Raw genomic sequence first — 72,089 nt, 5'->3', positions numbered from 1 at the left:
TTTTGTGGTGTATAGGCTGATAAACAGACATATAACCTCCGAGAAGTTGATTCGGGTGTCATTTTTGTTTACGTGTTAGTACCTTATTGTGTTTGTCAAATGTGATTTGGGCAGGGTCGAACTCAAAATTTTGAGGTTTTTTTTATTAATGTTGGAAGTGCTTGTGAAATGTTAATTTAATTGTTGATTTTTAAAGTATTATACTTTTTTACGTTATAAATAATATATAAACTCAAAAAAAAAAAGAAAAAAAAAAAAAAAAAAACTGAGGATTTTTTATTAATGTTGATAGTGCTGGTGAAATGTTAATTAGATTTTTGATTTTTAAAGTTTTATAGTTTTCTACGTAATAAATAATATATGATTTGTTAATTTTAAAAATATCACAGATTATTATTTAAGCAAAAGCCTAAAATCGAATAAGTATAAAAACTCTTTTATTTGGAATTTTTTTGGTTTTTTTAAATATCTGTTAACCGCTGGAGGGTTCAGAGATCGTTAATTCCGAAAATTTTACAGTTCCCAGAGTGTTAAAGTTTATAATTTACTGATTGTTTGAAATTTAAGGAAAATTGAGTGATAATTGTTGAAACTATAAGTTTATTCTATAAGAACGAAATTGAGATGTCGGATAGCGAAGATTTCACATCTGGAGACAAAAAAAGATTAAGGGAGCAAGATGGCGGATCAGTTTTCAAGAGAAGTAAAAAAGTGTTGCGCTCACCCGCAACAAATCGTAATGAGGATGACATAAGCACACAGGAGATGTTAAAGATAATGCTATCTGAGATAAAGGAGATAAGGAGAGAAAACAAAGAATATAGAGAGAAAATGGAAAAGTTAGAAACGGAAGTGAAAGAGTTGAAAACAGAATTAATAGAAACTCGACATAAAATGGTAAAAGTTGAAAATAAATTAGAGCAATATGAAAAAGAAAAACGCAAAGAAAACATTATTATAAAGGGTCTTAAGCTCAACTCAGATAACGGTTCTCAGATAACGGAAGGCATAAAAAATTTCATCAAACAAAATCTTCAAGTTGATGTCGAAATAGCATCCGCCCACAGATTAAATGATGTGGTCTCTGTTGTGCAAATGGCTAGCTTCGAATCAAAAATAAAAGTGATGGAAAATAAAAATAAGCTACGTAGTTATGCCGGGGGAAAGATTTATATCGAAAATGATTTAACGGTGAAGGAACGAGGAATCCAGAAACAAATACGAGATGTTGCCAGAAATGAAAGACAAAAGGGAAATATTGCTAAAGTAGGATTTAACAAACTAATTATAAATGGCATAAAGTGGGTATGGAACAGAGAGATGGACACCCTTGAAATAGAAAACGCAGCTCCAAAAAAGTAGGAAATGTAAAATGCACAGACCAAACGATAACGAATATGGCAAGAAAAAATACAACGAATGAAAACATAGTAAACAGAAATAAAAAATTAAGGAGTAAGCAACATGGAAACAAAAAAATGTTAGTGGCATCATATAACGTAAGAGGGACTTTTGCTGAAGGTGAATTACAGAATCTAACCAGAATAATGAAGGAGTACAAAATAGACATTATGGCAATGCAGGAAACTAAACAAAAAGGTAATAGCACAAGTCAGATCGGCGATTACATATTTTTTAATAGTGGCGATGAGAATAGAATGTTTGGCACAGGTTTTCTATTAGGATCTAAAATGAAGAACACAGTGGTTGATTTTAAGCCGATATCTGGCAGAATATGCATGCTACGAATCAGAAGCAAGTATAGAAAAATTAGCTTCATTAACATTCATGCTCCATCAGAAGACAAAAGCGAAGAAATTAAAGATGAATTTTATGGAAAAATAGATAGTCTATATAAAACCATTCCCAGTTATGATTTAAAGATAATGCTAGGTGATTTCAACGCCAAAATAGGAAAAGAGGATATATATAAGCCAGTAATAGGCAACCATAGCAAACACAACGAAACAAATGAGAACGGAAGAAAGCTGATCGAGCTGGCTATGGAAAACGAGATGAAAATTGTAACAACATTTTTCCAACATAAAGATATTCACAAGGGCACATGGATAATACCCGGTACTGGAGAGACAAACCAGATAGACCATATCCTAATTGAAAATAAGCATTTCACAACCATTACCGACGCTAGGAGTTATAGAGGAGCTGATGCTAACACTGACCACATAATGATAGCAGCAAAATTGAGAATTCAGAAACCGAAGACAGTCAACAAAACTGTAACAAAAAGAATAAAATTTAACTCGGAGCAACTGAAAAACGAAAATAAGATAACTGAATTCCAAGAGGTAATTAATGAAAATTTACAATGTTATGATGAAGTCCTTAGTATTAATCAAGACTGGGAATATCTAGAAGGAATATTGGAGATGGCAGGGACTACCTTACAAGGCCAGGCAAAGGTAAATAGGAGATCTTGGTTCGATGAAGAATGCGAAGCTGCAATAATAGCCAGAAAAGCTAGTAGAACAAAATGGTTGAGCAACAAAACAATAGAAAACGAAGAAAAGTACAAGTTTTTAAGGAAAACAGCGAAGAATCTATGCAGACAAAGAAAAAGATTGTTTCTACAGAAGAAAATAATAGATATTGAAGACCATTTTTCAAAAAAGCAGTCGAGAGAATTCTTCCTAGGTGTGAAAAGTTTAAATGAAACCACACAAAGGAACCCAGTTTTTATTAGAAACGAGGATGGGGAGCTCATTGGTGAAATTCATCAAAAGTTAAATCGCTGGGAAAGATATTTCTCAAACATCCTCAATAATAAGGAAGATTACATTGAACAACAAGTCCATGTAAGGGATCATCAGGATTCGCAAGAAATTCCCAGCTTTATGGAAATCAAGAACATTATTGCGAAACTAAAAAATAACAAGTCCCCAGGAGAAAATGGAATAACGGCAGAAATGCTTAAAGAGGGAGGTGATCAAATGCATAATAAGATTTTTGAACTTATATGTGAGGTGTGGAAGCAGGAAAAAATGCCTACGAGATGGAATAGTGCGCTGCTATTACCTTTATTTAAAAAAGGTGACCGATCAATATGTGATAATTACAGGGGAATCGCACTGCTAGACATAACATATAAAATATTGGCTATAACAATAAAAAATAGGCTTGAAAATGTCATTGAAAATGTAATAGGGGATTATCAGTGTGGTTTTCGTAGAAATAGGTCAACTATTGATCAAATTTTTACTGTCAAGCAGATCCAAGACAGCAGTTACGCGCAAAATCTACCGCTTCACATGCTGTTCATTGATTTTAAGCAGGCATATGACTCACTGAACAGAAGTAAGCTATACAAGGCAATGGATGAGTTGAGATTACCACCAAAATTGATAAGGCTTGTGAAAATGACCCTTAACGAAACCAAAAATAAAATTACGGTTGATGGCTACACCTCAAATGGATTCGACGTCAAAAAAGGGCTGAGGCAAGGAGACCCACTATCCACTACACTGTTCAACATACTCCTAGAATCTGTGATCAGAGAGAGCGGAATTAATGCATGCGGAACAATATACGACCACCTAAACCAATGCCTAGCTTATGCAGATGACATCACAATCCTTACAAGAACAAAGGAAAACCTTCTTGCCGCTTTTAAAAATCTTGAACGGGCAGCAAAATCGAAAGGGTTAATGATAAATGAGAATAAATCTAAATACATGAAACTTCGATCGTCAAGCACCCCATCGAATACGGAACAAGTACTTACAGTTAAAGTAAGCGACGATACGGTTTATAAGTTCGAAGAAGTTCAAAGGTTTAACTATTTAGGTGTTACTTTATGCAACCAATGTAACGAAACTCCAGAAATACAAGAAAGAATCGCCAAAGGTTCAAGAAGTGTTGGAGCCCTAAGAAAATTTTTCTTTTCCAAAAATTTATCTAAGAATACAAAAATTAGGGTTTATAAATCCATAATTCGGCCAACAGTTATGTATGGTTCCGAGTTATGGAAATTAAACCAAAAAGAAAAGAACACCCTGAATATATGGGAAAGAAAAATATTAAGAACAATTTTTGGAGGCAAGAAAGTGATGAATTTGTGGGAAAGAAGACCAAACCAGGAACTTTACGAACTCTATAAAGAACCTTGTATTACAAACGCCATTAGAGCGCAGAGATTGAGATGGTTGGGCCATGTATTTAGATTACCATTGGATAGAGCAGCAAGGCAGGTGTTAGTCAGAGGAAACTCAGGAAGAAGAAAGAGAGGCAGGCCCAGAAACACGTGGTTAAGATCAGCAGAAGAAGATTTGGAAGAGCTAGGAATCCATAATTGGAAACAAGCAGCTGAGAACAGAATCAGATGGAGACAAATCTGCTCAAAAGCAAAAAATCTAAAATGTTAAAAGAAAAGTTAAATTTTTAAAGTTTATAGTGTGTTACGTGTCTGTTAAAGTTTACATATTGTTATGGTTTAAAAGTTTGTAGTTTATCGTTTGTTATTTTGTTAAAAGTTAAAAATTTATAGTTTATCGTTTGTTATTTTGTTAAAAGTTAAAAATTTATAGTTTATCTTTTGTTGTCTGTTATAAGTTATAATCCTTTTCATGCAAAAGTGTGAAACAGTTGTTTTTTTTGAAAGTCTCTTACGCCACATAGTCATAAGTGTTAAAGTTTTCATTGTTTTTTAACTTCTGTGGACTGGTAGTTAATTAAAACCAAAATATGTGAAAAATTTATAAAATTTGTGATTTGTTAAGTGGCTGCACTGTATCACGTTATGTTAACGAATTGTATGAGTGTAATTTTTATAGTTACGTAAACGTTTTGATACAACATGAATATACGTTTATTTAACATAAATAGTTATCTACGAAAGGAAGCAGAGGGAGACTAAGTCTCCATAAAAGCCATGGGCCTACTAGGCCTGTAGTGCTGCTATATATATATATAAAAATAATTTTCAACAATTTTTTGTTATTTTTTTTAATGTAATGACTTTTCATAATTAGGATGTTAATAATTTTACCCTTATTAAATTATTTTTTAAGAGCTCGTTAAAATCAACCTAAAACACTACGTTTCATGAGTTTATAAGAACTTTACTCTTATAAACAATATTATAATGGGAAGAATAATTCTTCAACTTCCTTGAAAATTCTTATTTTATTCCCTAATGCAAAAAAGGTCATCAATTTTCACCCTCCTTACAGGCAACTTAGACTATTAGGTAAAAAAAAATTGTTTAATTTTGTTATATTACAAGTTTTTATCAAATTTGAATAAACAAAATTTTTGTCGAATTTTTCGACCTTTTTAATTTCTAATCCTTGATATAGTTTGAAACAATAAGAACACTTATTTTAATTATTTTATTCCTTATGTTCAATTTTTCATGAAAGTTAAATCTTCGTAAATGAGGAAAATTTTTTCAAATAAAATTAAAAATCCGCCAGGTAATTATCCTTAATTATTAGAATAATATCTGACGCAGTATTCAAAACCGCAAAACAGTCTCGCAATTATAATTTATATTACCAAAAGGACATGAAAAATGATTTTTAAAAAATTGTCCTTAAATGATTTTAAAATCAGCAATTTTTAGAAGCTTTTTTCGGGAAAGAGCACTAGTAAATGCAATAAACGCCAGGGCTCTCGGTATACCAGATTAAATTTCAATTCGAAAAGAAGCTGACCTGAAAACAATATTTTCGTGACGTTACCAAATTAATCTGGGACAAAATAAATTCACAATGGAAAATTTTATATTCACCTCAGCAAATATAGATATTATATTAATAATAAAATAAATATGTCACACGTGTAAAAGAAAAAAATACTTTCATTTCATATATTTAATACTAGTGCGAACATATTTCACATAAAATAATAATCTATAATAAAAATCAAATAAAATATATAAAAATAAAAACCTTAAAAAGATATAAAAATATATAAAAATAGAATTTCTACCTCGAATAATAAAATTCACCCATTTATATTAGTATATTGTGCAACAAGTGTCGAATATGTCAATTGAAAATAAGAGTATCTAGAAATACAAATGAAATGGGATACATCTACCTCATAAGTCCATCATAGGAAAGCGGGATTAGTTTTCCTTTTCAACACGATTTTCCTTGTAATGATTTGTCACTTAAGTGGCGATAGCTACTTGTCGTTGCACGGCTAGTCGTGCAGAAAAACAGAAGTAATATCGCATCTATTACAATTGAAATTTACAAAATTTAAAAAACCTAGACAAATTTTTCGTATTCGGAACCCTAAACTCGCACTTAAAACACATCTTAGCACACTCTCCATTAAATGGTATTTTTCCTTCGAGCCTTCTCCAAACTGAGCCGATTTTGAAGATCACATAGCTAAGAACACTTTCCATTAAATTTCCTTTCGAACGAAACAAAAGCAATCAAAATCGGTTCATCCGTTTAGTCGCTACGATGCCACAGACAGACAGACAGAGACACATACATAGCGGTCAAATTTATAACACCCCTTTTTTTGGTTCGGGGGTTAAAAACTACTGCCCTATTAAAATTATTCGAAAATGTATAGTTATTAAAATTTTTTCTTTCGCGGTTTTAGCAACGGCAAATCTGTCTTCAATTATAATTTACATTAAGCATTATTCAGCAATGTTTTTTTTAAATTGCTTCTAGTAAACGTAGCAAACGCTCTTAGATGCCAGAAACCATCCGTCTTAAAATCAAGTTTTCCTTGACGGTGCCATATTTCGTACTATATGCAACTCGTGACAGTTGTCTATTACACTCGAAGGACAAAAGGTCTTTAACTCCCTTCACGTGTTTTCAATTGACAATTTAACGGACTCGTAGTACAATATACTATTTTACAACCATGCTGGATTGAAAACCGTACTACCTACACAAACTAACATCGATATGTACCTACCTCTATGTGGTGCGTAGGTCTCACCTGCATATACCCACCCATTGCAACACCTTTAGATTAGGATCAGAAGAAGGTGATCCTATAATTTGTCGACAAATATATCCTTAACAACACACATTAAAAGGACGATTACATGCGAGTAGAATCATAAGCATCAAAGGTTATTTAGTTGTCACATCAAATATAAATTCTATGTGAGTATAAAAATAACAATTTAGCGGCCTACACATTATTTTGTTTTTATTTCATCACGTGGTACAGCCTACGACGGAGGGGTGTAGAAAATTCACACCCACTTTCTAAAAAAACATATTTTTCAAAGAAGAAAATATTTAGTATTTACTACGATCATAATAATACAGACTTAGGGTTTGTTACTAACAAGGAATAATCGAAAATCTGTAATTTTCTGGAAAAATGTAATACTTTCGAAGGACATTAACTCTTTCCTCACAGCCCATGCATTCAAACTAGTGAGTCTAGTTTCTGACCTTTTATATTTCTTGGGGCACGAGAATTCTCGACTAAATTTTCTCGAGTATCTCAAGCGATTTCAAATGACCAATCAAATAATAAATAGCGATTTTCATGAAAATTTTAGACCAACTTCAACGATTTTATTTGTTACACAGCAAAAATTGAAAAATTTTGTAACACAACAAAACGCCAAAATGCGTTTACTTGGCTGTTCTTATAACCAGGAAAATTTTACAGAGTAAAGTTTTGCAAGTAAATATTTTCTTGAACCAAAAAACTATTTACTTACTACCATGACAAATTTCCTCGTTTTTGCTTAAAACCGAAATAAAAGCCATCAATGATTTCTTTGTATCTCTTTCTAGCAAAACGAATTTAGCATAGAGTTATAAGGCAATCATAGTATATGACGTCAAATACTATGTTCAATCTTTCCTTCTAATGTCAAATTAGTAATTTAAAATGCTTATACCGATCGTATTTCTTGATTTTAATTTTAATTGCACGTTTTGTCATCTCTTTTACGGTTTTTTCATAGTTTGTTTAGAAATGCTAAAAAAATCATCGATATTCTCTATTGGAGATCAAAAAACTCATTTAAAATTTATTAATTAAATTATGATTAAAAATACATACCAAAGAACTTTTGATACACTCTGTATAAACTGTTTTTGTAATATTCTAAAAAGAGCGCAATTATTAACAAATTAAATATATTTTTAGTTCAATTGTACGATTTTATTATTAAACTAAAAAGATATTAAAATGATTCATCCAAGCAGCTCAATTTAAAAATATGGAAGTAATTTATGACATTTTATATATTCAACAAAATCAAAAATCAATTTTTTATTGATGAAAAACAGAAATTTGGATATTTTCCAATAAATTTTCTAGATTTTACTTTTACTTAATATATAATAAAAAAAACGCATTAATGTCAATCATATGAATTATTTTATTTTATTTTTTTTTTTAAACTTACGTTTATTAAGTACGTTGACTAAGATTGCAATCAAATCCGGGATATCGATTTTCATCTAGTTCGAATTTTGCTTGCTTTTTTTAGAACACACAGTACTCTCATCTATGTCACATTTCTTGGTATATTTACCTGGTTACAGTAACCATAACTCGTTTAACGATGTACACCTATAACGTATGCTATCTATATACATATATATATATATATATATATATATATATATATATAAATATATATATTTCTTATGTATCTTTGTATCGATTTATACGTTATTTTTAAACATTTATAACTCGTATAGGCGCCATTTCTAAATATAACATATATGCAACTAAAAATACATGTACAGCGTGTAACAGATATCCGGAAAATCAATTTCTCTAAATTACCCGTAAATGAAACTAATTTAACAAAAAATAAGTGCATCCACAAGAAAACCAATAACCTTTAGGCCGCCATTTGAATATTCTTTTCAAAAAATTTTCGACAAATAAATCTTCTTTTTTTTTCATTTTATCAAAATATTTTACAAGACTAACTAGTTGAAACCCCTTTTTCTTTTTTTAGTCACTGTTTACACTTTGAGCATAAAAAATCGATATAACTCGATATCTCTTTTTAGTTTTGACTTATCGTGCTGACTGACTCATATCAAATATATAATATATATTTGGGCATATATACAGGGTATAATAAGTGCAACCCCAAGAAACTCAATTCGAAGAAAATTATTTTCCCAATTCGAAGAAAAAAAATCTTTACCATTTAATAAATCAACCCACATCTCCGAGCAATATTATATTAATAATTTTATTACATATAAATTTATGTAATAATAACAAACATTGCATACATATTCATAAAACAGAGATAGGTGGAGGTGTTTGAAGGGTGGAATGGGTTATAAAAGGGTGGAAGCGTTATAAACACGTAATTCAATCTGTATATTTCATTGTCTGTACTGTATTTCACCACCAAGGTGCGCGTAGGTTGAGGAAAATTATTATATTTTCTTGAAATTAATTTAAATCAACATTTTTTTCTTATGACAAGCAACCCACCCGTGCGTTTTTCATTTGTTTCTGTCATTTATTTTTGCCACCTACAATCAAACATTTGCGTCACTGATTCGATTAATAAAAAAATTAATTGATTATTTTCTTTTTTGATTACAGATCAATCAGTATGAGGCTGTCTGGACGAAGGAAAAAGGAGAAAGATTGCAATGGCAATCAACATGGTGGGAAATCTCGTTGTGGTGCTGGAGGAATTGAACGGTCTACAACAACCCCAGCAATCGCTACATCTGTGCATTCAGATGGAGGTAGTTCGACGACTGTCAATCCGCCTGAGAGTCATCAAACTACGACTAGTAGAACATCAGTGAAACATCATCACTCATCATCTTCAGCTGGGGCTGGAGGAGGTGGGAATATCCATCGTATCCAAGACTTACAAATACCACAATTATCGTTAAATGAAGAATATGAAATTGAACGGATATTAGCTGAAGGATGTTTTGCCCAAATTTTGTTAGCGAAACATCGTGATACAAATACAACGGTTGTATTAAAAGGTGTACATACGGAATTAACAACTGTTAAGGATTTCCAACGGGAATATCATTATAGCTATCATCTAAGTCCCCATCCACATATTTTATCGTCGTATGCCGTTTGCTTCCGGGCAGATAAATGTTTATTTTTTGCTCAAGAATACGCTCCACTTGGCGATTTAAGTGGATGTGTACGAAGTGGTGGTTTAAACGAGAAAGCTTGTAAGGAAATCGCAAGACAATTAGCATCGGCATTAGATTTTATGCATACAAAAGAACTAGTACACCGTGACCTAAAATTAGAAAATGTTTTGGTATTCGATGCGGAATTATCTAAAGTTAAACTATGTGATTTTGGGGTGACGCGAAAAGAAGGATCCCTTGTTTCAAAACCACGTTGTGCATGGCCACCCTTTGTTCCACCAGAGTTATATGAAGTGCTTAGCAACGAACGATACCATTGTAAAGCAGCGAATGATACCTGGCAATTGGGAATATTGATATTTGTATGTTTAACTGGATGTCCGCCTTGGCAAAGTGCTGATTGTATTGGAGATTTAGCATATGCAAGTTTTTGGAGGTACCAAAAAAGGCGAGTTACCAAAATTCCACATCAATTTAAGCGTTTCACACCACGATTACTACGCATGTTCCGTCGTATGTTTGAACATAAACCAGAAAAACGATCGCCTGTGGCTGAAGTGAATAAATATTTAAATGATGCATGGATTGATCCAGCTTATGTCTCACAACAAGGAAGTGGAAATTGTATGGGAACAACAGGACAACAAAATTCTGCTCAAGTAAAACGAGCTGATTCACCACAAAGTCGAGATCGTGGTAGTGAAGATGCTGGTAAAACTCGCTTAAAACGGTTACTGAGCAGTTATGGTTTGGAAACTACCGTCGATCAGAGTGTGGTCACAAAAAGGGTATGGGATTGGGTATTATCATGCGAAGCACATCCTGTGGTCTCCGAAACAAATAGTATTGATAACACATCCCAACAATCGACAAACTGTTCAATGGCTGTTTTACCAGTTTGTTGAGAATCACCTTCAAGTAAATAGAACCACAATTCGAGCTTACCTTAATTATAATTTCTAGTGGCTACTTACCAACACACCAAAAGAAGTAAATCCAAATTTCTTCCCTCAAATTTTTATGAGTTAAACGAATTCTTCCTGTACCAATATAAAGAAATTAAAAAAAAAAAAAAATCAATGCTTTAATTAAGTGCATGTCCGAACATGTACACTTAAAATAGGGTTCCATAGGTATACGATAAATTGATACAGGTTTTTACACTATGGTACCCTAAAGAAATCGATGCTTTTGTACATACTTAATGCATTTTTTATACATTTTTCGTTTTTTTGTAAAATAAGTATTTTTTTAATAAATCGGTTCTTCAATTCAAAGTCTAACCACCCCGCCCCCCCCTCCAACTTTATAAAATTAGTCCAATTGAAACGCTTGATAATTAAATTATATGTTTAAGGCAATTGCAAAATATTCTCTAGTTAAAGAAGTATTTTCTAGCAGGAAGGCGTTTCCATTAGAATAATTATGAAAGCGGTGACCTGTCTGTAGGTTTGTGATAATGTAGAAACCAAAAAACAAAATTGTTTTTTCTCATAAAGTTTTGCAATCGCTTTTAAAACTATTTTGTATTGAAGAATACGAAAAAAAATCGTAGAAAAATTCAGGGTTTTTCACTAATTGAAAATATAATAAATGAAAATCGCATTTATTTTCGCATTGTATAAAATATATATACAAACAAATTTTAAAAATATTATAATTTCATCATCGATATAATTAACATTTTTTTTTTCTCTACCCAAAGGCCGTGAAAATTATTATTTATAATACTTGAATGTTTAAATTTATGTTTCTAAACGTACACATATACATATACTGTCCGTCTGTCTGTCCGTTCATGTTTGTCTGTTTATAATTTCTATGTTCGTTTGAAAATTTTATATAAATATATTCAAAAATATACAAAATAAAATGCTGTGTACATTCAAGAAAATTTTGTTGATAAAAATGTATATGTAATATATCCAGAGGCGGATTTAAACTCCTGAAAAACAAAATGTCATCAGATCTGTCGCATGTTTCGACATGTGAATTTGCCAAAAAAATAATAAAAACAATTTCGTTAATCCATAGATGTTTGTATTAAAATCTAGATTGGAAACTTGTTGTTTAAATAACGTAAAATAATTTTTGATTAGATTATTCGGAAATTAATCAACCGAAATCAATCAAAAATTGAGCTTTCCATTTCACCGGTGGCTCCCGAATACTTGCGATATTTTTACGGATTTATCTGACAATATTTGTCTTTTTTATGTCATTTAAAATATAATTTTAACTAATACGTTCGCAATAATATCATAAATAATCGGGAGTCTTCGGTCTTTTCGATGGCAAACCAGAAATATATCACAGTAAAATATGTAACAAAAATCAGCTAAGGAAAATTAAATAAACTGGCTCCCCTTTTGCTAAAACCTCATGGTGTCGAATGTCATTCGTAAATTATGAGTTAGTTGCGCAAATGTTTCTATTTGTTAATAGATAATAAATTGGTAATTAAATAAAACGATCCATGTAAAGTTGATTAAAAAATTAGATAATAGGCAACTTCCATTACATATATGTACTTGTATAATATATTGGTAATACAAGTTGCCTATTAATATTTGACATCTATGAAACATTCAAGTTTTAGTAAAAAGTAAGAGATTTATTTCATTTTCTTGATTCAAATTTTCAGAAAGGATAACTTCCGATTAATTTTATATCTCTTGTGAATTTTGGAAGAAAAAATTTATAATATATCCGCTTCTGATCACAATAATATTACAATTTATAAAATATTTTTTACATACTCAATAAAAAAAAAGTATATATTTATTACATCATTTACGAATGACTAATGGCAAGAAAACGATAGTAAAGATCGTAAACTAACGAGCAACGGTGTCTGAAGAGAGCGCGGTAAAATATTCATGTAGGTAGCAACAAGGAATCATATAATATACTTGTTATTTTTTTTTACAACTCAGAATGTTTAAATTGATAACACGTGATTCATTTTTATTACCCCAGACAATGTTTACCAGATAAAACTAGTCTGTAAATTTTTATAAACAAAGTCAAAAGGATTTTGTTTTTTTTTGTAATTAATTTTAAAAAACTCAAGCGAATTGATTATTTTTTTTAAATTAATAACAAAATATTCTGTTTTGCAGTAAAATTATTAAGGAACTTATGCAACTTTTATAGCTTTTACGCAAAACAAGTTGCCTATGTTATTATTAATAGTGATATTTACTTATTAAGGTAAAAAAATGAATCAGTTGCAAAAATGTACCATTGAATAGAAGAATATACATATTTGCAATAATCGGGCTATTTCTAACCAAAAAAAGCCATGGGCGGGATATTTCTTTGGAACTTTCTCCTCAAAATAAAATCAATTTAAAAATCTACGTCTTGTTTCTGTAATTCGTAAAATCAAAGAAAATTGGGTAAAATATCTTAGTTCCAATGTAAATCCATACTTAGAAATCGAGTAAAACTAACTTATACTTTTATTTTACCCACACTAGTGCGATAAATTCATATTATTTCAGTCTGAGCTTCCTAAAAATATTTCGTAAATTGTAAGGCGGAGCAGATAACCATTTATGTACACACATACATATTCGAAAGATGCATACAAAATTTTCCGTATTCAAAGAATTTCTGTTATTTATATGAAAATCACCTTGAATTTGTCAAAAATTTTAATTGAAATACGTAGTTTTAACAAAATTGTACACTCTTTCACAATAAAATTGAACAAAGTTAAAAATATTCCGTCAAAAAGTCAATTATAAAAATATTTTCAGCTTAGTTCACTTTTATTGAACAACAGTTATTTCATAAAATTTTATTAATTTATAAAATTTTCATGCATTTTTGTGTAAAAATAATTTTACGTAGCATTTATAGCACTAATTTACTGCCATAATTATAATATGTGTACAAATTTATGTCGAAAAATCCATTAAATTAGAAAAGTTCCTCCCTTTTTTCAATTATTTGTCACATGAACAATAGAAACAAATAGTGCCAAAAATTTAATAAACAAATTTTTAATGTTGTATCTATGATTTTAATGACCAAAAAGAACAAACAACATTGACTCAATAATACTCAAGAAAAAAACCCCTGAATAGAGAACTCTAATTTTTTTTAAAAACCGGTGCAATAAATAAATGTACAGTACCTCCTAATTAGTAATTTAAGTTTAATGTTAAGTGTAATATTTTCGTAAATAATTTTTGATCTCATATATATTATATTTTAAAAACAAAAGGAAAAATGTTTGTAGATAATATAGTGGACCGGTCCTTAGGCCGAAAAATTGGTTGGAACTTCGATTTTAACACAATTTGGATTTCAAAGCAATTGTTTTGATTTCTTCTGAAAAGAATTCTGGTCTAGTTTAATTGGAAAAAAATTTCCAATTCATTCCGATTTAATCCGATTCAATACAATAGAACTAATTGGAAATTTCCAATTGGTTGCAATTCATGAATTGAAAATTTCATATTGGGTTCTATTGGATTGAATTGGAATTCAATCGGAATGAATTAAAAATTTGAATCGGAATTCAATCATAGTTTTTTATCAGGACTAATAATTTTAAGGGAATTCCAACAATTAATGTGTGTTAGAATCAAATCCCAACCCATTTTTTCGGGCTGTAGAAAACGATATTATTTATATTAAAAAAAAAAAACTTAGATTTAGATATTTTTAGATATTATTACTTTGTAGCAAAATTTTTCTAGTTTTTTATATACAAGAAAATTATTAAATTATATTTAAATGTTATTAAATTCTGATATATTTAAATTAGGAATAAATATTTCAGACTGATATTTAAAAATGAAATGAATTATTTATTAAAATACAATATTTTAATTGTAAAACAAAAACTACTAAATGAGAATTATAACCTAAATAGTTTATATATTATTATGTTGAAATAAAGAGATTTAAAATATATATTCAATAGAAATTGAAATCGAATGTTTTGTTAATTTATATTTACTCGGTTACCCCACAATTCCTTTCACGATCCTTACCCTCCAAACTGAAAATTAAGAGCACATGAATAAAATTAAAGTTTGGCAAGTCTAAATAATGAAACGCAAGAGTATTGTATCTATCTCTAAGTATTTTGATAAAAAAGTCTAAGGGCTTTATTATTGAATTCACGTTATGAATACTTCTTTGCTAGAGTTAATAAAATTCCTGCCGAATCATTCAACAATAGTTTGAGGTTCGGCTCGAATAGAAAATTATATCGGAAAAATTCAAACCATAGCTCACAAAAATTACAGCCAATTTTCAACCGAGGAGGTATTGTTTTGGAAGAGACTAATTAAAATTTTGGAACTATGTTCTGATTTGTTTGCGAGTTAGGAGGTAAAAACTAAAAAAGTGTAACACAAAAAACCAAAAATTTACGGAAAGACTATTGAGAAAACTTGAAAATTTGTACACTACTGGCATAATTGCATACTAGACACTATTCGATAGTACTGTCATCTATACCTATATACTAAAACGTCTCAAAGATGATGTTTGGTTCGAATCCTCCGTTGGTTTTGGTCTAAAGTTTACTTCGAACCAAAGATTACAAGATCTCTTATACTCTTGGCTTCGAACTAGTTGATTTTTTTTAATACTACTTTATTCAAAATTTTGCTTAAATAATGTTTGTATTTCATAAATATCGAAATAAATTACTTTTTAGCCTTTAATACCTTAAGATATCTCGAAATTAGAGGCTTAAAAATTAATAAAATACAAAAAAAACTCGTTTTAAAAGGGTAAGAAGAGCTTTTAATATTGATAACTGGGAGTTGCAATTGGCCAACTGGTGATAATAATTCGTACTAATTAAAATCAGAAAAGACCTGAACTCAGTAGTTACAATTTCAACTACCAGATGTACTTATACTTACCATTTTTTAAATCCAATAAAATTATTCAAATTCAAATCATATAAATCTCGCCAACTGGAGATACACATTTGTACTATTAAACAGGAAGTGGACCGCTTTTTCAGTAGTTTCAATTTAGACCACCTGATCACTAACCATTTAATAATTAATCAAAATTATTTACATCAAAATAATTAGTAGCCAACTACATTAAAATTCTAAATCATGTTTTTTATGGATGAATTTTTGTGGATTAGGATATTATTTTTTGAACCGGAAACTAATATTATACAATTAAAAAAGACCGATTTAATTTGAAATTATTTATTTTTAATACTAGAAAAATTTATATTAATACAACCTAATACAACAAGAAAAAAATTTATATAATAAATAATAAAAATAACAAAATTGAATTTTACATTCAAAAAAGAAAATTCATTTACCTAAATCTTATTATACATATTTTTTTTAACAAGGAAAAAAACATTATATTTTTCCCTGAGTAGTAAATATTAAAATCACAGCTTAAAATTTACCTTTATTTTGAAAATTTTCCATTTAGATATAAAAAATATAATTATCAGTTCAATACAAAAAAAAAAAAAATAATAACAAAAATTAATCATATTACGAGTAAAGATAATATAGAAAATCAGTACATGCAAAAAAAAAAATATTCCAAAATAAAGGTGAAATCTTTTTCTCACACTTTTTTCTTCAACTAAAAAAATATAATATTTTATACTTTAAAAAGGGGGAGGAGAGCATATTCATATTTTTGTGTTTTTTTTCTACTTTTTGAAGGTCCTACGAAACTGAAACCAGCAAAAAACCTTTTTCCACGAAAAAAACTGATTAAATATGATGCCATTGTCTTAGCTTTTACTGTGCTGGAGCTCTAACTAACTGATAAATTTTTCCAAAGAGAATCGAATTTGATTTTATCTGATTTTAATGAATTATTTTAAAACCCTTCAGAACGGTTGTGTAGATTGATATTCTCATATTTTAAAACTTTTTTCAAAATTTCAAATTCAAAATAAACATTTCTCAAATTTTTGACATTCAGAAAATTTCATGCTTTACAAGATAGTGAATAAAAATTTTAAAAAGTGTAAAGCATAAAAAAAAATTTAACAACTGTGAGAGTTTTTCTCATCACTTCAGTAAAGTCGATTAAAAAACAAACGCAATTCGAATGGCTTCGTTATACTTCGGCTATCTCCGTAGATATGCTGACAATTGTTAAATTATTAAATTAATAATTAATAATAATATAATAATTAATGCTAATTATTATTAAAATATATTTTAAAGTGGCATTAATCTATCCAGAACATTTAATAAAAAAGTAAATTTAATATATTATTCTTTGATATGAATTAACGATTTTCATACGAAAACATAACCCTAAAAATATATTGTAAACTAGACCAGTCTGAAGGGTTAAATATACTAATAGACCTTTTTCATGGAAAACAGAAATGCTTTTTGATAATTTTTTATGAAAATGTATGTCGAGTAGAGCCTGTAACTCGAAAATTACGCATTTTTAACAAAAAAACACTATGGAAAAAATTGCAAAAAAGTCACAATATTTGAAATAATTTCAAACGAATTTTTTGGCTCCACCGCACACGTGATCTGTGATGTCAATCCGACAAGCAATGACAATAAAACAGTGTCAACAGTTGTATTAATATATCATTATTATCAACTTTAAATGACGTCAAACCAACCTTCGTGTAACATCGTGTGTTTCCGGATCGTTTTCGCCAATTTAAATTGTAATTATTTTCATTGTCTGTTTTTTCGGTTATATGGCTCCAAAAAAATCGGGGAAAAAAATTAGCCCATTTATCAAGACATTTACTTTCATTTAAAAAAAAGAAAAAAAAATGTGAAAAAGGTCTTCCAGAGTTTTTAAATTTGTTGTATTTTCTCAATAATTTCTATTTTCTGCCAGTATTGATAACGGAGGCCTTAATATTTGTGCGAGAAATCTATAAATATTTTTTTTTAGGTAACTACAAAATTTGTAAATATCAAAAAAGGACATTTGGCTTTTCATCATAAAAAAAATTATAATCCTTATAAATTAGGAACTTAATAAATAATATACAGTTCTGATAAATATAGTTCTTTAAAATTACAAAGAAAAATTCTTTCTCTCTGAGTGTGATGAAAATTATGACTAATTTATCAAAATTATTTAATTTTCCCCACATTAGATGACTTTTTCGGAATGATTATCTACTTATGTCAATCTATTTTCCAAATTAATTCCCGTGATCGAAAAACTTGTTAATAACAAGAAATCATCAGACATTTTAGATTTCCATAATTTTATAGGAAATCAAGATATTTATCGTCATGTAAACACCTAAGGCACGAAAATTCAGACTTCTATGAATTCGTATTTTTTTCCCGCATTTCCGTAGAGCTCTACTGACGCCCTTACGAATCAAATAGTTGTACGATAAATTAGTTTAAATAATTTTCTAACATCGTATCGATCAGATGATCGGATGATGGGCTATTTATTTAAGAAATGCATTTTTTTTTCTAGTTAAGTCTTTTCAAAATTTTTATCTACATACATGAAAAATGTTTTTAAATATCAGTAAAACATGATTTATAATGTGAAGTACTTGTGGTCGTTGATAAAACTGATGGTTGATCGGATTCTGGTCGTAAATCTGGTAAATTAATATCTTCTGGAATTGTTACTTTCACTGATGACGATGCATTCCATTCACTTTCTGGATCAGAGAATATATTTGCTGATTCACGTTCAATTATTTCTTCTAACGAAATATCAGACACACCCGCTAAACTATTATCATCTTCATAATAGTATTCTGGAACAAAAAAAATTTCAAATTATAATTAGGAAGACAAAATGCTTGGTTGTGGAATATATCTAAGTATACCATCTTCGAAGCAGTATCGCCCCCACCTTCCCTTTGAATTATCATTTATCTATTTACGTACCTTTGTCATCGATAGCATTTTGTGACATCCACGTTGCGTTATCATTCCAGTCATCATCGTATTCTAATTGTGTATTTAATTCTTTTTCATGCTCTGAATGCAATGCTTCGCATTCCGCATTTGTCATATCATAGATTTCAGTCCAATTAACCTAAACAAAAAATCATAAATATAAATATACATAGGACGTTAATCGTTGCGTCATGTGGACGTGACATATCTTCTAAGCCTATCGAAAAATTCGAAAGAAACTTACTTTATTATTTTCGTCAGTATAATAGTACGCCATAATAGCTTCATGTTGTGCTGTAACTTGTAAGATCGTATCAAACGTATCATCTTCACCAATTTCCACTTTATTCATGACCACACTTGGACTACGTGATAATACTTTATTGATTGGACTTTGACAAAAATCATTATTATCTAGATTCACTGTAAAGTCCAAATTCACTTTATTCTGTAAATCTGGAATATTTTCACCAGTATCTACAATCACAAAGTACAAAAAATTAATATTAAAAAAAAAATTATATGATTAATTCGATTAATCGTCAAATATCTAAAAATAAAAAAACTAGTATACTTACTTCCATTGTATTGGGTAATCGCTAATTTGCAATTAATTTTAGAATTATGTTTTTCATGTCGATAAGAATTACGATTCATTATGGCGGCAAGTTGTTCTAAAATGTAACTACTAATATCCCATACATTTGTTTTCATTTTGGGGGCGGCTGTCACTAATCTAAAAAAAAGAAAATTAATGAGTTAAAATTAATTATATATAACCAAGATATCCTCTCCCAATTGGCGTAACATGTGGCATGATGTGAATGCACCTCTACCACCAGGCTTTAATTGTACCTCTGTGTCACAAAAATCGCACGGATTTACATGAGCCTATATACTAAAATGTGCGTTTTTTTGTGACACAGAGATATATTTCAATTACAAAGTAGTCATCGTCAGAAAATTAACAACGATTGCGCTGATATCTACATTATCTGGATACGGAATTCTTATTTAACAACAAACCCAATTGAATTCGAATGCGTGAGTCATTGACCTCTATGATAATCTATTTAAAATTACACCAAATTTACTTAAAACTAATTATGTTCCATACAAATGTGCATTTTCACCCAAAAAGTGTGCACTACCTAACAAGCATTCGCAATAAATTGATTCATTACTGAATTTTAACAACGGGCAATTTATAATTGCGAATACTCGTTTTTATAAATAAAAAAGCATGACCCAGTTACTAAGCAAATAATTTAAGTCCAAAACCCAACAAATTTATGAACAAAATAAACGTTTACAAAATGTATGAACTGCTACTTTTCTGAGCACAATAAACCTTGATTCGAAAATCTAGCTTACAGAAATTTCTAAATATACTATGATCAATAAAGAACATAAAGCGTGGGAAATTCAGTTTGATAATCGAAAACTAATACTTTTTGGTAGAGTTTTCTGATCAGGAACTAAAACTGTCTACATTTTTCTACCTTCAAACTGGGTCCAAATACAGATCATAGTACACCCCCAATTACATATATCAACAAATTTTTTTCATTATAGAGTTGATTTTTTTTGCAAAGATAGAAGTTTACACTTGTTCACGCCCGCGTTATAATCTAACTCACTATAATCGCGGCTAATTTAATGTGACAACTGTGATAAGTTAAACACTTCAAATCTTGAATTAGCAAAAGAAAATCTCTCATAGCTTAAACAAAGGCATGAAAAAGGACATAATACAATACTAACGTATAATTTTCAAAAAAAAAAAAAAAAAAAAAAAAATTAAGTAATAATCCGATACCTTTGTTTTTCATGGGCTAAATATTGATTGATATGTCTTTTTTTCTCGCATTGAATTGAAACACTACCCACAGTACGAAACTGAAATGAACGAGTTTCAAATGCATTGCCAATAATATTGGTAAAACTAGTTTCAGTTAATTGTGATACATATGCCTTGCGATTAGATGTCAGTCTGCAAAATTTATTCATTATTTTGGTTTTTGTTTTCTATTAGTAAAAATTAGTTAAAGCGTGGAAGGAAATATTAGTTATTTTTATTAGTTGATTCATTTTTCCCCATGAAAAATTTACAAATTCAAAGTTTCAACGAGTTATTTTTAAATTTCAATTTGATAATTAATTTTCGTCCTTAGTAAGGCCTTTAATATATTCTTTTTATATTACTTAAAATACGTGTCTCTGGGATTTACATCCTTGGCATATCATACTTTTCGAGAATCTTTACCGTAAGTTTATTTCTACGAATATCGTCTCCCTAAGATACTTCGAAAGGTATCAGTAGTCTTAAGACATTTGTTCATGTATGCAGTCAAGGGTAATCTTTATTCACAAGGGTAAGAGACGCCAGAAACGAAGCTCTTTGGAGTGTGCATCCCTGGCATATACTACTTTTGGAAGAACCTTCTTGAATATCCTTTCCTTAAGGTTGTTACTTCGAAAGGTATCAGTAGTCTGACGACACCTGTTTGCGCACGCAATTAAAAGCTATCTTTATTCACCAAAATAAGAGTCGGTAAAACCTTAAGGTAGAGATCTAAAATTCCGGCCATTCCTGAGCTAGTGATGAGCAAAAGTAGCATCAATAACATAGTCGACTCTTTGGCTAATTTAAACTGACTTATTCTCAAAATTTGGAATGAGATCTTAGAATCTTTCTGCAAGGTTTATAAGTTTAAGTAACTTATTTTTGAAAACCTCATTTTCAACAAAACGTTGCAATCGAAATATTATTTTAGGGAGTAATCATCTAACTTGACAGGAAAAATTCTCTCTTGAAAACGCTTTTACATAAAACTTTGAATTTGAAAAATGTATATTTCCACAAAGATAGATATTAGAAAATTATAAAAATACAAATTGCACTTACTTGGAATATGTGGCATAAGCGATATCTACAGGTAATGTATAGGGTAATGTCAATACGGATAAAATCTTCATTCCACGATGTCTGAATACCCAATTAACCAATCCTTTATTTGCCGATTCAATCGCATCTTGAAATATACTTAAAACTGTGTCTGGCATATTTCCTAATAAAGCTTGTTGTCGGTGTAATTTACATTCTTTGCATTGTGGATCATATTCATAGCTTTCATCTAATGTTTCGGAGACGACGAATGTCGATTGAATGGATAAACATCTTGTACAACTTATTAAATTATTACGATGTAAAAATCGTAAAGCATCATCAAAACCTTGCTTGCACATATTTGATAAAACTTCGGGACGTGGTGGAAATAATATTCTTGCAAAACGGTAGATATTTTGTTTTGAGAGTTCAATACTAGTATTGGCTACATTTATCTGCAAACAAAAATAATTTTCTTTAAAATTTATTCATAAAAACGAAAACGCGGTATGAAATTGCATGAAAATTACTTACATGAAATAATTGTGAACTATCATCTCTTGGACAAATATCACTTTCGCCACAAAATGGACTCACTGTAATTGTATTTTCATCCAATGTTGGTAAGTTATCACTGAAACCACCATCCATGTATCGGACTCCTTTAAATTTTGGTGGAATTAAGCCAGAAAATACAGGTACAAATGCAGATGCCAATAATGCTTGCATAAGATCTTCTCGTGAATCAAATTGTGAGACAATGACATTTTTACCATCGTAGACACGTGTTAACGATATATGTAATTTACCAGAAACTCGAATATGCGCATCGTCGGGAAGAATCTACCAAAAATAATTGTGGTTAGTCAAGTTGAAGTTTAATCAAATTTTTTTTAAGGAATTTGTTTACTTACAGCATCAATTCCTTCTAATAAAGCATTTTGAATGTTGAATGATGGACGAAAAGGTCCCAGTACAGATGTGCGCGCTTCACAAGCTATCCTTAGTACATCACTGGTCATGTCACCTGAAAAATCAAGATATAATTATTTATATGAAAATTTTCTGAAGTGAAGAAGAAAAGAAATCAATAAGTTGAAGATAAAGATTCATAAAGTCATAAAGAAAGCAATGTTTGTAACAACATAGGTTATGTTAGGTTAGAGTGGCTGTCCTGGGATGGGACACACTTAGACCATAGGGTCCGTTGTGATACCGAAAAAGGGTCGGCCCATCCTCGACCATTACTCCATGAACCATTTGGAGCTGTTTAAGAACAGCAGCAGAGCTTTGACGTCGATGGACTTTAGTTGTAACAACATAGAAAGCATGCAAAAAAGAATGTAGAGCTTGGAGCTAGAAAGAAAACCTTAGATTTATGTCCCTCAATCCACAGCCTAAGCAACAATGCAAAATAAGATTTCCACAGTAGCCAGGTTCCAAAGGAAAGTTTGCGACCTTCCTGGCGTTCCGCCTCGAAAGAAAAGTATGGTTAGCTCTTGAGGAAATTATTTGATATTCATTAAGTATTTTGTTGATTACAAGCAAATTCTTCATCAAAATATGGTAGGAACTAAATTTTCTTCCAAGGAAGATCGAATAATAGACCTTCGACTTTACCAACGGAGTGGGTATATCAAAGAAATATTCGAAACAAATGCGCAGGGAAATCATCTAAACAAAATAATATTGTGTTCAAAAAACCTTTCAGATAATTTTTAATTTCTAATTTTAAATTAAGACCACATAAAAAAACAAGTAAACATTTTTATACCCAGAAGTAAAAATAAAAAAATTGAGCAACCTTGAAAGATTAACCCAATTATTTTCGTAATATTTCGCAAAACAACTTTTATCTACAAACTGATAGCACTCTCATGATAGTATCTTATCTAGAAAAATTGTTTTTAATTAAAATTTTTTTTGCTGACGTATTTTATAATCGCGTTAAAATTTTACGTTTGTGTGATTTTTTTTACTACACTCATGTGATACGTACAAAATGATTTGACGGTCAATTCATTATTATTCATGACCTACAAAAACAATATCATTGAAAAAATACTACAACCTTGCTAATTTTAAATTTCATATTTAAATTATGTAGGGCTTCCACCATGTGTTTCTTTTTACTTTCCAATCATTCGAATTGCATTAAAATGATCAAGTTATCGTATTTTAATTTCATTTACAGCACGTGCCAGTCAGAGCACGCAGGTATTAAAAAAGTGCAAATTGTATGAGAAAATTTCAAAACAATAAGGTTACCGGATACTGCCATTCTTTAGAACAAATCTACACCGAAAGGTGTAGCGTGTCTAGGTTTAAAGTGCTTTTATAAACAGATGCAGTTACATAATTCTTCAGATGAAGAATTCTCACTTCACGAATAGAAAAGTGAAATTGGTTTTAAAAAATCTTTACTAGTATGCAAGATATGAACGTTAAAAATTCCTAACTAAACAAAGAGCAAGATACCCACTAGTGACGTCATACGTGGGTATCACTATAGAGATTATATATAAAACTTTGTTTTGCTAAAAGGAGATGGGAAACCTTGGAATGCATCTTTGATTGCTTATAACTTCTTCGTTTTTTAACCAACTTTAAGTTCACTTTTAAATTTTGTCATGGTATCAAGTCTAGTTTTACATTTTTGGGGTAATATAACCAATTCGACATCAGGATTATCCCCTATTCTGCCAAGGCCAGAACCAGCACCGATAATCCACACCTTGTTTGCCAGGATTTATCCAAAGATGGGTGCAAAATTACGATCCCAAAAATTTGACTTCTCTGCCTCAAAATTTTTTCGTATCTGTCTATTCTTGTATCTTTCTAAAGGTGCAAATAATATTCATTTTGTTTTTAATAAATCTGTAACCCACCCCTGTCCAAAAAATTAACCCTTAGACACAAAAATTAATTTTTTTATATTATTTTTTGTACGTAATTCAAAATTATTTTATCCGAATTTGATTCAGATAAGACAAAAAATGATTTTAAATTTATTGTTTAAATAAAAAGCATTTGAGTACTTTAACTTCATGGGGATTAAAAAAAATCAATTGTTTATTTTTAATAATACGATTATCATCAATTATTCCACTTATTGTGAATACAATTACAAAAATAAATTGTTTCTATGTTAATAATAGTTTAATATCCTTGTATGTTGAATTAATGAATGTAATCCTTTTTTAAAAAGCTTATTTGAATATAATTACGACTTTTTATTTCACGTGTTTAAAAAAAATTACAAACAAAATTTTTATTATTATTTTGCATAAATTTTAATTTAATTATACACACGATGCACGTGCCGAAAACAAAAATATTTTTTCGTTCTTCTACGAGATTAGTCGTACAATTATGTACACAAGTTTTAATAAATTTATATTCCTTTAAATCTTTTAATTCTGTAAGTGAAAGAAGGCGTTTCTACACATTCTAAAATAAGAAACTTGGCTAAACCCCCAATTACGAGATTTTATCCGGAGGATGTAATTACCTTAATACAAGGTTATAAAAGTGGATGAACAACCATACTATAAGTATTAAAACCCACTACTGCTGTCCCCGTGAGTATAAGACTTTTTCTCCCCTCCGAGCGTTTCTGCCTCCGTCGAGCAGAATAATAATATATACACCATGGAAGCAAATAAAGAATGTCTCAGATCTCATGTTAAGTTTTTGAATTATCGTGTTGACAGACGGAGAGACAGGCAGACAGATGGACAACCGGAAATGGACTAGTTAGGTGATTTTATGAACACCTATACCAAGATTTTGTTCGTACTATAAATATTTTTAAGCGCTACGCTAGGTACAAACTTGATGTATGCCTCGATATATCTTATATATTTAAACGAGCAATTCTTGTATATATTTATATATATATCAACGATCTTGGAAATGGTCCCAACAATTTTCATGAAAATGAGTATGTAGGAGTGTTTTTGGACGAAAAGTCGATCTACCTAGGTTTCATTTTTAAAAAACATCGTTTTATCCGTGTTTTCATGAAAAACTGAAACATACACTGCAAAAGAGGATTCTTCCTGACATCTATTGGTGTATATCGTAGTTAACGAAATAAAATGCATTACCGAGACATTCAAATTGATATTTATGTGGATTATGCATGGTATAAAATGGCGAAAAACGCTTGTAGAAGTCAATTATAATAATTCTTTGTTTAGAATATTTTATTACAAATTTTATTTATCTCAAAGAATGTTTGTGTCATATTTTTATAATATTTTATATTATTTTTTTTATACATATATTAATGATGAAGTAATAAACAGTAATAAAATAATTAAGTTGTTATTATTATAAGTATAATAATAATAAAAGATGATGATGTAGTGAAAATAGTGACTCTCAACTCAATATGTAAGTAAGTATATGTATATTATTTTATATTGATGACCTTCAGTAATCAATCAACAACACGCAATAACTAAACTAAAATATTTATTATTGTTGATAAGAACAATATTTAATATAAATTTATTTTAGATAACCCCCATGTAACTAACATTCAATATATGTGGTATGTGAGAAAATTATTACAAAAATAAATACTTGATTTAAGTGTCACAATCATCATCAATAATATACAAAAAAATATATAACAGAAATTTTTGTGATAAAAAATAAATTAAAAAGAAAAAACGATAGCCAAAAACAAGTAAAATTTTTTATTTCCCAAGGAAATTACAATATTTAATGATACTCAGTTGATAGGAAAATTTTGAGTTAAATATTTCCATCGCATAATCCAAGTATGGTCCAAGAGTGGGCTGTAAAACCCTACCAGATGGAGGGAGGAGGGAAGAAATTTGTAATGCCACATTGGGATACCAACTTTACCCATAGAGTAACCGGGTGTTTTCACGTGAAGTTATAACTTTCAATTTAGTTTTTCAAGAAATAATAGGTTGCCAGGTTACCTTTGTGGATCAAGTATGGCGACGTTTGAAAAAAGGTATTACCTATTATTTCTTGAAAAGGTATATTGAAAGCTATAACTTCGTAACAAATTTCTTCCCTCCTTCCCCGGTTTAGCAGGGTTGCCATGGCCCATTCTTTTTACGTGTTTGATTGCCGCTTTATTACAAAGTTTGAGCTGGTTACTGATGGGTCAAGTGATTTTTCAGTCCGCTCCCGGACCAGTAGGAGACATCAAGCATTCCGATGGAATCGGCGTTGGTGCAACATTGATTTGTCAAGTTTTAGTTTGCCAGTCAACCCTTGCTTAAGTCTTGGTTTCCAAGTTTCTTCCAATTCCCAACAATCTCCACTCAGAACTGAACTAATTTTGTTTCGGTTGGCATAATCAGCAATAATCGTTAAAGCGGATTGTATAAACCGCGAAGATATCTGCTAACTTCGTTATAAGTTAGACACAAACATTGTAGAAGCTAATGAGATAGTTTTACCGAACAATCTTGAATATAAGTGCGGTTCCCTGTATCACTCAATATTAAAACAAATGCTGATTAAGCATATTTCAATCATAAAATATAGTTAATCTTAAAATATTCCGCTAATTAACCACCGACATCATATTTCCCGCAGCAATAGATAATTATTTTTGACTCATCACATTTCCACCTAGACTTTAGAATCACCGTTTCTCGAGTAAAATTCAATTTTGTAGCATTTATGAAATTAAAATCATGGATTTGGTTCAAGTTGTTATGCCAACTGCAAACAGCAAAAAAATACTATCCGAGAAAAAGAACGATTATTTTTGAGAGTAAGTCTCAAAGGCCGGAAATTTTATTGATGAAAGAAAAAATAAACATTCGTAATTTGTGTAAACATTTATATTTATTTTAAAATTACTTTTAAAAGAAAAATTAAATGAAAAATTTATTTATTTACATAAGATTCAGGGTCGAATTGATAATAACATACAAAGTTGCATATAAAAATATTTCTAAAGTGTATTAAAATAGCAATTTTTATGTAATTTAGGTTTTACAATAAATTAACTGTAATATATTTGAATTGCAAATAACTTCCAACCAATTTTAATGATTTTTTTAACGATTTAAAAAAGATAATGAAATAAAATTAATGGAAAACTTCAAAGAAACGTGATCTTATATAAGATCACAATTTTAATGTCGTTTATGAGACCAATAAAAGCAAAATTTTCTTAATATTTGTCATCGTTAAGACCAGATAAGTACCTACATTTTTTTATTTATAATCGTAATTGTAGCTTTTAAAATTTCTTGAACATTATTTGCGAGCGTGATTGCAAACATTATCATAATTATGAAAATGAATTAAAAAGTATTTTTATTAGGAAATAAAAGATTTATTTAATTTTAATCGATATCAATGATTATAAATTGCAAAACCGTTTTTAATTATTACAATATCAATTAAGCTTTTGAATTAAACTCATAATTTTTTATTATAATAAATAACACATTAAGTCCAGGTACGTATCTCAGTTTATTTCCCCAAGCTTTTGAACAATTGTTTAATTTCATTAAAAGTAAAATCCTATAGAATTCCTTCCTTATAATCATCATCAGATACGACAAATACTTATATATTACAAAATCGAAACCCTTGAATCCCCTAGTTAGGTTAGGTTAGAGTTGCTGTCCTGCGTTGGGACATACTTAGACCATTTGATCCCTTGTGATACCGAAAAAGAGTTGACCTATCTTCGGCCACTACTCCATGAACCATTTTGAGCTGTCTAAGAATATCAGGAGTGCTTTGGCGTCAACGGATTTTCTGTCAGAGAGGTTGTCGAAAAGAGAGAGGCTGGCTCAAATAAGTCCATTTCCTCATGACAAAAGCTGGACAGTGACAGAGAAGATGAGACATCGTCGTCTCCTCCTCCACATTGTGACAGCTCCTGTAATAGTCGTGATACACTGTCAGGCCTAGGCGTTCAGCATGCTTGCCGCCCGGCCAGTGTCCTGTAATAGCCGCAACAACTTTGCTAATAGAGGCCCTTGGAAGCGAATTCTCCTATGACTTTGATAATTTAAAATATATGCTGAATACATTATTATACACTGTTAATAAATAATGACCTCGCTTTGTAGTTTATCAAGGCACTTATTTAACTTTCTTCTTAGAAATGAAGTTCTCATATAAGCTTTAGATGTGAGAAGGAAAATACTTTCTGCCTCATAAGACCGAAAGACTTGGTCTATGCATATATTACTCAATCATTATTTCTTTACTAATACTTATATTTGGAAGAGGATCCGATTTACATTTGAATGTGTCCTCCCTTACTAAAAGAGAAAGAGGCCGGATTGTAACCATTAACCAATATTGTTACGCAGTTACGTTACTGAAGAAAGAGTATAATAATAGTTTATAATAATTAGTTCAAACTATTAACTTATTTGAATTATATTGCTGAATTGTATTTTTACAACATTAAAGTTATTTACAAAATTTTCCTTTTGAAGAAAACTTACAAACATACATACAAACGTGCTTTTAATTATCAATAAAAATAATTTTGAAAAATAAAATATTTTATTAAAAACATACATTTAATTATAAACAAACAATATGAGTCATTACACTCACATATGCATAACATAATTATCTATTTGATTTGTTTATGAAAAATATAAAATATTTACTCACATACTTTGTAAGAGTACTTCACCTTAATATTAGAGTTGAGAAAAACAAATCTATATACGAGTTGTTTTTCTAATTTGCAGTATGCTTAATACGATGCGACCTAACATACATAATAAAACCAAATTAATAACCTTCAATCTATGCATCATTAATGTTTGTTGATGACATATGCTAATTTCCTAATCATACTGATGATTAATCTATTTTGTGTTTACGAAAAATTTCTGGTTCTTGTAAACAATAGATTTGTAAACAAACCTTTGTTAGGATGCACGACGTATGTGCGCATCCTGTCCAATTCTTATCTGAGCCTTATAAACGATATAATACTTGTGATATGACAAGACAGATATGGTCTGTGTAGAATCGTAGGAAATGTCAGAATATTAATAACGGAAGCTTAGGAGTAGATAGACATGCGTGAAGTTTTCAACGGGAAAAGGGAGAAACATAAAGAAGTAACAAGGAGAATTATACCAGATTGATAGCAGTAGGACTAAGAGACTACTGAATTGTAGTTGTCGGATATCCAGTACAGCGCTTTTCGTAATCTCATCACCATAGGTTAGGTTATATTGGCTGTCCACGAGAGACACGCTTAGGCTATAGGGTCCATTGTGATATCCATGTGTTTTATCAGCTTTTCCGCTGATAATTTCTTTTTTTAACTGCTCAATTATTTTCAGAGGCTGAGTGCACCTCCTTCATGAATATATATATATATATATATATATATATATATATATATATATATATATATATATATATATATATATATCATGCACTACACCAGCCCATCACAACCAATAATTAAATTTTTTTTTTTGTTGCGACGGAGGAAATCAAACCCGCTAACCTAGCCATACTACCAACGGAATTGGTTTCGCTTTAAACAACTGAGCAACCATGGTTGACTCTCTTCATTTTCTCCTGAGTTATCTGATCTTGCTTATAAGTAAATATCAATGCTAGATTCTAAGTCACAAGAAAACATAAAGGCAGGCAAAGCTAAGTTTACAGTCGGAAAATTTCTTTTTATACTATAAAAAACATAAATAGAAAGGCATAATTTCAAAAAGGGCGCCTAAAGATGTCTTATAACTGTTAAAATTAATTTATTGAATAAATAATTTAATATATTGACTTAATTATTATTTTATCACTCTCAATATAACGGTATTGAAAAAATACGAGATATATAGCCTTTGTCAACTTCAAAAATATAAACATACCTTTTTATCTTGCATAGCCTTTAATAAAAATGTTAATTGAATTCTTATTTATATACTCTTGTTGATTTGGGAATAATTAATCAAAAAAAATTATAAAAACAGAAACTCAAATATATATGTGGTAGGCAGATCGTAATTTCGACCGATTTGTGTTTCGGTTTCACAGATTCTAAATTCGCAATAGCGTAGATTGAATCAACCGCAAGTTGAATGAGTAACTCAGGTTAGGGTTGTTTTTCGTAGATGGTGGGTAGCCGGATTATAACGTGGCTAATGTGGGTACGGCATCATATATTATACTACTTTTAATTTGTGTTTTAATTTTTGTAAATATAACTTTAATAATAAGAGAAAATAAACTATGACGTACATACATAGATTATCTAAAAAATTGATAGAACGAACACATATGTATTTTTTTTTAAATTTATGGTGCATAGTTTAATTATATATTATTACTTCAATCATTAAAGATTGTCAGTAATCCATATTATTAACACATGTAAGATAAAGTCTACTTTAAGTATTTCGTTTTAATATTAAAATTTTTCTGTTTTATATTCATACTTTTATTATATTAGCCACTACCCATACTCTAACAAGTTAACGCGATGACTGTCTGTATCGTTATAAAGACGATAAAGGCACAACTGAACTATAGCAAGATTTGATCTAATAAGTACGAGCTTTGGTCTAGCTGGACTAACTCTAACATGAAGAAGTCTTCAGATAGATTTGTTCTATATTCTAGCTATAGAGCATACACTAAAAACATAGTTCAATTTAAATAGAAGTAAGAAGGTTTAGCTAGATTATTATCTTATTATCAGTATACTGAATAGAGAAACTGCACCAGGTAGTGCCACCCAGAGAGTTCCTAATTATTCTAGGTAGATAGAACAAAGCAAAACAAAATCTAAACTCAGTGTAAACAATTCGCTACAGTTTTCTTTAACTTGAGAAAGTCAGATATAATACTCAATTTTTGTCTTAATAGATAGACAATGCTATCATGACATCAATTATGACAATAAACACCATCTTCTTAGTTAAGACGGTTAGCTAAACCTAACGATCCCGATGAGTATCGTTAAAAAATAACCTAATCCTGGAAATATGCTCGATATTTATATCACTTAATATTTATATCCAAAGTATATCTAAAATTCTTAATAGCGTAAACATTGGCATGACTTTGAAAGTTTTACGCAAGGAAAAGGTCGTTCCTACGTTATTTTATCTATAGAATCGATTTTAGGAGGTCTTAGGTTCATCTACTCAATCAGTTTACTCCCACTACTTTTTGGGAGCCTGAATGTGTCCTTCCCCTATTGGTTCCTCCCCCTAAAATTCTTAATTTTTTTAAATAGTACAATAATTGGATGAAATTGGAATAAAGAAAATAAAAGAAACGTGAATTAAAACTTAAAAATTTTAAGTGACACGTGAGAAATGTCTTTAATACTTTTTACAAAAAGGTATTTAATAGATATATCATTATACAATTATTTTTATAAGATGAAAGTTATTGACCTTCTACGATACCTGTTTTGTACAATAACATTATAAAGGTCTATGGCAAAAAAAAATCATTGCTTTTACACATCAGCGGCGTACCGGAAAGTTCAAGAGCCTTATACGGAAGTAAGATTTGTAAACAGCTTCTACACCTACTTTTTGTTTAAGTCTTTCTTCAGATTGACTACCTATATGAAGGGAGGTATAATATTGGGCCCAAATCAACAAAATAAATAAAAAGAATTAATCGTTCTATACGATTTTCGATTGGCATTTTACTACAGTGGAACCAGAATAAAAGAGAAAACTCCGTGATACAGACTAATTGATAGGTCCCTAGTCCAGTCCTTAAAAGCCTCTAAGAGTAGACCCTTAAATCATTCATTCTCGGCTACTTAACTGAGGCCAACTCTTGAGTCTAAATCTTTATTGTCTTAGTTGCCTTGTAACTGACAATGCGACCTTTCTAAGTAAGACTGCTGTAATCTATTCTTTATTTGCATTCTGTGCAAAATTTGTTTTTCAGCTAGTTTTGAATAATCCTTGTCTAAATATAGGTAACAACAAGTTACTGTTTCAACAAATTGTTTCTTGTAAATATTTGTATTTACCAAAGACATTATCTGACTAAGAGAACTTCCTAGTAAGGTCAAGAGAACCGCCACTGTTGTTTATCCATTTATAGGATAAATAAATTAAAACAAAAAAGATTAATGACATTTTGTAAACTTTCACACAATAAATTTTTGAAATAATATAAATAATATTATAGGTGTAATTATCTTAAGCATACGATGTCCGATATCCTCTTCACAAAGACCTATAAGTCAATGGAAATTCAAATTTTGCATAGAAAAAGTAAGTATTGCTAGAGAGTTTTCTACAGAGATAAAACCTAAACTATTTTCTATTTATGTGCAATGGTGTGAAAAAAAACTTTGTTCGGTTTAGTCCCCTACGGGTTTGATCTAGTTTTAAGTATAACATTCCAATATTATCATTTTTAATTATTTGTTTTTTTATCAAAATTTAATTTAAATAATAATAAAAATTTATTTTTAAATTAATAATTTTCTTTTTATTAAAATTTATAATATTTTCTGTTCGGAACACCCTAATACTTCTTTTTTTTGGGCTATTTGGCAACAACAAAGCGTCAGTAATACTATCGTTTAAAAATGAGTTGACGGATGACAATGACTTTTAGCCATTGCCACTCTATGTTGCGAAGCTCTCCTACGCCTTAAAATTTTTGCAAAACTATAGGCATTGACTGCAATACAGTCGATTAAATTAGAACATTTTGGTAGCAAAAAGTTGAATCCCGGCAAAGTGAAATTTGATAAGAGATTCTGATTAAAGCTCCGTGGGAATGCCATTAGGCATGATCAAAAAACTAGAGTTTCTAAAGAGTTTAAATCCGAAATCAAAATCCTTGCCTAGACTCTAATTAGTTTTATCGAGAGTCAGTCTCAAATATGAAGTTTTCAAATCTCTGAGGACTGCAAAATATATTTATATGTGTGTTTGATATTAGCAATAGTGAACTATTACGTCACTATGCAGTAATATCGTTATAATTACATAAGAGAAATAGAGATATATTGTTCTTCTGCTCTACTGAGGATTTAAAAATATTGCAAAGAATTTTTTTAAATTGGGACAAACAACAAATTTGAAGCCGGTAAAAGTAATAATCTTACAGAACTAAAGAAGAAAATTAGTGAAATTAGTATTAGAAAACTTAACATAAGATATTAAAATAGAAAAGATACTTATTAGTCGAAAGTATTTCCAGAAAATAATTTTTGTTTTACAATACAAATCCTTACATATTGTTAAAGCCTTACCTAACGGTAAGTCACATAACAGGCAACATGCTGCTAAAGCTCCAGCAGATGCGCCTGATATTTTATCCAATAATAATTGTGGAGCATATTGTCGAAAACAGCAAGCAACACCCACATGATAGATACCCAAAAATCCGCATCCAGCGAATGATAAATTCATTTTTCTTTCCGTATAAATAATATAATTATCACAAAACACAAATTCACATTAAAAAATAAATTTGTTCACTTGTTTTTCTTCTTTTTATTTGACAGCTCTCTATAAATCGTTATGTTTTTGTTTACAAAAACAAACAAATAACAAAAAATATTTTATTTACAAAGCAGAGAACTTTCCTCGTTTGAATTCAGCTCACTACTGAACGGTAACTTCATGTGTACAATAATTTTATTGTAAAATAATCTAACAAAGTATAGACTCCTATTTGTATTGAGTATACAACAAACCGGTGAGAGAATTTTTATACCATGTATATTTGTAATATATATGAAGGTATACTAAGTTTAGTCTCAAGTTTGTAACACTTAAAAATATTGATATTACGAACAAAATTTTGATATAGGTGTTCTTAAAATCACCTAATTAGTGCATTTGCAGTTGTCTGTCTGTCCATATGTGAGCACGATAATTTAAAAACGAAAAAAGATGTCAAGCTGATATCTTTATAGCGTGTTCAGGGCGTAAAAAGTGAAGTCGAATTCGTAAATGAGCAACATAAGTCAATAGACCTTTTCATCGATTTGCTTTTGTTTCGGACAGTTGTCAAAAAACTATTCAACCTAAGAAATTTAAATATATTTTATCTTTTTCAAGTAGCGCTTTTTGGCAAGGATAGAAGATATAGGATATGTCTTTACTTGATTAAAAAAAGTCCGAAACAAAAAAGAATCATTTTGTAAATGAAAAGCCCTATTAGCTCTTGGATTCGTATGACCCATCTTGTAAACCGTTAGTGATAGAGCAAAAATTTAATTATAAAAAATGTTCCTTATAAAAAAATAAAACTTTTGTTTGAAACATGCTTTCGTTAACATCTCTGTTTACCTGTGAGGTCGCAAATTAGGCTCAAATTGCACAGTATGTAATTATAAGGGATTATCAGTTATGTATCTGTGACATGTATAGATATGTAGTGTGACAGTGTAATCAACACTATCTATACACGGTATTTCAACCATTTACTCGGTCAATTGTTTGTTTTTACTTGTTTTTTTATTGCGTTTTGCTGAGAAATTGTATGCTATTAATTGCGCCTTACCAGAAATTGGACAAATTAAGACTACATTAACAAATGAGAGGAATTGTTTAATATCGTGTTTCCCAAAATAAAAGATTTGGTAACATTTCGTAATTGGTTTAGAAAAGCAAGCATCAATTTTTTAAAGAGTTCGTCCTTTCGAATTCCATTTTACTTCATAAATTTAGTTCATGCGAATTAAAAGAAAAAAATTGCTCATCGATTTTTGTATATTCAATTTCAGCCAGCCTCACCGCACTAATCGAACGGTTTTACCTACTACATGTGTCACTTAAATAAAGTAAGACATACATGTAAGATGTGTATGTAAAAGAGAGAGGTGCATGAATATCACAATGCGAATAATATTTTATTCATGTGTTATTATAAAATACAGTATGGTTATGTTTAAACGTCATTTTAAATATTCAATATGTGATAAAACATTTTTATTTAACTTCCTATCAATTCTCATCAAATGAAAAATGTTAATTTTATTATTTACCAAGTTGTCTGATTTATTATTGTCATAAGGTTTGACTCTCATTTCAAATGATTTTTTTTAATATTTTAATTAAAAAGATTAGTAAGTAATAATTATTTTTCGATATCTGTGTGTGAATATCACTTTTTTTGTTGTTATAATAATTCAATTGTGTAGTTAGTTTATCTTTTGTTTTATGTTTTAAAAAAATTATTGATGATTCGTGTGTCAATTTATTTAGGATAACGTCCACATTTTTTAATTAATATATTGACAGTATCAATTAATTAAATTCATGAATTATGTTTGATGGTAGAATTTATGTAAAAAATGTTGACAATATGTTTTTTGATAATAGATTGATTTCGTAGCTAACAAAAAAGTCATTCTTTTACGCACTTAAAAAGAAAATCTATAGTTAGTGTCAACATTAAGGTCTTCATACTATTGTCACCTTTGTGATACTAGCTAGATTGAATGTCAATGGCACGACAATTTTTTAAATTTTAAATTTTACTTTGTAATGCTTAGATTGTTTCTCACATTTTAACTATCATAGAACAATGAACTAGACAACGCTTTCAAACTTATTTTACTTCAGTTTTATAACTCTTGAGGTGGATTTGTCTTCCAACCTTTCAATGATTTTAGACGGTATTTACAACATTTAGCTTGAAAGTTTGAGCACTGATGATTTTTAGCAGCGCTGATAAGAAAAGCATTATTTCAATCATGTTAATCTCAAAATGATTTGGTATAAGCGTCAACCAATAAATTAAACAAACTTTAAACTTTTTATTTGTTAAAACAAATTAATAAATTACAATCCTTGGGAAGTGGAAAATACGTTGTTATTGTTAAAATAAGATGTTTACGAAAACAACTTAGTTTTGCGACTTTGCTATATATTGATTCCAATTGACGCTAATACGTACTTAATTATGTCTAAAGAATCAAAATTTTTTTGAGTAAAGCAAGTTAGTACAAGCCAAATGGAAATCCATCGAATGACGGTTATAAACCGTGAGCGCCGGTCATTCAACGGTGAAGACTATTACTAATCTGACACACCCCCATTTATGTTGGATTAGACATTAGAGAAGGTAAGTAAAACTATTCCTTTTTAGTTTAAAGAACAGGTACCGTAATTAAAATAGACCCGTTTTTTTATCTATTTTTATTGAAATAATTTTATGTTCATTGATAACATGTACGTACAAGTTTGGACTTTTAATGTTATCATAAAATATACTTTAAAACCATTATTAGTTACCAATGCCAACACTAAGATAACATCGTCAAATTTTAACTACCTGATAAATAATCCTTATAATATTTATCCATTTAGAATATACTAGAAAAAAAAATTTATTTAAAATTTTTTGTTTAAGCTATCTATTTTTCAAAACATACCTACCCTTGTCTTAATGGGTTATTAATGGATCTCAACAGACTTCATTCACAAGAGTACGAAACGAACGTCAATGAAACTTATTCCCTAACAAGAAACAAATCATATGGGCATATGAAGAAGAGTCTTGAGGAAAACAGAAGAAAAGAAACTGTATTGGAGTGTTGTTTTCGAAAAATAATTTCTTTACATTCTTTCTTTTGGTATGTCTAAAGTGATTGAATAAAATACTACACTTATGGCAACCACCGAACGAAAATTTGCGAAGATCGATGAGTGAAATTGAGCATTAGGTAACTCCGCAGAATGTTTTAGAATCTTGTGACATATCCAAAGAAAGAATGTAAGAAATATGATGTAATGTGCTGGAATATGGAAGATAGAACGCAGTGTCATATACCTAGACAGAATATAAGAAATATTGCTGTAATGCTCACCAGAATATAAAAGGCCTATGAAGATCGGCAAATAACAGAAAATTAGATCCAACTGTAATTCGATAGTCTGATCAAATTGAAAACAATCCTAGTAGGTTGTGTCAGAACATACTACCTACAACCTTTAAGACCTTGGCATTAATGCCAGGAAATATTTCAATTCAAATTCATTTCAAGAAAGAAAGGTGGTGGTCTTGATTGACTTTTTTGTATGTTTTACTTTTGACTGGCGCCAGAGTAGTAAAGTTTTCATATTTCTAACAGTAAAAAAAAATCATCTAGGTTGAGTATAGAAATTTTTCAATCCAACCTTTATGACCTGAACGTGCAAACATTCCAACAATTTATTAGTAGGATGACATTCATCAAAGCAATAAATAACTCTCTATACAATAGGCCTTATTCTCTATGACGTTTAAATTGATGTGCAGATGAAACAGCCTTGTTTGTACAACATTTTACTCAATTCAGAGAAAACCAGATGTCAGTGTGCAACGTTCTTTTTTTAGTATAAGCATATACGTATATTCTTGTCACTCTCTAGCTTATACGTTCTATGTACAATGGAATCTAGACGTGGAATGGATTAAAATATAGTAAACTTAAGTACATCTGGTTTAATTGTATGTATATGTGTGTTAGTTATTAACAGTTGGGCTCTTATCAGGCGATGACGTAGTATGTTTATCATCAGTCTTCATTGGTTCAAAAACAGTGGTGTGGTTCTTTTTAGAAGCCCATTGGTTTAGATGATATTCAAAATGTTTTCAATAGAGTTTACAAATGTATTTTTCTGCTTTATAAAAGGTATACTACAACTTTTTATTATTTTTAAACAGCAGTTATGCAAGTTTTATAATTTTATTAATCTAGCAACAAATAATTATGGTATTTGTATTCTATCTCATCAATTAGTTAATATTTGATCGAGTACGATTATTTTTAGAAAAAACACGCGTTATAAATATTGAAATTAACTTTTATTATGCCCATATCTATCAATAGATTATAAAGATATTATAATATTATATTTTTATAATAATATTTGCGCTCACTTATAATAATATTAAAGTAATAAAGCTTTTACTGCCTCATCTCTACAGAATCCAGAAGACATACGGAATATGCCAAAAGGAACTATAAATGTACCTAAATACGAAAAAATTTAGAATTTGCTTAATAGCGTTTTAAGCGAGCAAATTACCAGATCTCTACCGTTGCAAATCGGCATCGACACTCTCATTATTTCGCCCTTTTCTTATATTAAAATCTTAAAGAAATCGAAAGTTATTTTGATACTTTATGTGGCAGAATGTGCGCCCTTCTTTGAATAATAAGCTAACGAAAGCTCGAAAATTATTAATTAATTTTCAATGCGGAAACAGAAACAACATAAAATAACACAAGCTTGTACTCTTGTTTCTGAAAACCCAGAACAATTCATAAACAAAGTAATTGTACACTTTTTTGCCTTACGCTTTTAAAAAATTAGGATATTTCTTTGTGCTAATTTCAAGACAGTTTTAGCGAGAGCAAAATTTTCTACTACTTAGAATTTCCAGAAAATCAATTTTCTTTTCCTTCAAATAAAAGTATATCAAATGCTTACTAAAAATTCTTCATGCATGTTAAAAATTATAATAAGTTTAGACTTTGTATATTCAGCTTTGTTCAAGGTCAAAATACAATAATTATTGTGAAATTACTTCAAATAAAAATTTGTAATTCCAACATTAATATTAATTTATTTTTAATTACATTTCAAGGTAACAACATATTCTAAAGCTTTAACAGCTGCAATAAATATATGGAAAATTGAGAGCAATAGGTTAAAGTTTAATTGAACCTATTCAAAATATTGAATACAAAAAATAAAAAACTTATACCTACTTTTTCTTTATTTTAGTTGCTTATTTCTTGCTCCGCTTACGATGCTTAGCTATAGGCAATTATGTGAGAGTACAGTTGTAATGTTTGCAGAGCCTCAAGATATCATTATTGATTTTTGGGTAGATATACTATAGATTTAGGAAGTCATCTTAAACTGTACTCCTTTATTAACCAAATATAATTTTTGTTGATCAAGGAACCAATTATCAGTTAAATATCAGTAAATCGATTTAGCTAAATTTCAATATACGAATTTCACGACAATAATTCAGCTATTGATGAACCGATTTTCTCCAGCAAAATCGGCCCCCTAAAAAATAAGTGAAACTGTAGAGAGGATTACCCATTTGACGATTATCACTCACTAATAATCGTCAAATGGTTACAATTTATCAAGTACAATTCAAAAAAATATTATCCACTATCACTTTTGATGCAAATCAAATTTTTACAGATATATTTAAGATTTATAGGTACTACTTCTATTATTAATCCAGAATATTGCCAACAGAGTATATAATTTTAGTAATCTAACGACAAATAAGAAGGTATTTGAATTCTATCTCATCAATTGTTAATATTTGATCGAGTGCGATTATTTTTAGACAAACACGCAAAACAAATATTGATGTAAAGATTGATTATGCCTATCTATCAAAAGTATATAAAGATATTATATTTTTTGTAATTATATGTGTTTAAAACAACCGCCCATCTTTATAGTACTCAGTTTGACATAGCAATAAGAAAGAAACAATAACGTAAATTTTTGAATTCCACTGTTTACCAAAATCTTACGAAACTGGTATTTTTAAAGTCCTATAATGATTAAGGACGATTTTTTTTTTCATAAAATTAAATTTAAAAAAATAATTTGCGTTAATGCTCTCAAATTATGTCCTTTTTTGGAAGTCAAATAAATAACAAACAAAAATAGCACTGTTATCTCCAAATTTTCCGGGTATTAATTCTATGATAACCTAACCTAATGATTATCGTCAATAATCTCTTGTACAAGTGTTATTAGTTTTTTTATAATTATGATAAAATTTTTATTTTTTTGCTAAATAGTATTTCTTGTAAACAACAATAACTTAATGATGACTATAAAAAAATATTTCATAAACATTTTGGTAAACACTACACTAGAAAATTTAATCTCATTAAAGTCTTGTTTACTGGTTCTGAGAAACGAAATTACGTTTTATTAGTTAATTTGATGAAATATTAATGAATGAATGGTTTAGCTAGTTTAACTCACACTTAATAATTTTGCAAAAATAAGTTTATTTTCAAAAGAGAATAAAAAATCAGATATGATGAATTCAGAAAATTTATTTATATTAGGATCATATTCATGATAATTTTATTACAGCAAATACTGGCTACGGTGAGACTTTCAAATAGTCGCCATATCATGAAAAGTGTAACTTTTTCAGAACAGTAATATCTTATTTCTAAAACAGAAAAATTTGTTCAGGGGTCCTTAAAACATGAAATATTGTGGAAAATCCTATAGCTATTTTTTGCATGATTACTATGCTTTACCTAAATAATGATAGGTTAGGTTTAGGTTAGGTTATATTGAGTATCTAGGAAGGGCACACTTCGGCTATAGAGCCCATTTGTGATACCATATATGTGTTTTTCCACCTTTTCCACTGATAATTTCATTTATCAGCTCCTTTTTTATTTTAAGAGGCTGATATATAATGGTAAAGTAAAAATAAAATAGTTTTGAAGGCTCAATTTTACTTAAATAAACTCTACAATAAAATTGTGATGTTTTAAAAATAAATAATAATTTACTGAATTGGCGTAATATAAATGAGATAAATAAAAATATTAGTATATATTATAAACTTTTTTTCAACATTATATTATTATTTGCTTGAAATTTTTCCAAATGTCAATATTAGGGTCAAGTCAGCTAATGACGTACAAAAAATTATTACATTACTACTTTCTATACAGGTCACCGCTAAACCATGGTCAATTATTGATGATTTTAAGGGTGTATGAGCACCCGAGCTTAAAAATGTAAATGATTTTGGCGAAGTTAGAGAAAATGAACCTTTCTTGGTCATTAAGGATCTTAAAACCATGACGTAAATTTAAAAAAATTTTAAGCTCAAAACTTAGAAAAAATGATCTACATAACGCCTCTCTCTTTTAATACTTGTAAGAAGTTCGCGAAGTTTTTAAATTATGAGTTTAATGAGAAATTTCGATAAAAAAAATAATAAAAATAAATGAGAACCAAAATTTAAAAAAAAATTAACATTTTCCCAATGTTATTCCAACTCCGGTACCGTGATCGAATATCCTTAAAAACTTGGATGTACACTTAGCTACAAATAACACATCTGTTTACTAATATGTAAAGAGAAGGCTTGTGTATTTATTTATATGCATTTTCAGGGTGACATCACACAATCGGAATTTCTTATTAGAAAATTCGACAAGACTCAGATATTAGTCTAGGCCTAAATCTAAGTTTAGAGATACGCAATTCAGGAAAAAGTCGGTCTACCGAATTTAGTGGGCTATTACTGGATTTTTGGGGAAATTTTTTATGACTTATTTCATAAATAAAGTGAGTTTACTATCTATATAGTTCTTCGTTCTACATGACGATTGACGTAGCGATTGAAAGACTTAATTTACTTGAGAATGAATTCCATCTTTGACGTTTTTCGAGAAATTTGCCACTTGTTATCGACTCTTTTCATCACTCTTGCTTATCACAAACACAAAATATATAATTCAGAAAAGAAATCGTGTATATTCAGGGCAGAAACACTTCTTTTTTATTGGATCATTTAGATCTAAATCGATCATATTAATATTATAATCCTTATGTAATAAATATAAAAAATTACAAAAGGCCAAACACAAAGGCTATCACAATTAGCTTGTGTGTTTATAAATAAAAACAATATCTATTGATTTTACACAATATTTTAGAGTTAGAAAAAGATGATAAAAATGATTGCATGTTAAAAAAAAATTATTTTTTTGTTGACCAACAGAAAAAAAAAATCAATTTCTTTTTAAGATTATTTAGGTCAAACAGGTTTCATTTAATTTTAACTAGAAAATGGAAAATTTATATTAATAAAGATCGAATGGGTCGTTTATTTAAAGTGATCTTATCGGAAGTTAAAAAACATTTTGATAAGAGAGTTTCGTAATTATTAACATTACGTTCTACGTAGCAATTTAGGCAAACTTCATTGACTATCTAATGTAGGCAATCTATGTTACATCGTAACTTAAAATTGCCTATAGATACGCTAACAAAACTATTTTTGTGGAAAAAGAAAATCAGAAAGCAATACTTAAAATTTTGGAATCATATGAGTGATTTCATGGAAAGGATACCATGAATGGAAAAAAATATTACTAGTTTTGATAGTATAATTCTCTTTAATATGGTGCCAACACTGTAGTACTTAAAGTTTTCAGTATCTTCGTAAATATTAAGTTTTCAATAAAATTTCATTATTTATGTTTATAAGAATGTTAAAATTCCAAATACTTTAATTTTTATTAGTGACTTTAGAGTTATATAGACTGAGTGTCAAGCGATTTTAAGCGTGCCAATATGTGAGGTAATTGCTTAGGTCTAACCATTGTAGATTCGTAAGAAAAAATGTCAAGTGATACGTGATAAATATTTTAATAAGTCAGTCACATATGGAATCACTTATATAAATATCCATTGTTTATTGGAAAAATTCGTAAAAAAGTATATCTCAAATATCATTCATTAGGTTGCTAAAAGAATCGATAGAAATCTTGTCTTAAAAAGTTATTTCGATATTTTCTTCGTAAATTTCTTTAGCTGGATATCTTGACTGGAAACAATAATTTCTTGAAATAACTTTAAACCGAAAAGATAATTTTAATTAGTAAAGCTCCTAATTTGTTATCTGTAATTTCACATACTAAATTTCATCAGTAAATACTCATATTTGGCTAGTCTCTTGGTCAATAAAGCTTTTTGCCATTATACTAAAAATAATTTTGGTACATTAAACAGCTGGTGCTAAAATTTGTTTGATTAATCCTTTGTTTATGGTATTATTAAGAATATGATTCATCAAAACCATACAATAATTAACAGATAAATCAAACATATTATAATTCTTTGTTCTATTGATTACAAAAAAAAACTTTGTTGTTTATCTAATAACACTTGGCTAAAGTTCACTATTTAGGTGTGTACAGCACCGGCTTAGTTTTTATAGCTAAGAAAAATGGTCGGATAATGCTTAATATAAGGTTGATCGGACATTAAAGCAATGTTTAAATAGAAATCTGAATTTTGATGTGTTATTAGTTGCTAATTCATACTTTACAAAATACAATTTTTAATTTCTGTTAAATTTTTTTAAGTCTACTTGCAAAATTGCAGTGTGCTGCCCGATCAACCTTAAGGGAAAAATTAACTAAGTATCTTAAAATTTAGTTATACTTAAAAAAAGTAAAAATTTTAAAGGAGTCTCAGTAGAAAAGGTCTCAGTTAAGAGAAATTTGAGAAAAACTATTTTTTAAAGAATATAAAATTAATTTACATAATTACTTTTTAGAATTATAAATAGAATTTCGCAGTTATTTAATAATAATAATTCTTTGGACTTGTTTTAAAAAATCGTATTTATTTTGGTTTTATCATCTTAACTGATAATTAGGAGAATTTCTATTCTTAAATTTTTTGTTTTATCAAGAAATAATTTTTGATCTTTAGTACCTACTCAATATTATTAAGGTATTACAATTAATAATAGCAGTAACATGGGAAATATTTTATTGAAGGTCCAAAGATTATTCTTAATTACAATGCTCGAAAATCATAGTTCAACCAAATATATAGCTATGCATCATGCAGATTGCAGATGATCGGTAGGTGCGAAAACTTTTCAAATATCGCATCTTTAAACATTAATTCTGAATGTAATTGCTCAAATCTTATATTTTTATCTGATTGATTCGAAAATTTTCATTAACAAACTCATCGAAATCTATCTTGATATTTTTTTCAATTTCAATGCCTTCGACATATGAACCAGACCTTTCAAATATTTGACATACTACTCGAAACAAAATTAATCATTTTTTCAAATAAAAAAGTCTATCAGTACTCATATCAGATAATCTATCGGATCTTTTTTTAAAATTTTTTAAATAATATTAATAAAAATTTTTAACTAACTACGTTAGACAAATTATAAACATTATCATTAAATTTAATTATTATCATTAAATCGGAACATACAATTATTAATCATTATTAATTCCAGACAGTTTCGGTAGTGGCTAATTAAAGAATAGTCATTACCGACTGACATTTTCAAAAAGGTTTGTTTCCAGAATGTCTCACAAGCATGAAGGTTATAAAGAAACCTTCATGCCCACAAGTCACAAGTGCACTTGTTGAAAGTGAACTAGTTGGTTTTATATTTGTTGGTAGACACTTTTAAAAAAAAGCTATTGAGGCATTCAGGCTTCCGTATTATAGTGACTAAATACAACTCCCTAGAGGTTTTTTGAATTACTATTGCCAATTGGTACTACTCCACTTCTATTCCTAGCTTCAGTTTTGTTTATCTTTATACCTTCAGTATTTAAATTTTTAAAAATAGAATTGCGTTATTTTTATTCAAGTTTTGCCCAAGTTTACACTTAAAAATGAATTTTACATCCCAAGTCACAGATGCACGTAATATAGAAATGAAAGCCACATTAGACAATGTTGCTGAAAAATTGGAAATTATAAAAGGACTCGCTGATACAGAAGGAAAAATAATCAAACAATTTGATACGTTTTACAATGTACAAGAAGGTCGTTTAAAGTTAAGAAAATTTGAGGTATGATTTAGTTTTTAATAAAAAAAATTCAAATTTTTCAAAATCAAATATTTCTAGGATAAAACAGATGAACCTATCGCTGAATTGATATTTTATGTAAGACCTAATGCAACAGGCGCAAAATTATGTAATTATAAGAAAATGGATGTGGATTCAAAAACATACGACTCGTTAAATGGAATCCTTTCGGCTTCGCTTGGTGTTCAAGGCACAGTTTCGAAGAAACGCCTTTTGTTTCTTATTGGACAAACGCGTGTTCATGTCGATGAAGTTGACGGTTTAGGATCGTTCATCGAATTAGAGGTAAGTAAATTAAAATATTGGAACTATTTACGTTTTTATACTTAAGCAAAACTTTTATACTTTAACCTAACATTGTTTTGCGCTTTGATCTTTTCATTTCAGTGTTTTCATCCAAGTCATGAACCATCATAATACATATGAGAATTTATTTTTTTCAAAATCACTGAAATTGCCGTTATAAATAAATCTGAAATCTGGATTTGAAATTGGATAATTTAGATTATGGTTATTTTAGCATTCTCAAGTGTGGGGGGATTTTGAACACAATATTTATCGATCTTAATGCCATCTTTTATCATTTTTTTAATTTCACTCAATTGATATACACTGATAGTAGTAGTGTTGCACTTTGATTAAGTACTTTAATGTAATAAAGATGTCGCTATTATTCTGATTATTTAGGCTAAATAATATCAAAAAAATTAAAAAAATTCAACTCATATAATAATTCAAAAGTATTTTTCGAGATATGTCTAAATTTAAATAATTGTCCACGTGGCTAAGAATGTTTAGGATAGTTAGGACTTAAATACTCTAAAAGGAATAATAGGGTAATAGGGACTCAATAAACATAAAAATTAAGCTCATTTAGCGATTAGAAGAGTATTTTTTTTTTAGATATGTCTAGCATCGTTAAAATCTAGAATCGAAACTAAAGTTTTGCATACAGAATTTAATTTATGATTGGCACGATTTCCTTAGAAGACTTTGTAAAGGGGGTTTTTGATAAAGGGTACATCTTCAAAACCAAAAACTTTACAAAAGACCGTTGAATTTTTTCAGTTAGAACTAACTTTCACACTTTCCTAAAGTTTCAGAAAGTTTGACGATAGCATTTCTGATAAGTATAGCGCGGGGATCTTTATTGTTTTTTCTGAGGCGATAATAAAAAATTAACATTTCCATTTTAATTGCAACTTAAAATTTACCATATTTTTGTGCCACACCCTCTAAGATAGTTCTCAACATCTTTCATAATATTAGATAATTTTCATAGTTTTAATTGTAAAGAAAAAACCGTATTTTCTGGGAAAAATCATTTAATCAGGTAATCGATGGAAATTTAAATAAAAACTACTCAATAATTACTTTTTTAATAACCATGTTATTACTAAATCAAGGTATTAAAGATTTTTCCCAAAAGTGTATTTTCCTGAATATTTCTGTGAATTTTTTAATGTACCGTTAACTTTAACCGTTATAATAAAAATACGTGGTGTTTCTATATTATGATGATTTTAACCTAATATTTTTTTTGATAGTAATAAGATATGGGATCATATAGGTAATAATTGTTTGGAAATTCCCGTGCTATTTTTCAGTATGTGTCATTTAAAATTACCTATGTTGGATTTTACATCAAATTAGGTAACTTTTTTAAATCTATAACATAATGTGTAATAAAGAAGTACGCACTTTTCGGACTACAAAATTCCTTATGCCATAATATCCAGCAAAAATTTAGTCCCTCTTTTTGAATAGGCCTTTGCCCCGATGTCGATTTCAATGTATATCTTCGTTAAAATTTGAAAATGTACGAGAATAGATGACAAGATCTGATCTTTTTACTTGTAAAACCACTTTTGACATGTAGTCTCTATGGCTATCGCAAGTTATGACGTCATCACGTGCTATTCTTCTCTCTTTCTGTTTGTAAATTTAAATACTTAATATTTTCGGAGATTTTCGTGTTATCCAAAAATTTATTTCAATGATGTTTTGGTTCGCCTTTCTATTGGCAATATTAAACTCTAGTAGTTTATGGACGCTCTCCTGTAACGGAGATTTTACCTTAACAAAGGTTATATCACCCGACTGATTAGTTATAGCAACCTCTTATCAATAGGGTATTATCGTTAGTCAAAAATAAATCATGAAATTTGAAAAAAGTTAAAATTTATGTAAAAATATACTTAAATATTCTGATTTTGAGCCATAAAAACACATTTTTCTTTTAAAATATTAAAATTAAAAATCGTGATTTTTAAACTGTATATCACGTGACCTAAAACGCGGGTAAGCCTTGCTGCGATGTCATAGCGGTATGAGTCATAGATCATCAGTTAGTTCAGTGTAGACAACTGGATATAATATATACATAGATAATAAGTATTTATATATATTATAATCAGATGTCTATGAATATATCTGTCAAAATTATTTGTGTTATTTCATATAGTGATACCGATATTACGTCATCAAATTGGATGCCCGCGTTTTTGACAGTTTAAAAAAGGTTTAAAATTTAATGTTAGTTTTTGGCAAGAAAGCGTGTGTATTTTTCCGAAATAAATTTTTGGTGGCTCTTTATTAGCAAAATCAATATTTTGAAGTACTTTTTCAAAAATAGTGGAATACCCTATTGAAAACATATTTCATTGGCATGCGCAGTTTTAGTTTTACTAACGATAAATAAGTTTTCTTGGTAGATTTTTTCTAATCCTAAGGCGCTAGATATCATTTGAGAAACTATTAAGTAGCAAATTTTATCAAATTATTAGCATATTTTTTCAATTTTTGATTTTTTTTTTCATTGTTATTTATGTTTTTCAAAAAAAATTAAACTTGATTCAATTAACATTTGAATTTATAAATTAAATTTTGATAAACATTATTATTATTATTTTTTTTTTTAAATTTAAATATATAATACATTTTATAATCGTTGACGTAATATTTGCAATATTTTGTAACGCATTGACGTTGGTTAGTGACGTCATTTGGTAATAAATGTATGTTAGTTATTTTAATTTTATTTTAAAGTACACCTGAAGAGTATAATATATGTTTTAAAGATGAATGTTGTTTTGAAAGGTATCGTAATGAGGTTAAAAAAACTACTTTTTAATAATAAATAAAAGATCTCTTACGTCTTTTGCGAGTTCTTTAATGTAGACTGGTCTCACTGTTGGTGATTGTTTATGTTTATCGACTACATATAAAGGGGTGGAGCTACACAATTTTTGGCAGTTAGAGATTGTAATGACGTCAAAGTTAATCTTTTATTAAGGTAACTTGCAGTGCTGGATTACCCATTAGGCCGGACTAGGCCATGGCCTAGGGCCCCCGACGGACAAGGACCCCCACGAAAATCTGATATGATTATTTTTGAACAAAAATTTTCAATTTCAAGTTTTTTTTTTTCAAATTTCGAAAAAATTTCTTTTCAACCAATTTATTTCATGATAATATGTATTTTGAAACTCAAAATATGCAAAATAACGATTAATTTTACAATTATTAAAAAAAGGGGGGCCCAAAAATTTTATTGGCCTAGGGCCCCCGATGGGCTTAATCCGGCACTGGTAATTTGATTCAAAAATGGACTTGGACGCATTGCCAATTACATTATACAACGGTGCTAGTTCATTCGTTTTTGAATTTTAGCTTATATAAATCTTGATAATTGGGAATGGATTTTACATCAATAAAACCCTATGTTTTTGAGATATAGACTAAAATCGATCCAAATATTGCGATATCTTAGAAACTCTGCACCCAATCATTAAATGAACCTGATTTTTATACTTTTTGGGTCAAAATTACCCCATCCACCGAGTTTCATCAAATTCCAAAACAAAAATTTTTTTTTTGCGTTTTTCTCGATTTTTTCAAGGGGTACCCCTTAAAAAAAATTTCATAAATTTGAGAAAATTTTTTATCTCCAATTTCGATAAAATTCAGTATATAAGGTAATTTTAACCCAAAAAGTTCAAAAATAGGGTGCATTTGATGACTGGTCGAGTAGTTTTTGAGATATGGACTAAAATCGATACAAATATTGCGATATCTCGGAAATTCTGCATCCAATCATTATATTAACGCGATTTTTATACTTTTTGGATCAAAATTACCCCATCTACCGAATTTCATCAAATTCCAAAACAAAATTTTTTTTTGCATTTTTATCGATTTTTTACCCCCTTAAAAAAATTGCAAAAAATCGAAAAATCTTTTTTATCTCCAATTTCGATAAAACTCAGTATATAAGGTAGTTTTGACCCAAAAAGTACAAATTTGAGGACTGGTCGAATAGTTTTTGACCAGTCATCAGTAGTTCGAATAGTTTTTGACCAGTCAGACTGCAGACCAGAACTGTAGTGTTAGTCACATTTGCTCTAATTTGTTCTTGAGGATTCAGTCGTAGATAAAGGTGCATCACTATAATATGTGTTAAGATATATATATTTTTTTTAATACACATAATTTTCCTTCCTCAAAAACTGATTTTATAAATAATTTCATTGATAAAAATTAATTATACATAATTCATCAATTTTATCAAATAAAAAAAAAAAATTCATTTCCTAGGCAATGTGATGTTTTTTTAAATGTTTTGCCACAAGTAGTTATCAATTGTTTTTTTATGATAATTTCAAAATCTTTGATGTGATTTTCAAAACCTGTTTTGGTTATAATATAATTATATGCCATAAAAAAAATCACTGATATAAAAAAATTGAATATAAATTGAATTTTCATTGTACATGAACAAAGTTTTTACATAAACATCCATTCACAACAAATCAACTCAAGGTTAAAAATTATGTCCTGTTCTTCGTTAATCCAGTGTAGTGCACTAACAATGTAAGTGTAAGTAGGAAAGGTTAGTTTTATTACAAATTTCTTAGCAAAATCTTTTCATGTTTACACTTAGTTTATTACACAGAGATAAAAAGAACAAAATTTACTTGGTAGCCACTTAAAAAGTTTTATTATACAAAAAAATTTGTTAATATACATTGTGTGCTTGTTTTTCATTCAGTTTTTTTTTTACCAAACATTTTTCATTCATAAAATGTTAATCACTTACAAACATGATTTACCACATTATTTTCATTAATTAATTTATTCTTTTTAGGGATGGTTAAATTGTTTTTGTACAAAATGATTTATATATTAAAATGTCATACTAGTTATAGACTGGCAGCTACTAAAGAAATTTCGGTGTCGATCGAATAATGTACTGCAATCAGGCTGAAGTACTGATATCAAGAGGGGGGAGGTAAAAGCCTGATAAATATCTCGTTCTAGGACGTTAACCCGTACCCTCGAGACTTATTCAATCCTCTGACATGCGCAGTTCATGTCTTGCACGCTATCTTATAGAGCGTCTCTTTGGTTGTTTCATCTCGAATTCCCCCTTTCGATCGAGCTGAATAGTAAATTCTATCAGAATACGAAGAAATTCTTCCTGAAGATGAAAAGATTATGTCATATATGCTATCATAATTCAGACAGGTTGCACTGTTGTCTAACTCGATCGAATCAAAATAATTGAGAAGCTGATAAATGAAATGATCAGCGGAAAAGTTTGTTAAACACATATGGGGTATCACAATGGGCCCTGTGGCCTAAGTTTATCTTTCGTGGCCAAGCTAATATAGCTAACCTAACCCAATGATAAAAAAAATGCCTTTTAAGTTTGCAGTGATCTATAACCATCAAAAACAGGAGATTTACATCTTTCCCGTTTTTGCCAATCCATTAGATTGGCTTTGCGGCACTGCGTCTAGTTTTCATCAGCTTAACTTTCTTACATTCCTTTGTACGAGCTCTGGCACAGGTTTGAGACTTCTTTTTGGATAAGTTCTTCGATCATTTCGTTGCCCTCGATTCTGCAGTGCCCTGGTTGTCGACATCTTTGCCTTTCTCAAAATAATATTTTTATTTGATTGATATTAATAAAATCAAAAGCTCTTTTACTACTCTCATCAGTCTCTTCTATAGCAAAAGTGACCGCAGGGCCCGACCAGTTTTATAATAAACTAAAAGCCAGTCTAATTTGCTAGCAAATTCTATTATTTTCCATCCAAATTGATTGTCAAATCAGCTGTAATTTAATTTAATGAATATGATATCATACAATTTCATAGTGTCACTTACGGTACGTGTACTTGATTTTCTCAACGTTTGATGTTTAAACGATGTAAAACATATTTGATATTGTTGTTGGTGGTTATAAGTTATCATCCCCCACTACTACCCCTACTCTTCTAAAAGATAGTATTCCATTCCAGCAGCATCGCGGTGCGGTGTAAGACACATTAAAGATAAGGTTTCGTTTTCGTCTATTCAGTTGTAAACTTTCTCTATATATGACCTTTCTTCATGCTTTTATAATAAATGTATATTCTATTTTTAAAGTATCTCAATATTGTTGAGATTTTCTTTACACCATTCATTTTCATACCTGTAGGGTCGTATCATTTTACATAAAAAGGTGAAATTTAACGTAAATAATTGATGATGTTTTTTTTGATATGAGCTATGACATTATTCAAGGTCATTTTAAGAAAAGAAAAACATGTAGCGCAGCAGCTGCGTGCACTCAGTGAAGTTCCCTTTACGAAATTTAAAAACGTAAAAAATTTTAATTCGTTAAATTAATTAAGTCTCTTTCAAATAGGCTTGAATATTGTTTGTACATTTTTTGTAAAATACACTTTTTGGGAAACACTTAATTCTTAGGGCATTTACAAAACTTTATACAAAGTAAAAAACAAAGGCTCGTGGAAGTATAGTACCGAACAGTCTTTTAATAAATCTAAAGCCACTAAAGTAAATAGTACCGAGAGTTTACAATTGGTTAGCCAAAGCCAATGACTAACTAAGAAATCTTTGCTAGGCATACCACAAATTTGCTTAACAAAGATTTCGATTATATCACCGATTGATTGGAAGAGTGGCGAGGAAGGACAAAAAAGACGATCAAAATTATAACCACAGGTATAACGAAAGGTACGGTTTCTTCCTATACATCATCAATTGAAGACTTTCAACTGGAAAACAACTAATAACGTTGTGGAGCGGCGTTATTTAGAGATGGAGAAGATTTCATGCCCAAATAAGGCTGAAAACTGACAGTTTTTGCAAGCTCCTTTTCGTAGGAATTGGGAAAACCTAGTTGATGGTGGTAAAGCTAGATAATAATGATCATAGAAGAGTTTGCCAAAATCATCAAATGAAGAACTCGAGATCAGAGTAAAGAGAGCTGGGCTTAGTCAAAAAAAAGATAGAATGCAGGCCCCGTTGGGTCGCTTCTTTTCTTGAGAAAATCATATGACGATTTAGGAAAATCTTTTGAAACATAGTTTCAAACAATTTCATAGCTGTCTATTAGAGTTTTGTAAACTACAGTCATTAATATACAAAAAAAAAAATTGAAAATTTGGTTGAAATTTGAACTTTTACGAAAAAAAACTTAAGTGAATACTCATCCCTGCTTGGTTTAAAACATCAAACAACAAATTTTTATGAAAAAAAAACAACAATAATTTTGTTATTCAATGAAAACCACATTACCACATCCAGTGAGTCTCGATAGTATGAAATATATAAAGAAACTTATATTATATCTATTAATATACTTAAATCAAAACTAATAAGAATCTGCCATAAATCCTCTGTATACAGATCGAATTTTTTCTTCATTGTTTGAATCTTTGGACCCAACGATAAATGCCCAAAAGACTGAAAAAATAGGATTTTAGTTGTAATGTGTTTTTATGGCAGTTTTGTCCCAAATTTTCTACTATAAATTCACAAGCTAAAAGCATTAATTATTAATTAATTATACACTTAGATGTAACTGATTCCATCACATAATAATTAAATAATAATAAATTTTTTACTATTGTAATAATATTATTTAAGTGATAATTAATATTAGTGTGTAAAATAAAGTGCTATTTGTTTTATTTGCTGCAAACATTCAAGGATAAAAGATTCCAATCATATAATAATTGTGGTAGGTCTCAATTAGTATTATCAGAGTATTTTTATAAAAACAATGGTATATTACACATCTAGCGAGCAAAAGTAAATAATGTCGGTTTTGCCTCGAGCGACATTGAACATGAGATCGGAGGCATTTATTTTTCTTGCTCCTGTGGTTTGTATACTGCTCGATTTCATTTAGCATAGAGGAACGAAAGTTGACCGTTCTGCCCGGTGGCGAGAGTAAGTGTTTTACAATTTTTACTTTGACAAAAATTGATTGTGGCATCGGCTATTATTCAGTTACTTGTGCAATCATAAAAGTGTATCTTTGGTCACACAACAAAATAAGTAGCATTTTAAAAGTTCATCAACGGATGTGTATGAGAAGTATCCTTGGGGAGAGGGGAGTAATGATCAGGAGCTATGGATTTAAGGTTCGGTATACGGCGTGGTAGCGAAAATTACATTGTCTGATTAATCAGAAAGCACATAACTAGAGACTTAAATCAAAAGGACAATCAAAGTATACCTGAAGATGGCAAGGCATCGCGAAAAAGGAGAGAGAGGCAGAGAGAGATAAGAAAAATTGGCCATGGGTGTATATCGAATTCGAACGGATTGGTGGCTTAAACTTGACGCAACTCTTGTTGTAACAGCAAATCGAAGGAACTGTGCTTGTTAACCCCCGACACAAAAATAGGGTTGTTATAAGTTTAACGTGTGTGTCTATGTGTTCGTCTGTGGCATTGTAGCTCTTAAACGGATGAAGCAATTTTGATTTTTTTGTTTGAAAGGTGACTTGATCGAGCGTGTTTTTAGCTATGTTTCAAGAAAATCGCAAGGAGCAAACCACATTTATCGGTGGTTTTTTAAAGTTTGTTAATTTTATTTGTTAAGTAAAATAAGAGCTAGGTTTAACGATTAAGTATGCTATAACTAGAAGCTATTCATTATATTACATTGAAGTAATATTTGTTAAATTATGTACATTTATAAACATAAAATTTATTTATGAAAATCTACGCACATAAAAAGAAGTTATAAAATTTTTTTTTTTTTTTTGAATACATAAATATGTTTAAAATCATTCATAAATAAGAATTGAATATCCAATCAAAATTAGTGGTTAATTATTTATATAATTTTTTTTGTATCGAGCTCACTTTAATTGTATTATTTCCTCGCACAAACCACTATTTTATCTATGTTTTTTTTGGTATTTCTATTATTTTTATTTTTCATTAAGTAATTTGTAAAGCACGTGGCGTGAACATACGAGCACATCCTATTTGTAAACCAGATAGCGGGGGGGTGAACGCGGATTGTTTATTTCATTGAATACAATTTTTTTTTTTGATTTATCAATGAAAAATACTTTTGAAAGTCAAGTTTATATCAATTAGTAGAACGTACTTTATATGTACATGCAGAAAGGTAAGAAAACACCCCCCTTAAAATTTTCAAAATTGATTTTGACTACACTATTTAGTACACTTTTAAATTTATTTTGACCTTACTAACGCATAAATCGGTAATAGCGACCTATTGTCACTGGAATTATTCAGTCACGATCAACAAGTGTACATCGAATTCCTTCAATGTCGTAAAACCGACTTGGGTTGTAGTTAAATGGATAGTTTTCCATAGCCAAACGTGAAAAAATTCGAAATTTTTCGCCCAAACTTTTTTCCAAGGAAATTGTACCTAACGACATTCTTTTTGATATTGTCGAAAAACTCGTGTTTGATTATACAATCCTAAAAGAAATCCGTGCCAAAAATATTATAGCAAATTGAACAATTTTCTCGAAATCTCACGCACGTTTAGTTTAGTAATTTTTTTGGTAACATCTAAGACCTAAGAATCAAAATTTGACAATGCATTGTGTTTATATGATGAAAAATTAGCTCTTTTTCATGGACAGCTTGTATTTTCTAAAAAGTATTGCTAAGATCTGGTTACTAGTTTATCTGAATGTTTTTTTATTTGTAAGTATCGATAGATTCTGCGCTTAAAGGAATTTTATTCACGATAAAGTATATGAATTGATTTTGTAAAATATTTAACATGCATTTAAATGCATTCCGTCGAAGGAAGTTGACCTTGGTAAAGGTGAAATAAGAGGAGGTTAATGTCAAGTTTACCTGAAGATGCGATGGTTTGTTTATATTTCGTCATATTTTTATATTGAAGTACTTTTTGCTTAACGAAACTTGGTATAATATATACAGTGTTTGTATGTTCTTAAGGTAGTTCACTCGTGAAATGGGTTTTCTAATGAAAGTATTCTGTTCATTTATGAAAAAAAAAGGAAATTTGTTCACCGTCTGTGGAATGAAATATAAACTATTAAAATGTACATAATTAATAGGCTGGAGGTATATCAAATATAAAAAAAATATATACTTTTCTTTATATCGCAAAAACGATTCTTACCGTTTTTACCCGACTGAGCAACGCAAAGACGTGTCAAGGTAGTACCTACACGAAAGTGATATTCCAAGAATTTCTCAAAACTCAGAATATAAAATATTTAATTCATAATACACTTGCTGTTAAAATTAGAAGATGATTTACCATGCCATACATGAGATATTAGCAATTAAAAGTGACGCAATTTGTACGTGTACATGGGAGAAGTGTATAAAAATACACAAATTTACAAATATTATATTTATTTACCAATGAATGACGTCCACCATCTCTATGAAAAACTAATATAATGTAGAATACTATATTTAGAAAATATATAAATAAAAATAAAAATTATTTACCATATAGTTTCGATAAAAAACTTAAATAAATAACTCGTTTTAGCGATGATTTTTGTGGAAAAGATATGAAGACTAATGTTAAAGGCATATGTCATAGTGTGTGTATTTATATGTATACTAGAAACAGTAGTGAGGAACTACAGTCTTTTGAAAATAATATATGGTATATGTATAATAGTCATAGCACAGTTAATGCACTGAATGATAGTATTAGTCCAAAACTTTTTGACTGGACGGTCGCGGAGGAACTACCTTAATATGTTTATTAGTCTATTTATGTGTGTTCCTATATGGCACACTGGAGACCAAACACCTGAACCGATTTTGATGATTCAGACGTCAATCGATTTGTCTTATCCTTGCGAGATGCTTGAGAATGCTTCTAAAGGTATGGCAAGAATGAAAATTCAATATGGCGCGTACCAGGTGCCAAATATATAACAAGTGAACTACCTTAATGCACCATAGAGTGAATTTATTTTTAAATGAGCATTCTTCCCTTTTAAGCACATTTATTTTGAAACATAAATTTTGTGAGAAGGATTCATGAGGATAATATTTAATATTTCAAGATATTATTATGAAGGTAAATAATATCGGTCGTTTATCATAGCGGTCTTGGTGAGGATATTAAGTTCATCGGACAATTAGAAGTATAGGTTAAAATTGACTTCTAAGATTTTATTACATTGTTAGTTAGTTTACAGGTGAAGCTAATAAATGCGTGTTGAAAATTATCGACTTATATTCAATCTAAATCCTAGGGAGAGTTAAGATTATCAATTTTTTTTTATAAATTAGTATAATAAATTATTTTGCTTGAGGCAAAACATGAACACACATTTATGACTTCCAAATAACCATCGCGTCCACTAGTTTGGTACACTCGTTAGCATGTGTATTGCATCATTTCCAGTTTTTTATTTACATGTATTGTTTTTTTTTGCTGGTTAAAAAAAAAATGAATAAAACATCCGCTAAAGTTTTATTATTAATTAACCACAAAAATGTTTGAAATATTTTCCAAAAATATATATTTCATACACACACACATTTAATTTAAGTGCACAAATGTGCACGATCTACGGCAAGTGCTTTCAAGTATGCTTCAATTAATGTTAATTATTCATATACAAATTAATATGTTGTTTCCGCCAATATTAATTTTTATTTATTAATTATTTATATTTAAATAAATTATAAAATTTTAATTATCATGTATAAATATATATAATATTATTAATAAGTTGGTTGAATATTCGATGCCTTATTATCAATGTCTCATGTAAAATATCCAGTGCTGGATTTACACTAGGGTCAGTCGGGGCTAGCGCCCAGGGCGGCAAATTTTCTAGGGCGGCAAAATTTGGAAAGTGAGAAAACCTTTTCTATACAATATATAAATAACTAATTCTTTTAAATAAACATTTGATCTTCAAGAAATATAATTGCATTATGTATCAAATTAAAATTTTGTATATTATAATATATTAAATTTAAGTGAAAACTATTAAAATAAAATTAATTTATTTCCATAAAGGTTTGAAAAAATAAAATTTGATATTTTTTTTCTGGAATTGATAAATATAGTTTTTTTTTTGAAGAATTAAAAAAATTTTTTTTTCTCATGTTTATTGAGAACTCTGGACATAAAGCTGAAGATTTGCTAGTTGCTGTATTATCTGTTCTTGAGTTTTTTGATCTTGATCTCTCAGATTGTCAGAGTCAGTCATATGATAACGCGAATAATGTATCAGGAATTTATTCGGGATTACAGGCAAGAATTCATGAAAGTATATCTTGCAGAACATGCTCCTTGTGCTGCTCATTCTATGAATTTAGTTGGAGTTCACGCAGTAGAATGCGCCCCAGAAGCTGCGTCATTCTTTCAAACAGTACAAACTTTATACAACTTTTATACTGCATCGACGCATCGCTGGGAAGTCTTACAGTCTCATACTGAAAAAAAGAATTGCGTTAAAAACTTTATCTGCAACCAGATGGTCAGCTCGTTATGAAGCGGTTCTTTTTTCTGCAATTAATTAGTTATTCTAATTCTTAAAAAATAAGATATCAAAACTATTAAAATAAAATTTCAGTCATAGGGCGGCATTTTCTTCAGTGCCCCAGGGCGGCAGTAATTTAAATCCGGCCCTGAAAATATCTTAGAAAAATTATGAGAGATCTATCAATTTGAAATTTGATTAAAGGCATATATTATTTGAAATATGTTTATGAAACTTATTTTTAGAAGCCTTTAGTTTCACCTATCCCGTTGTCTGTTTGTAATTAAATCTTGTAAGTCTAATTTGATCCACTTCCCGGTTTCCGATTGAGCTGAAATTTTGCATGCACATTTAGTTTGGATGACACTGCATGGTATAGTTGTGGCGTTCTGATTTTCCCATCGCTTCCACAATATTTGATATATATATATACATTAATTTTAGTTTTAAATTAAATACTTTTTAAGGGATAAGCTTATTGTACTAAAAAGTAGAAAATCATTTTATCTATGAGTCATTCATACCTGACTATTTGTAAAAGCTTGAGGCGCTTAATATCAAGAATGAATCGAAAAATATTTATGCATGTAGAGTAGATGAGGCGTTCCAATTAATTTTTGATATTTTAAATTGAGCGCCTCAAGCTTTTACAAAATAGACGGGTATGAGTGACTCATAGATAAAATTATTTTCTACTTTTTAATACAATAAAAGCTTGTTTTAAACAAAATTAAACAAAAACAGTTTTAAACAAAAAAGTAACAGTTAGAATAGAATTATCCATTTATAATTTTTGTAAAACAATTTGGTGGGTGGGAAATTAATCTTTACTAAACGAAAAATAATCTCAATCCAACACCGGTCATATGTTCCAATATGTTTGTCGAAGTCTTTCCTTTGGATTTCATCATCTTGAGAATCTATAAATTAATAATCATAAAAATAGTATTTAGCAGGTATCCACGATGTGTACTCGTGGAGGTTGTAAAAGGTGATGCAATATTATCACCAGGTTTGTGTGTTTGTGTGTGTGTGTGTGTGTACCATTTATTTTTCTGACTATGGTAGTTGAGATGGGTCAGTCAGAATTAAACACATCACCTCTCTTCTTATGCTTGTTCTTTTTGTATCGATATACTACACCGGGAGTTCAAGTAGAGAGGGAAAATGCTATTAAAGTGCTATAAAGCTTTCCTTTTTTATTTACACTATACACGGGTACAAAAACAACATATAATGATTGTAAGCTACCTCGTTAGGCATATAAAATATATCAAGTAAGAATAGTTTTTATGGACGTTATTATGTATAAAACAAAGAGGGAATGTATACTGTGTGTTATGGTGTTATATATTTATGTGTTACTGTGTGTGATTGGTATTGTATGTGTACAACTTCAATTGATATAAGAACGTCCATAAGAACTCTTCTTACTTCATATATTATCAATGGCTAACGATATAGTTTACAAACAGTATAATTTATCTTACAACTGGTTTAAAAAAATAACAAATTATTTTTATTTTATGTTTATTATTAATATTAGTTTTTTTGTTTATTTTTTAAGTAATTTCCCCCACCACTTTTATTCATGATATTATTATAAATGTTGCCTGTTTAGTTCAAGGTTGTTCAATAGTAGAAATGCAATTTAATATTGCGTACAATTTATCTAGCAAATAATTATACTTATAGTCAAAGAAAATGGACCAAAATTTAAAATATTAAAAGCACTCTTACATTAAAGCATTTATGTTATATTTAATTGTATGTTTGAAAGAGTTAAACTTAAAATCTATTTGGTGGATTTGGATGAAAACTTTTTTAAGCAAAAATCTCTCTAATCTTATCTTTAACTTATCTATATCATATCTTTAACTTATATACTTTAATCTTATATATAATCGGTCTCTCTTCGTTTTGAACAACCTATATCTGTGATAATTTTAGTAATCATAAGGTTCAATTTTAATGTAATAAACTCATGAAAATCATATAAACATTTTCATTTTAATGATGTCTCATTTTCTTTGCAGTCTATGTACGCATAATAAACAAAGTTTAATAATTTTTTTTTTTTTTTTATAAATATTATTTTTTATAGTAATATTTTTTAAACTCCCCAAAGTCATAAAACATTTTGCCTAAGGGCTCTGGGAAAACTTTATTGAAATGCTTTATATTTTTCAAATATTCATGAGTTTTTCACAAATTTTAATTAATTTTATCATTTTTTTGTTATTGCAATAATATTTACATTTTTGATAATCTTTTTCAAAAACCCAAGTCTCAGACACCAGCCTTTTGGACCCTATATCTCACTGATAGCTCTTTAATAACAACAAGATTGAACTTCTTCATATAACAATTTCTTCGGGGATTTTAGAGGTGTGTACGTATTACTTCAGCTATAGCTATGGCTATTCTGCCGTTCGACCATTTAAAAATTTATTAACTAATTTGATGCCGATTTCTTTTGGATTTCAAATAAACAGATCCCGATCACAGTCTTTGATAGTCAACCATTCTGAATGGCCTAAATAGAATGGCCCAATTAATGGTAGGACTCTCACTCTTGAAAGGGTGTGAAATGGATTGAAATCGTATAAGAGCTGGTAAGGTTTTAAAGAGTTTATTTGATAACTGAATTTCGGAGATGTCTTTCGTTATTGAATTTCGGTAGGAATAAAGAACTTTTTGTATCTAAGGTTTGGCAGCCTTGAAATCCGGTATTCTATCAATCATTTTATTTTGTCTGATTGTACCGGATTATTTCCTTAGAAAGTGTTCTGATACTGAACTCACAAATCGTTTCTTAATTTTTCGATATTTAAACAGTCTGAGAATTTGACCCAGAATGAAACACGCTATCTATATTTCGTGATTCTGTTTCCGTTACTCTTTGTTGATAACTACATAAAAATTCGAGGGATTTTCCCAATCAAATAATAAAATAACCAAAAATAATGTGGGAAATATCAAATAAACCCGTGTGATCTTTTTAGGGCGTCCCGAGGCAGGTGTAAAACTATTAAAAAATGTATAATAAATCATAGTACTCACTTGTTTGTTTATATTGAAAAGAAAATAACCCACAAGAAGTAGATTAAATTACAAGTGTTGTTTTTTAAAAATTTATTTATAGTTATTGGGTATTCCCTGTTTGATTATAAAAAATCCAATCTTAACTTTTTTTTTGTTATAAACTTTTTGATAGAATGTTATTGTTTTTACTTCGAAAAACGAAATAAAAAGTTTACCATTTCGGAATCATATTTGTAAGTTTCGTGCCTCAAGCTTTTACAAATAGATACGGGTATGAGTGACTCATAGATAAAATTATTTTCTACTTTTTAGCACAATAAAAACTTGTTCTTTAAAAAGTATTTTTATTAAAAGTATTTTTATTCAAATTAATAATTTAAAAAAAAAGTATATATATCAAATATGGTGGAAGCGATGGGAAAATCAAGACGCCATAACCTTACCATGGATTGTCATCCAAACTAAATCTACATGCAAAATTTCACCTCAATCGGAAACCGGGAAGTGGATCAAATTTGACTTGCAAGATTTGATTACAGACAGGCAACGGGATAAGTGAAACTAAATAAAAGCTTGTAAAAAGGTCTAAGATACCAAAGGTAAAGAGTAATACATAATTAATTTACTAATTCAGAAAGTTATTGGGTGTGGTTCATAAAAACCATATCCACCACGTCTGCTACCACGCTTTTAAATGAATTCTAAATTGTTTATAAAATTTGATTGATAGGTTCGTTAAAAAAAATATGAATGATAACCCCAATTTTGTGATATTATTAACAAAATTGGAGCTAATTTGCATGTTATTAAATAATTTTTGATACATTTTATTATAATTGTAAACATTGATATCGATGAATTTTATCTAAAAATAGAAGTGTGTAATGTACTTATTATCACTAAAATGATGGGAATTTCGAAGATGTTATCAATATATCTGCAAGCTGCGTATATATTTTACCCTCGGTCACGTCATTTCACAGTGCGATATTGTAATCATAAAATTCTTTTTTTGAATTCACAAACCAATTTTATAGGTCAAATTTAATAAAGCTGAAAAACAAACCTTTATAATTAAAATGTATTAAAAGTTCAAATTCCTAACCTCTCCACTTGGCTTTTTAGTTGATCCTTTTACTTTTTACTGCCATGTACATGGCAGAAAGAGTCAATTTCTCAAAAAATTCGGACTAGTTTCGAGTTGAAATCTGTGCATATCTTATTAGCCATAGAATGTCGAAATTTTGGAATTATGATTGTTGAAACATATATCTAGTGATCCAATTTCATTTCCTATGTTTACCACTCTGTAAATTAGAATGCTGTGGAAATTAGAATAACAATTCTGTAAGAACTGTGTATAGATATTTCGGGGAAGATTATGACCACTTTAATCGTCCAAGTGAGCGAACAATTCGCATCATTGTGCATTACTTCGAGGGAACGGTAAGACATGTGTAATATCGTAGCGTGCGTTCAGCCAGAAATACGCCATTGGATTTTTTGAGGGGTGTTTTCTTAAGAGTGGCGTCTATATCAACAAACCTGCTACGTTGGATCACGTAAAAGCTAAGGCCTGGTAAATTATAAAAGAAATAACCCCTCGAAACATGCTTATGGTAAAAACAATCGACCTTCCATACCGTTGCAAAAGAAGTACCTATACTGGCCTCTTACAATCCCATATTTCTAGCTTTATTCTTTATTTGTTTTTTATGATTTTTTACCAATTCCTAATCTACAAATTTTTTCTCTCAACGAAGAGTTGATTCTAGTTAATCAGTACAGGTAACTTTAACATTTTCCAATATCGATATTTGAATAATAATTCACCATTTTCAAAATCATAATAAAATCGGTTTCTTTTTTTTCAAAACCGCTTTAAACCAGATTTTCTTATAATAACTTGCTGTATACTATAATTATTTTTATGCTTGTTTTTTTTTTTTTTTTTTTTTTTTTTTTTTATTTTTTTTTTTTTTTCTTTTTTTTCAGACTGTCCTTGATGCCACGCAATCGATTGAAGAAGGTCACCAAATTTTAAAAGAATTAATGTCAAAATTAAAAATTGATACGAAAAAGTGTTTAGAAGTTAGTTATAATGATATGTTAATATCAGCTGCAAGTAGCAATAAAACTTTAGATAAAAGCGTACCTCAATTCGTAAAAAACACTATGGTATAGTTAATTTGGTCGCTTAAAATGAAATGAGAAATATTTAGATATACATATACATTGGCAATCTTTCTTATTCAATCTCATTTCATTTTGAACGATCAAAAGTTATGGAACTTGAGTGTGCAGCTTTTTCGAATCGTTACCTAGAACTCTACAATTATAAACAAGTCCTTAGCCTGAAAAAATGATTCTGCTCTGGCTGGCACTGATTGTTAGAATCCCCCTAAAAAACATTAATAGTTTATGATAATTTGTATTCAAGTTTTCTTCGAAAACTTACTTACGATTGGACAATTTTTTTTTTTTTTAATATAAAAATTGGCCCTTGACGTTTATTGCTTTTTTTTTGTGTCTACCATAAGAAAGTAATTATTAAAAAGGGCTAAAAAATATTCTCGGAGAAGATGATGGCTGAGAAAATAGAAAAATGTAGATTGCTATATCACCTCTTGAGACGTTTCTCAACTACGGTGAATTTAAAGTATAAAGATGCCTCATTTTAATTAGAATATTTATAGGATTTAAAAACAGCTTTATTCTATGTGGATTAGAGGGGATACGTAGGTAGGTAACGTGCAAAAAGAAATAAAAGTATTGAGTGATGGTAACGAATTTGATTTGATTGTTCCTTTTTTAGATTTAAGATTTATATTTAATCATTTTCGGGAATAAAATGCATTTAAGAAAATTTATTTTGTATTCTTTTGTATTTTCGCCCAAAATAACACGTTATCGAAACCTTATGTAATGGAGATCAAAAACATTATTTGGTGAATTTCGAATTCTAGTTGTGAGTTTCTACCATGAAAAGTTTATTTTCTTTTTAGAATCAGTATAGAATTTTCTTGTATTAAAACTCCTTGGAATATACCTTCGAGTGGGTCTTGATACATACATCAAGTTGATTGTCGTTTCCTTAGAATAAAGTCTTTTAACGATTGAAAATAATAATTTCCTTATATCCAATAATAATTTCCACATAATTTAGGCAGTTTACCGACATTCCAATTTTTATCTTGGCCAAGGTTCGATTATATTTCTTATCAGGTCTTTTATGTGGAGTAATATATTTATAGTGTTTTTTTCTATGCCAATCGCATTGCTCTGGGATTTTTTATTTCATTTCAGAACCATTTTTCTTCATTTAGTGTACAAAAAATTTAAATGGGCGGTTTGATAAGTGTATCGAATATCGACTAAATATTCATTAAGGCTTCAAGGCCTATATACGCATACCTTAAGAAACAGGTACTCGCAGGTATTCGCTGTGATTCCCATAACATAATTAAAGTAATTCACAGCATATAAAAGAATAAAAAAATATTATAAGCAACTTTGTTTATCAAGCAGCCAGGTATTCACTCATATTAAATAGCACTCACCTGTGAATTCCATCATATTGAAAAGTTTTATTTATTTATTTATTTTTTATAACAAAACTATATAATTTGTAGCTGTTGAAAATAAAAAAAAATTAACTTTAAAATGTTGTACATGTATTAGATATTAATTTGTTTATTTAAATAAATTTTGATTCAAAGTGGACGCGAAAAATAAAAACCAAATAGCTAGTTTTTTTTATTTTTTTATTAATGGATGGTTTTTTAATTGACATTTATTATAATTATAATTAACTTGTTTTATAGAATTTTCAATGAATTTCAAAATCTATATATATAAATGGGTATATTAATGCCTTGCCTATTTTTAATTTTTTCATAAGTTCAAGATTAATTTTTGACTTCTGTTTTATATAATTAATTCGATAATAAAATTCATACTTTGACGTTCGTTTTGTTATTTCACGAAAGGTACTTTGGAGTGGATATTTTGAGGAGATTTTATCAGCTATTTTAACCTCGTTAATTGAATTCTGTTGATTTGATCATTTTTAAGCTTGAGCTGAGAGATTCCCAAAACAGCTACAGGGATATGTTATCTTCGAATATGAGTTTATGCAAAAATTTTTTATATTTGACTTTTTTAATAATTTTTTAATGGGCAGAAATCTTCTATCAAGGACTTTTCATCAGATCATTCAATTAATTTCAGATTTGCTTATGTTTTTGAGGACATATTTATATTTTGTAAAGCATGATTAATCCAAATCGAGATTATGCATTTTTCTCTTTGATTTGAATGGCTATTCTTGAAGGCAAATTGGAAGCTTAAAACATTATTTGCACATGTTTCAAATTAATTTCTATATAAAGAGTTTTCTTTTAAAATGATAGGACTTAAAACTAAAATTAAATAAATAACTTCATAAAAGATATAGTAAAAATAATTTTTATTTGAAAGAAAATTTAAAACAATTTGCGGGATGAAATCGTTATATCACGACAACGAAAAATCGTGCGACTATTCTACGCACATCGACTTGAAAAAGAAAAGTGGTGGAAAAGAGAGTGTACAATTTTCATAAAAGGAACGTGGCACATGTGGTTCGGTTCGCCAGAACAAACATTTGAACTTTTGTAGGCTGATTGAACTTTTTTTACTTTTACAAATAGTCTTCAATTTCTGATAACCATGGCAATACTTTGAGTCTTAGGGTATATTGAAATAGCGCTCACGTCCATATACCCCTAAAAATGAGCCCTGACAGAACCCAGAAAGACCAAGAATATCAAAGTTACATGCCTGCAAATATATTAAGAACGCCCCGTTTTGTATTCCTTTAGCATATATTGTCTTATTACGCCAGCACAAAGACCGATCTTCAAGAATAGAGACGTGTCGATTTGAGTTCCTTTAAATCCGTCTAAGGAATTATTAGCTCAGACAGTTGCTAAGAATTTCATGTAAGAATACAATTAAATTAGTTCCGTTGAATTTGTAAGGTTATTAGCTAGCCAAAGAAGAAAAAAATTAAATTCAAACACGTGACTTAATTTTTACAAACACGATGTTAAAAATATGAATGAAAATGATTAGAACTAATGAATGGTTTAAAATATTTGAGTAAATCTAAATATTTTTTTTCCTCTTAACATAAAAATAAAATAATTCCAATTCAGAATAATATGTGTTTCATTAATAAATAATAAGATAGAACAAAAAAAAAAAAAAAAAAAACTTTATTAAATAAAATTAATTATTTTTATAATTATGCATAAAATTGTGGCGTGAAGGACTCGAAAACTATGTATATGTACTATAATTATTCTATAAGAATAATTCATTGATAAAAACTTGTTTCGCGTTTTGCAAAAAAATTTGTTTTATCTCTATTATGAAAAAATTTTTCTTCACTTCACAAATTGACTGTACATTATATTTTTCTCCATAGATATCTATATTTATTTTAGATGGCTACCTGTGAAACAGACAGCACTTTTGGGTAGAAACTTTGCACATTTCTGGTCACTGTAATATGTCATTTGACACGAAATAAATTTTTCGATGAAAGTGGATATTTGGCTCTTTATTCTAAAAATAGAATCTGTACAAATTTGACGATCGTAACCGTAATTAAATTTCCATAAACACTTTCGACTCAATACGAAGGTTAGTTTGGCAAGTAAATTCTATTTTTCGGATAATTTTGATTGTTTGAAAGGCGAAAATAATTTGGTATTTGTCGTGGGAGGCATGAAAAACGAATATTGCAATCATGACGACTCGAATAAAATCAGTTATGCTTCATCCGGCACTTAGTTCACAATAGTCGAAATACGAAGAGTTCTTCAAAAAGCGTACCGACAGCACTAAGGGGTTCTGTCAAAGATAATATCGTTACGATAAAATTAAACATTTCGCTTTAATTTTTTTATCAATTCATATTACTACGAAGTAAGTGTTTACGGAATCTTCCGTCTTCATAAAGAAAAAATAATATTATAATTTCAAGCTTTCCTCTATGTCTTATCACTCGTTTAATAATTTGATTTTTTTATTAAACCCCGAAGACAAGTTCATCATAAGGTCATGCCCTTGTTTTAAGCTTAACAATTTTCTCAGAAGTCATTTTTTTATTGGGAACTTCTCTGATGAAGTGATGAAATAGTGGCGCTTAGTAGTTGTTGCCACCCATTCAATATATTATCTATATTTTGTGATATGTAGTTGTCAGTGTTGTCAAGTTATTAGTAGAGGAAATCAGGGATCAGGACATCGGGGAAATCAGGGACGGAAGTCAAATTTGGAATTTTAGGTTTTTTTGATCGTATTTTCAAAGGAAATTGATTGATTTATCACATATATCTGGGTAACTCCTAGATGATCTAAGATAAAATTGTTTTTAACTATTTCAAAATTTTGTTACATCATACTCCGTACCGTGTCTCTGAGTTAGGGCCTATGGTTTTCGAGTACGATTGATTTTGTATTCTAGCCATAATACGTAATATGGCTGGATAACCCTAGTTATACTTTTTTATTCTTTTTGTGGTAAAACTACTATATAAATCAAGAATAATCAAATACGGGGATTTCTTTGCCTTAAATTTAGTTAAAAAACAATTTCTAGAGTAATTTTAACCGAAAAAAGTAAAAATTCGGGTCTTTCTGACAATTGGTCGAATAGTTTCTGAGGTGGCGATGAAAAACTTACCAATGTGGCAAGATCCCGTAACAGAGAGCATGAAAAATGTACAATTATTATTTACTCTAAAAATGTTCATGAAAAGTTTATTTTGTCTCATCCAAAAAATTTTCTCGATATGCGCCTTCTACATTAATTACATTGGTTAATAAATAATTCTATGATTGCTGTTATATATCTTATATAGGTAATAATATTAATGAATATGTAATTAATTCTGTTTTTATTATCAAGGACATAAAACAAGAGATTATACAAAACATAATATAATTATAGGTATGTTCTTTTTGCTCACACTTTTAACACTTGGTGTACTTAGAAAAAGTTATTGCTATCATTGTATTATAAGACCATATCTTTATACTTAGACCAAGTGTAAAAAGTTTATACCAAAGGAACATACAAAATATTATAAATATTATTACAAAAAATTGCATACCAGTTAAGATTTTATAGATATTTAGATATTAAAAGCTATATTTACGGAAAGGTTTTTGTAAATAAATTAACATTCAAAACGATATTCTTTTGAAAATATGTGTGTTTATAACTATATAGCTTTATTTATTTTGTTGTTAGCTAAAAATAGCTTCTTATATTAGCTAATAATAATAAAAACTTGTTTCTTCCGTAGTTTTATTATAGGTGTATAAAATCAATTGTAAAAATATGATATCAATTATGATTTATTGATTTGTGGTTGGACTTCGAATACGTTAATTTGTTCGATTGTAAATCAAAATTGAACGCAGTAGAATATGTCAAAGAATTCCGATTATTTCGATTATTTAGCCTCAATCTTTTTGGGTATTTAAAAAATCACCATAGATTCATAGCTCGTATTGAAATAATGTAAAACTTTAATTAAGATTAACTTGAAAAGTTATTTGTCTTAATAGTGTAAGCCATTGTATCATAAAAAAAGATCAATAATAATCGAAAGACTTTAATGTTTAAATTAGTATAAAAAATTTAGTAAATTAACAAAAATAATAAATAAGTATTTGAGTGAATAATATTGGCGAGTATATAAATTTGAAATTCAGAGAAGAAACAGGTTCAACTATCAAAAAGGGGAGGGGTAATGATCCTGGGTTTTACTTATTTTATTTTCTAAGAAAATAAAAATTTCCTTATCACTTTTAAGAACAAATAAATAATCATCTAATCATTGGCGCAGCTAGAGATAATTCTTAGAGTGAACAGTCCTTAAGCGGCTCCCAAAATCATACATTATTGTAACGTATAAACCAATTTTTCAAATTTAGGACAAAAGATGAAACACGTTTTTTAATTCTACATTCTTATTTAAAAAAATTTTCTATTCAATATCCATGCGATAATATGCCATAAAAACATTCACTTTTTCCGCGTGTAAACGGAATGTTTTATACTTTTGATTTTTGCAGTTGCTTACCCGTAGTTACGCTAATGAATCTAATCTAAATCGATTTAATCAGCTATCAGAATTCAGAACACTAATGATAAAAGTTTTAAAACACAAAAAATAATTTTTTTTTATATTCCAATTATATCTAACGGTATTTAAAATAAATTTATAAAAAAAAAAAAAAGCTTTCGATATTTGTTTGCTGAATGTATTAAAAATTTTATTTAAAAAAATGTTTATCAATCTAATTCATAGAAATTAGTTTTGGGAATCCCATTTGACATTAAATATGCACACGACCTGCAACGTTGTAATGTTAGTATATCATGTAGATACCTACTTTATTATTACAGCAATATGATATGTATATGTGTTATAACGTATACAGTGCAGCGTTCATAGATGTTCTATGTAACGTCTGCAACGTTTATGTAACGGGTGTTTTTTTTAAGGTAAAAAAATCCTAAACAAATTTTTTTATTGCATTGATTATTTTATAGATGCTTTAACGTAGGTTTAAAGTTCTTCAGAGTGGGTGGTTTTAATCTTTATTGGCAAATATCTCAAATAGTTCGTTTTGTAGTTAACCAATAAAAAAATAACTTAAACAAAAGGTGCTGGGAGACAACATGTTCTTACATTATATTTAACTCAGTTCTTCGGGTTCAACAAAGATAACTAATACAATCCAACTCACCCCTGTATTGACATGGGGTTCCATTTTCCCCCACCACCACGAATACGAAAATTCGGTTCTACTCAGGACATGCTCCTAAACACCCCCTAAACATTTCAGCCATTATGTATTTTTTTTAAGTAAAACTTATTTTTGTGTCGTTATTTACTGTAGTAAATGATTTTTTTTTGAACGTCATATAGATCAATCAGGCATGATCAAACGTGGATTAGAGAAGACACTCAGACTTCTGTAACTAACAAGTAAGACAGTGATACCCTAACCAGTGACAACCAAAATTACGAGTAGAGAGACAACATTTTTTTTCTACCTATCTCATTACTATTAGAGAAACTGAGATAGGTGGAAGAGTCGTATACCCTTCTCGCTTCCTCCTCTATGGGCAATCCGGACTTGCATATTCGTTGTGTGCGTAGTCATGGTAGGGACAATAAAATCGATGCCAGCGCTTTAAGTGAAAAATTTTAAAGGTTTATTATTTATTATTGAGTTAAAGGGGGCTGTTATGACTAATTTGCAATTCTTTACATGTTAATGTAATAGAAATGTCAAATTAAAATTATTGAAAAACACTAATTAATTAAACTTAATGCATTAAAAATTGTGAAAATAAGAAATCAAATTGAACAAATATTATTTTTCAAATGTAAATTATCATCATTATTTATTTAAATTTGTGAGACAATAATAATAAATTTTAAATGTAAGTCTTAAATGCAATCCATACAATTATATATGCATCCATACAATTCTATAATTAAAGTAGTGTATCGTTACCATGGAAACGAAATTCACGCACGGAGCGAATAGAGACACACGATAAAGTTAATGGCATTAAAATAAAGTTATAACAATTGTGACTTCGACTTAAAATAACTCGCCCATGCCTGATATAGATTCAATACCAATAAAATTCCTTGTATAATGTTCTAAATACTCACATATTTGTATAAGACAATATGAAGGTAGGCAAAATAAAATGATTTTTTATTTAAAAAAAAAAAAAAAAAAAAAAAAATCATTAAATCATTTGTTAATATAATAAAACATTTATGATAAATCATTTACATACCTGCTTGAAAAACAATTTAAAGAATAAACTCGTCAACTTTTAAATAGAAATTTCTTGGAACTTTTATGCTTTATAGAATTTTTGAAAATAAAATTTAAAAAAAATTTATTCTTTTACAAGTGTGTAAACATCAATATCGTACATGGTTCCATAATACAAAAGTCTTAAATTTCTTATTGAAGGATCACTTTTATATAAAAATTTCGTTTTTACAAATAACTTTTACAATTTTTTAAATATATAATTCATCGAATAATTTTAGGAAATATTGCAAGGCTTTAAAAAAGACATTTATAGTTTAAAAAAAATGAATGGTGAACGCATTTTAACTACTGTGATTTTTTTATAATTATAAGCAGATTGATTATTTAAAAAAATATATCTATTTTTTTTTTTTTTTTAGAAGAAATCATTACTTATAAACACGGGATTCCCAAACACAGTTAAAAACGTGAATACCCATTCTCGTAAACTGGTTTTGAACGTTTTGTAATGGTTTCTTTAAAATAAGAGCTTTTGTTAATTAAATTCAATCAAAATCAAATTAAAAGTTAATTTTTTAATGTCATGTTTAAATAAAAATTGGCTTGATTTTCCCCATTTTTTTAACGACCTTCTAAAAGCAAACTGAAATGGGATGTTTCCAAAAAACTTTTATGATATAAATTGGGTTTAAGAAAAATTTGCCAGGAAAATTTAAGATAGATTTATTTTATAATTCTCCAGGAAAATGTCTTGAGCTTAGCAATGAGCTTCAATGTTCGTTACTCACATAAAATTTAATTTGGTTTTCTGGTAAACGAAAGTACTTTTTTTAAAAGTGTGTTTTATTAAAAAAATATTTTTTGAAAATAATGTTTTGAAATTATTTCAACAGTAGCAAAAACTATTAGTCCACAGTGTTAGTCTATTAGAGAGATTCTGGGCCGTCTTTAATAA

At 29.1% G+C, this 72,089-nt stretch overlaps 3 protein-coding genes across 6 annotated transcripts in view; 2 read left to right on the top strand and 1 right to left on the bottom strand.

The window, feature by feature from the left end:
- The window catches only part of LOC123297526 (serine/threonine-protein kinase meng-po), a 20,642-nt gene extending 9,101 nt beyond the window's left edge, over positions 1-11,541 (top strand). Inside the window, exon 2 of the mRNA XM_044879220.1 lies at positions 9,544-11,541. Coding sequence (XP_044735155.1) covers positions 9,544-10,972 — 1,429 coding nt within the window. The 3' untranslated portion in view covers positions 10,973-11,541. The remainder of the gene's footprint in view (positions 1-9,543) is intronic.
- A 6,829-nt stretch (positions 11,542-18,370) lies between these two features.
- Positions 18,371-34,429, bottom strand: LOC123297566 (1-acylglycerol-3-phosphate O-acyltransferase Pnpla3). 4 transcript variants are annotated; one of them, XM_044879282.1, is made up of 9 exons: positions 34,066-34,429; positions 22,754-22,866; positions 22,374-22,682; positions 21,858-22,294; positions 20,769-20,942; positions 19,528-19,685; positions 19,194-19,426; positions 18,938-19,088; positions 18,371-18,804 (listed from the first exon to the last, which is right to left on the bottom strand). In XM_044879282.1, the coding sequence occupies exons 1-9, from the start codon at positions 34,241-34,243 to the stop codon at positions 18,557-18,559; spliced, it is 2,001 nt and encodes a 666-aa protein (XP_044735217.1). In that variant the 5' UTR covers positions 34,244-34,429; the 3' UTR covers positions 18,371-18,556. The 4 variants fall into 4 exon arrangements, with proteins under 4 accessions (XP_044735217.1, XP_044735218.1, XP_044735219.1 ...); XM_044879283.1 differs by having other exon boundaries at positions 34,084-34,429; XM_044879284.1 differs by lacking the exon at positions 20,769-20,942.
- Positions 34,430-45,215: 10,786 nt separating this feature from the next.
- Positions 45,216-64,030, top strand: LOC123298142. The gene is made up of 3 exons (XM_044880056.1): positions 45,216-45,417; positions 45,475-45,720; positions 63,263-64,030. The coding sequence occupies exons 1-3, from the start codon at positions 45,238-45,240 to the stop codon at positions 63,449-63,451; spliced, it is 615 nt and encodes a 204-aa protein (XP_044735991.1). The 5' UTR covers positions 45,216-45,237; the 3' UTR covers positions 63,452-64,030.
- Positions 64,031-72,089: the final 8,059 nt, after the last annotated feature.

Source organism: Chrysoperla carnea, chromosome 4 (assembly GCF_905475395.1).
Source record: "Chrysoperla carnea chromosome 4, inChrCarn1.1, whole genome shotgun sequence".
Classification (NCBI taxonomy): domain Eukaryota; kingdom Metazoa; phylum Arthropoda; class Insecta; order Neuroptera; family Chrysopidae; genus Chrysoperla; species Chrysoperla carnea.
The sequence above is the reverse complement of the archived record's forward strand: the minus strand, read 5'-3'. Positions and strand labels throughout refer to the sequence as shown.

Coding starts and splice junctions, on each gene's coding strand:
- LOC123298142 (XM_044880056.1), top strand. CDS start 45,238: ATGAATTTTACATCCCAAGTCACAGATGCACGTAATATAGAAATGAAA. Junction 45,418..45,474: donor TAAAGTTAAGAAAATTTGAG/GTATGATTTAGT, acceptor AAATATTTCTAG/GATAAAACAGATGAACCTAT. Junction 45,721..63,262: donor GATCGTTCATCGAATTAGAG/GTAAGTAAATTA, acceptor CTTTTTTTTCAG/ACTGTCCTTGATGCCACGCA.
- LOC123297566 (XM_044879282.1), bottom strand. CDS start 34,243: ATGAATTTATCATTCGCTGGATGCGGATTTTTGGGTATCTATCATGTG. Junction 22,867..34,065: donor AGGTAAGGCTTTAACAATAT/GTAAGGATTTGT, acceptor TTGATTTTTCAG/GTGACATGACCAGTGATGTA. Junction 20,943..21,857: donor GCTTATGCCACATATTCCAA/GTAAGTGCAATT, acceptor TAAATTTTGCAG/ACTGACATCTAATCGCAAGG.